Source organism: Chenopodium album, chromosome 1, assembly GCF_948465745.1.
Source record: "Chenopodium album chromosome 1, dcCheAlbu1.1, whole genome shotgun sequence".
NCBI lineage: Eukaryota > Viridiplantae > Streptophyta > Magnoliopsida > Caryophyllales > Amaranthaceae > Chenopodium > Chenopodium album.
Window position 1 is genome coordinate 87718715 of NC_137834.1, and position 72089 is coordinate 87790803.

Genomic DNA, 72089 nt, shown 5'->3' on the forward strand with positions numbered 1-72089 from the left:
CAAAACTTATTCTCATTAAGTGATGAGTCAGGTGACCCATACTTCACTACAAGAAAATAACATTTTCGTTGCGATTATTTTAACCTTTAGTATCGATTGTAATTGCAACAAAAAACTTTCCTAACGAATGAAAAAAACATGTGTATGATCTTTACAAGATTCGAACATGCAACCTTAAACTCTCATATTAAATGTTTCACCAATAAGCTATGACATATTTTATGTATTCTTTGTCAAGCAATATTTATATATCTAGTGTTGAAAAGGCTTTTCGTATCGATTTTTAGAATTTAGTGGCGATTGTAAATGATAGGATTTCTCAAAATTATATAAATATGTAAAAATAGTGTGGTTATGTATTATTATGTTTTCCGTATTGATTTTATATGGGGAAAACATGGCAATTATGGCGATTGTAAAAACGATACGACTTCCTTAATTATTTCACAAACATACTTGCATATTGTAGCGAATGTACAATCACTACGAAAAGACATTTTTCTTGTAGTGCTTATTTAACCGTTTATGAAACTTAAATGGTATTAAGCACAAATTGGTTGTTATTAAAACTAATGTTTGATAACTTTTTAACAACTCACATGTGAGAATCAATGTTAAGATCAAATGCCCAATTTATCGGCAATAAAACTAATTAATGCTCCATACAAGTAAAGACCAAATTGAAATAGTTTGTTCAACACAACAAACTTAAATTTAAATTAAAGTACCTAAAAAACAAGTTGAATTTCTTTGAAAAAAAAAAATTAAAGTGAATGCAAAAATAGTTAAATGTACTATGATATGATGTAAATAAGCATAAAATCCACACGATTGGGAAACTATTGTATTCAAAGACAAAAGTAAGTTAAAACAAAATTAAGAGTAAATTTAGAAGGTAAAAGTAGTAAAAATTTAAGCAAAGATAGCAAAGCAAGAGAGTAAGTAGTAAAGGTAGTAAGGAGATGATGTAAGAAGAAATTGTCTTCAAGTGTTTGGGAGGGAGTGAAGCTGCCCTTTGCCCTTCAGCAATGTGGACCCCACTTACCCCACATACGACACTCTTTGCTGCGTGAACACGGAGAGCATCCAACACCCCTCCTCACATTTCCCATCTTTATTATTTCTCTCTTATTATTTGTTTATTTAATTAATTAATGTAACTCATCAATTAATTACTTGTCTCTTATTTTAGGAAATATATCTCATTTCATTAATGCATAGTAATATTGTAGATATTGTATACAAACAATCTCATTTGTATTTTGAATTGAATTGAATTGTGTGTAAAAAGGAATTAACTTAATTGAATGGATCAAATTAAAAATTAAGTAAATTAAGGGTATGTTCACATTTACTTAATTTCAGTTCAGTTCAGTTCAGCTCCAATCAGTTCAGTTCAGCTCTTAATTTTCCTCTCTCATAAAATATTTATTTCAGCTCAATTCAATTCAGTTCAGCTCAGTTCAGCTCTAATCAGTTCAGTTCAATTCAGCTCATTTCAGTAAATGTGAACAGGCCCTAAATTCAAATAAATAAGTTGTAAATTGGTTTTGTGTATATATGAGCTTTTAAGTAGTTATTTTTTTCTAATTTTGTGGATGTTGCAAACTTGCAATATTTGTGATTGATGTTTCCTTATACGAAAAAATGTTGTAAAATATATAGAACGGCAGAACTGTGAGAGTAAAATTTTAGTTATGTGATTTACTAAGTTATTTATATTTATTTGGATTATGCCAAAGGTATGGTATATAGAGGGTGGTTGATATAAGGGTGCTTAACTTTTAATTTCTTAATTAATTAAGGGTAATAAAAACGTTTAGTGACACATGTTTTAAACCTATCATAACTGATTCGTTGACCCTCTTACAGAATCACCTCAAATTTTGACACCTCTAAACAATTGTTAGCAAAACGGTTCACACAGACGACCTTGAAAAATAATAATATATGTAATGTGTTAGTAGGAATAGCCACAATAGTTGTATTATTGGAACATGTAAGAACTGTTAATGTGTGTTATTATTTCATATAATTGCGCTGACCATCATATATGTTACTAAAGTTGATATCAATGTCAATATCTTCTTTTTTGATTTGTATCATTACTTACCATCTTATATTAGATGATCAATCGACCCAATTATAATACATAATAATTTGTGCATAATTTAACTTACTATATATATTAATATGATTTTGTACTCTCAATTTCACAAGAAAAAAGTCCACATAATTAAAATTATGAAACTAGCTCACAAAACTTTCAATTCATATTTTACAAATTATCAATTATTTGTACTTATACCACTAACAGTGACATCTTTTTTTCTTTTTAAATCTCCAATCCAAAAATCAAAATCTCGACCAATATTATCATGGAAAGGAAATTTCCAGCAATTTAAATGCAAGTGGAATGGTTAGCTAGCTAAAAAAAAAAAAAAACAACTAATCAATCAAATATAAGATAAAAAAACCTTCTTTTTTTTTTTCAATAAGTTATTATTATTTTTTTTTAAAAAAAAAAAAAAAAAAAAAAAAAAAACTATTCCATTTCATGGGTTGATTCTATCTCTTTCTCTATGCATCTTATTGTATCTCCCTTAATTTTCATAAAATTTCAAATTCTCTTCTCCTTTTTCTCTCTCCTATCTCTTTCTCTCTCTTTGTCACTCAAAAATAAAAATCTCTATCCATTTCCCTCTCATCTACTCTCTCATACACAAAACTCACAAACCCCATTTCTCTTTTTAGGGTTCCTCATTAATTAACCTCTACTAATTTTAAAATCGCGTATTTTGGGGATTATTTTGATATCAGTTATAATTCTCAAAATTAAAATTGTAAAATTTGCATGTGGGGTGGATAGGATTTAATTCATCCTCCCCTTTCTTTCTTCTCTCTCTCAAATAGATTATATATTGGATTCTCTCTCTTCAACAAGTTCATACAAACACTAGATACATAGCTACTCCATCCAAAAACCATAACCAAAACCACTATTATTAAAAATAAAAATTAATTAAAAAAAATAATAATCTTAACAAATGGCGGCATCTTCATCCTCTTCGGCCTTCTTCGGAAGTAGAGAGGCCGATGCGATGAAGCTCGCGCATCATCAGCATCAGCCCTCGCAACCACCACCTCCACCACCAACCCAAGTTTTGCAAAATCAACATTCGTCCGCGGCCGTGCCGCCTCCACCTTCGTCATCAGGAGCACCACCCGCTAATCCTCAACAAAAGAAGAAGAGAAGTCTTCCTGGAACACCAAGCAAGTGTTAGCTCCTAAAACCCCCAAATATAATTTTATGAATTATTATTTGCTCACTATTTTTTTTTCCTCTCTATTTTTAGTTATATATGTCTTCAAGTGGTTTTTGTCTATTCCTTTCTTTTTTTTTAATTGATTTTTTTAAGGAAAGAATTTTTTCGAAAAGAAAACCCTAATTTGTGGAAGCTTCATGACAAAGAAGATGTGAGAAAAAAAAAAAATTGAACATGGATTTTTCTTCTCTCTTTTGTTCATTTCTGAATAGACTTTATCTGCTACTAAACACGAACTTATATATATACATACATATACACATATATATACAACATTTATATATCTTGTTGTACTTATTGTATGTTAGTTTGTGTTGACAATAAAAATAATAAATCTCAATGAATTAAATTTTGTGTTTTTATTATTTTGGATCGTTTCCATCTTTTTTATAGATGAGTTACTACACACACAAAAAAAATAATTACGGGTAAGAAATAATTTTATGAATTATTGTATTCCCGTCGTCTCTAAAACTGAATTCATTTATTGTAAAGTTTTGAGCGATTAATTGATAAAAGCTTTGAGGATTATTGATTACGATAATAATAAATAATAATTGTGATGATCAGATCCGGATGCGGAGGTGATAGCGTTGTCGCCGAAGACGTTGATGGCAACAAATCGTTTCATTTGCGAGGTATGCAACAAAGGATTTCAAAGAGAGCAAAATCTACAACTTCATAGGAGAGGGCACAATTTACCGTGGAAGCTTAGACAAAAGACTAACAAAGATCAAGTGAGGAAGAAAGTGTACTTGTGCCCTGAACCCACTTGTGTGCACCATGACCCGGCTCGTGCCCTCGGCGACCTCACCGGGATTAAGAAGCATTACTCGCGCAAGCACGGCGAGAAGAAGTTCAAGTGTGAGAAATGTAGCAAGCGTTATGCTGTTCAGTCTGATTGGAAGGCTCACTCTAAAACTTGTGGTACTCGTGAGTATCGTTGTGATTGTGGCACTCTATTCTCTCGGTACGATTTTTTTTACCATCCTTCTTTTTTCCGTGTTTTTAAATAACAGGTCACATTTTTTTTACTATGACCATTTTAAAAAAATAAAAACAATTAATGCTTAAGGTTGACTAATTTTGACTTGGAGTCATGAAATGTGACTTAATTCGTACAATTCTATTTAATTTTATTTAGGCTATAGTATGGTTTATAAATGTGATTGAATGTTGTTGTTTTGGTATTATTTGAGTGCGTGTTGTTGAGAGTATATACGAGTTATGAAATTCAGTGCATTAGCATATTGTTTTTGTTGGTGTGTGTTTTTGTTTTTGGGTTAAAATTAGAAAAATACTATGGATTAAGTGAAAAAAGCAAAGAAAATGCAGGTACTTATTTGACAACATATGAGTTTGTTGTAGTTTTCTTGAGAAAATAAAAATGGCTGCTGATGATGTGCTGTTGTTATTCTTGTTAGTTTTTTTTTTTTTCTTTTTTTTCTCTCTCTTCTTTATTTTTCACTGAAATTCTGGGTCAAGCTGTTTTAAAGTAAATATTAGCATACAAGTACTAACAGAAAAGGAAGATGAAAGAAAAAATAAGAAGAAGAAAACGCCACCACGTGAATCCATACACGAGTCGTTTTTCTGAAACCACTATGCCATGTAATAGCTACTAGTCATGGCTAGCTTTTTGTTTTTCTTTTTTCCTTGTTTTATTATCGGAACAATTGAGTTTTTACGGAAGATTAAAAAAAAGGGTATAATCGTGTGAGGTCTTGTTAAAATTAGTGTTACGTGTATTTTTAAAAATCAAATTCTTGTTTTTTTATTTTTAATATATATGTAATTGAAGGTATTAATTTAACGGTTTATTATGTGTTTTGAGATGCATAAAACTTTAATTGTTACAATAATAAAATAACGGAAAAAGTATTAAGTAATTAAGTATTAACCAATGATGTAAATTAAAGAAAAATATATATGAATCTCATTGCATTATTGGACCGTCACAACAAATTTCTGTTACAAAATTATTTACGATACATTTAATGAAATTACATGAGTAATCACACTATTACAAACGATTAAACATGTGAGAATATCCAAACGGATGCTACTTTTATTTCATTGGGTGTATCTGAACGGATGCTACTTTTATTTCTTGGGTGTATCCGAACGGATGCTACTTTTATTTCTTTGGGTGTATCAGAAAGGATTCAGCTTTTATTTCTTTTGATTATTCTCTCAAACCGTACATTATTAGTTTTATTTATTTATTTATTTATTTATTTTAACAATCATTTAAGATGCTCTAATTTTGATTTGAAATATTGCAAAAATAAAAGAACATAAGAAATGTTACATTATGTATTAATTAAAAAAAATGTAGATTAAAAGAAATTTAAAAATGAACCACATTGGGGTGTGACAGAAAATAAACATCTGTTACAAAATCATTTACTATACATTTAATGAAATCACAAGAGTAATCACTCGTTATTACAAAAGATTAAACATGTGAGTGTATCCGAATGGACTCTGTTTTTATTTCTTTGGGTCGTGTATCCGAACTGATTCTGCTTTTATTTCTTTAATTTTATCCGAACAGATTCTAATTTAATCCTTCATTTATTTCCTTAGACTTGGTCCTTATGTTTCACTCCCTACGATCCTTTTCTTAATTATTTTTTAGTCTAATTAAAAATAAGTGTCATTTTTACAACATAAATCAATAAACTTTTATGCTAACTACATGCTCAAATACTCCAATATATTTCAACTTTATAAAGGTCGAACATGTTAAAATGTGTGCAAAAGGTTAAAACCAAACTTATTTAAAAAGTTGTAAAGCTAGGTAAGAGTATATAACTTTATAATAATAATAATAATAATAATAATAATAATTCGTATAATTATACTGACGCCGCCTCGAAAAGTACGCCACTGCCCTAATAGTAGTCGTCGTTTGATCCCTATTCACGTGTTACAAAGAGAGAGAAAGAAGGGGTTAGTTGGTTACTAAGTTTGTTGCGTTATGGGTTGGCTAGATGTGATCACTTCACCCCTGCAGGTACCCCCTTTTCATGATAACGTTACCATCTTCAATTCCTTTTTTTTTCTCTCTCCTCCAAATATAATTCTACTAGATTTATAGATAGAATGACGCTTATTGTAGTAAAATAGACACTTCACGAGTTTCACGTATGATTTTAATTCCCAACACGTACATATACACAATCTCGCTTAGCTAGATGAATAGATAGGTACCACTGACATTTTTAGAAGGTAACGTAGCTTGTTTTTGTTATTTTGATATCGACACTCTAACTACATTAACTTGTATTATTACTTGTGATTATATCGTGTTTGAACGTATGTGTAATTGAGAGGTCGTCACTTGATGATCGTCAGTCTTACTAGCTATGGTAGTAACGTAGTTGTATAGGGAGGTTGGACTGATGAAAACTATACTGAAATACATTTATTATTATTCATGGTCGTCTTAGGATGGAGGGACTACATACGTTCTCCTCTTTGATTGATTTTCTTTCACTATAATGAAAATATTCTCTACTTGCATTTATTGGAGGGTCAGTCCATAATTTGGTAATCTTTTGTTGATTGATTATAAACTCTGTTGCTATTTCATCTTACTTGAATTTATTGCACTGATTTTCCCTCTCTTTCAAGTACTCTGAGCAAAACTGTGTTGTTAGGTCATTTTATGTCCTCCATTTTGTACTTTATGTTTTTTTTTTTTAATTTTTTTAATATACTTGTATAAAAAAAATTATGTTTTCTACAGTATAATTTTTCAATATATGTCGGTATTTTTTGGCTATAAACAGTACAAAATTTATTTCCTTTTATGGTTATAAGTAAATAAAAATTAATTCGTAGTTTGTGTATTTTCATGTGAACATCTTAATCAGCTGTGATTATATAAATGTGTCCATTATTAATTACTTAAGTGTCCAATTTTGCTTCCTGTTTTGAAATTTCATGAAACTATTGAGTGCCTATTGTACTTTGGTTAAAAAAAAAGGTACTTAGAAAATCCATATTTTTGGTAATAAAGTATGCTAGAAAATCTCAAGGTATTAAACCCTTTCACACTATAATTTAGTCATTTTGCTAAAAATGTGGTTTTTCACGTTAGAACACATTTATTGTTGAACATTTTTTGTAACAACATTAAATTGAAATTATTGAGAAACACTTGTAATTTAATTTGAATTAAGATTAAGAAAATGTATGAGAACACATTTTAAAGACTATATCAAATTTCAAAATTAACATAAAATGATACATAGAGTAATTGGTGAAGTGCTAAGATAAATTAGCACTAGTAATTTTTATTTGGCAATTAACAATCAATACCATATGATTTATAAACAACATCATTAATGCATAAACTCACTTATTGACTAGCAACATGAATTCTTTTAATTAATACAAGAATGAAATTTTACAGCTCAAATTATTGGACAATTTATTAGAAATTACCCCTCCTTAATTGTATCTTAAGGTTAAATCTTTAGAAAATGTTAACAAATGCATTGAAGACTATGTAGCTCACATGTAGTATTAACTTAAAACAATACATGAAAATAAGCTCATTAAGTGATTAGAATTGTATGTTTAAGTCAAGGCTAATTGCATACCATAATATAAATTTAATTACATTATCAATTAATGCTAAATATTTGTTCTAAATTATTTGCAACAATTTGACATAAAATACGAGTAGAAATATCCAAGTATAGTAAATAATTTGAAACGAAATTAGTAACTCACATTACATTACGAAGTGAGTACTGGAGTATATGTTGAAATAATTTTGGTGACACAATTTGACTAGCCATCAAATTCTGTTACACTGGACTCTCCACCTAAAACTCTAAAAGCTAAGATTTGGAATCTGAAAACAAGCTAGCGGTCACAAAATAAGTCAATCTAAAGGGGAACCTAGGTACTCTCATTCGATGACACCATTCATGACAAACATGTACTATATATGGTCACATGTTATGATATGTCATACTTAGCTATAGTACTATTATACTACTACTACTCCTACTATTATGCTACTTGTACAACTATATTTGATGCTTTCACTTGGATTAAAGCTGCGATACTTGTGTAGTTGTGTATAGGACTAAAATAATTTACCCCTTTTATCGCCAATTATTGCTATTGTGGGGATTCTGTTAATCGGACATATAATGTAATGTAAATGGATTTTAGGTATTCTAATATGTGTCATTATATTATAAAATGTGATTATGTTGTGTTTAATGTTCATGATTAAATTTTGTCATTACAGACGGGACAGCTTCATAACTCATAGGGCGTTTTGTGATGCACTAGCTCAAGAGAGTGCAAGACATCCAAGTAGCCTATCCACCCTAGGAAGCCACTTATTTGGACCTACTTCTGCGGTTGGTGGTGGTAATGCTGGTAACAACAACATGGGATTAGGAGTTGGACTTTCTCATCAAGTGGGCAACCATCTTCCGGTGTCGCTTTCCGATCAAATGACCTCTGACATCCTCCGCCTTGGCGGTGGGACCCGAGGTGTTGGGACCGGGCAGTTTGACCACCTCCTCGGGCCGGGTTCTTTCCGGCCACAAATGCAGCAATCTCATCAGGGCAACTTTTACTTGTCTGATCAAACTGGTGGGCCCAACCATTATGCTAATAATAACAACAATGATCAAGAAAATCAGTCTCAAAATGCTGGTGGTGGAATCTTCTCCAACAAGCTATTCACCGGGCAGCTGCCCGTGCCCGACTTAGGGTTTTTCTCAAACAATAACAACAATGAGAACACCAACACCATCAACACCAATAGCACCACTGGTAGTGGGGACCACAATGGGATGTTCTCTTCTTCGGGTGGCGGTACCCTCTTCGGCGGGCCCTCTTCTGGCGGCCTCTCTTCCCTGTACACCACAGGACCCGGCCTCCAAGGCGGTAGCCCCCACATGTCCGCTACCGCCCTCCTCCAAAAGGCTGCCCAAATGGGGTCCACAACCTCCACCAGCAATGCTAGTGCAACTGCCCTACTAAAGGGACTGGAAGCGAAACCAACACCGCAACAATCCGCACCACCGCCACCCCCAACAAGCGCCGGGGGTGGCGGGTTTGGAGGATTATTTGGAGAAAATGACCAAAATAACCTCCATGACCTACTCATGAGGGATAACCTAATGAACAACCCCTTCTTTGGAGGTGATCACCAAACTGGAGCAGCTAGTGATCACAATGGTAACTACGGGTTCAACCCGAATAAAACCGGGCTCGGTGTCGGATCATCAGACAGGCTTACAAGGGATTTTCTTGGTGTAGGAGAGATAGTGAGAAGCATGAGTGGTAATGGAGGAGGATTTCCTACAAATTCACAAGGCATGGCATCCTTAGAAAACGTTACAACTTCTGATCATCAAAGAAATAATAACAATAACAATAATTCTGCAGCACCAAATAATAATAGTAATGTCAATAATACTGCTCCTTCCAGTAGCCAAGCTTTTGGTGGTGGTGGTGGTGGAAATAATTTCTAGTCAATTTGGCAAATCAAAGAAAAAAAAAAAGTTTTTTTTTACATCAGAAGTCAAGTACAGGTACGTAAATTCGTTACATTTTTATTACTCCGTAATATGTAGTATAATTCTTATGGTAATTTGTTACATAATTACATTATTAACGTGATGATTTATTTTTACTGAAATAGAGTCGGTAGATATAATTTTTAAATTTTGTTTGGGGGCGTGAAAAATTATAGAAAGTGTAATTTAACGATGAATAATAATTATGTGATGATGACGGTCCAAAGGGGGTGGTCACTGCTTTTTTTTGGGGAGGAGGAGGAGGAAGAAGTGTGGGCTATAGATTTGTTTGTTTTTTCTCTTGTGTTTTTGTCCCTTGGTTTTGTTGGTTTGTTTGAGTTCCTTTATTTTTATTCTCTTTGTTTTTTATTTTTAAAATTTTCTGGTGTGAATTTTTGGGTTGAGTCACGGGTCACGGAATATTATTTGATCATATAACAAGATTTTTGTGTTACTCAAAAATTAAATTTTAAATTTTTTAAAATTCTTTGTGGGTGCCACGCATGTGAATGTATTTTGCTCCATTAATTGAATTATTTGCCCAATTGCCCCTGTTTTCTTTTGAATAATATCTATGATTATCAATATTCAAATTTGTGAGAAATTAAAATTTATTAATAATATACTTTTTGAACACTAAGCATGTATATTAACCGACTTAAGATGAACATTTACATGTTAATTTAAGCTACATTTAACTAAGCAATTAAATTAAAACACCACAATATTTTTCATAATCTATATCTTTATTATGATCATAAAATTGATAAATTTATTTACTTATGATTAAAATAGTAAAGATTGTAGTAATTATATATCGTAAAAATTAATAAAAACAATGCTTAATCAATGTTTAATGGTCAGTGAAAAAAGTCAAAATTCAACTTACTACATGGTAAATTTTATGACTTAATCCATCACATTCGGTCGATTTAAAATAGATTAACATTCTAATAATGTGGCCTATTATATAGATCGCACGTTCCTGATACAGCTTTATAAAACTCAACTTTACATACAAACCCAATGAGAGTGTACATGTGTATGTTATGTAGTAGTATACATAAGAGATCAATAAATACCTACTACATGTTTTAACAAAGAGAATGAATGTTGTGCTTTATTTGGTTAATCCAATTGCAATGTTGGTGAAAGGTTAACAGGAATCAACCTTAGAATAAAGTATAAATTACACGAATGAGTAAAAAGATGCTCTTTTTAATATTTTTTTCAAGGGAACATGTAACATCTAATATGGACCCGCTGAATAGGATTTGAACATCCACTTTTCCTTCCATAATTCATTGAGATTGATGGCATGATTTATCGATATTGTTGTCTATTACTCGTAGATCTATTTTTGTCCTCTTAGATATTATTATCAGACCAATTATGAGCTCACAGTTTTACTGTTTTAAATACAATAATTTAAAATAATGAGTAACTATTTTTCTCATTTTTTACTGTTTAACTCGACATTAGTCATACTCATACATTACATTTTTTGTAAATTTTTTTTGAAGCTTGTCAATTTGTCATATATTACCTATGGGGGAAAGACTCCAAATAAACATTATTGTCTTATTAATATTTTTCCTACACTACAAACAAACATTATGATGATATATAGTGATTATTTATGAATTAATCTTGGGGGTTATTGCTAATTTGTGTGCGGAGTACGTTTATAATGAATTATTATATTTCTTATATTTGGAATGTCGTAATGCTAATAAAATTAAAACAAGTAATTTTTCAATTACTTGACTTGTTTGCTTTTCATTGTCTAAAATAAAAAGGGTTAAAAATTTATGGTTTTGGCTCTTAAGATTATCTTTGTTGTTTGTGTATTGTGTACATACTCCATTATATTTAGTAAGCTTAATTATACAAGGGAGAAAGGAGGGTAAGACATGTTTTAACTTTATTGCAATTGTTTTAAAAAGGGGGGAAGGGATGTTTGTGAGATTAATTTAATTTGTCTTGATCATAAATTTTTATCTTTATGTCATTTATTAAATTGATCTTTAATTTATATTTGATATGCTAATTGAACATAAACATGTTATATACTATTTGTATTGTATGAATATACGGAGTATTAACTAACTAAATACTACGGGCGGAGTATTAATTATATTAACACTAATTTTATATGGGATATTTTATAAGAATTTTTGTGACAAACTACTTCATACTAAGTATATTTTAGATTTTATATGGTACCTTAAAGATAGTCTATCCTTACAAAATATCTGCTCTTTTATTTTTGTACTGCAGGAATTAGGTTTTGTTTAAAAAAAGACAACTTTGCCTCCCATCTAAAAGAACTCAAAGTTCATATGAAGCTTTGTTAAAGCAATGCAAGTTAATTAAGATCGTCATTGGTTTTGCTAGCTGACTACCAAAATTCCATCAATAGATAGGCGACTGAAGTTGATGCTGAGGCTGTATGATGATGCGCATAAGAGAGGTGGATCGAGGATCAATCGATTTTTCGAATCGTTTTAGTTTATAGACTTAGTTTTGATAAATTTTATAGACTTTTTTATATGTTAATTACCTGACTCATGTTTATGGTAAATGTGAATGAAAAATCTCAAATGTTTAGTAACATAAAGTAGAAGAGTACAATAACTTTGATCTTCATTCCAGTTGAGAGAATTTTTGTTCTGAAATCGAGTATCTTGAATATAGTTTTCAATTCTTGACATGTTTGGCATAAAATTTAATGGTTTCAGGTATTAGTAAAGATATTAGATGTTTTGTTAGTTAAGATATTAAATTAGTGATTTTATAATAAAATGAAATTAGAAAATTATAGAGGTGGAACTGAGGATTGAAATTAAAGGGGTATTGTAGGGGACTAGGGGGCTACTTTAATTTTGGTTATGTACTTAGTATTATATCACTAATTAAAATATGTATGTCAAGGATTGTCAACTACTAAACTTACTTGGTTTTAAATCTTATGGTTTAATGTTTATATTCGGCTAATTGCCATCTTTCTGTACTAGAACATTTGAACTTTTTTATTATACACCACATTTGGTAAATTGGCCCAATAATTAATCACATGCAATTAGACTTATTAAACTTATCAAGTAGGTCAGTTTCAAGTCAAGTGTTTCAAAATCAAGTCAAACATATATTAAAATTTCAGGATTGTAGGGGATTCATCACAGGTGACCATATAATGTTATTTGAAATCACATACGGCCATTAATCGGTTACATAAAGCCATAAAGGCATGTTCATGAAGCTTTGAGTCAATAAAAAAGAGTGCACACGTATACATATACGGTTGAATATACAATTTAAAGGGAAATTAGATGGTTCCAACCATGCATCCAAACAAGCTCTCGAGGTGTCATGGGGTCAATAGAAAGTGCCCTGACTTGTTTTCTTATTGGGTCCAGAAAAGTTAGAAATTTGTGCGAAACTTAAGGTTATATTCTACACTTTTGGACCAATTTTGAAAGTTCGGGGATCCGTTGTAGAAAGCTCTTAAGATAGTAAGGGATGCAACATGGGGTCATATAATATTATTTGGAATCATACACGACAACTAATCGGCCACATACAGGGCTCGTTGCGACCTTGACTTAATGGAGGGAGCTAAGACATAGGCTGTAAATGACTAAATTGATAGTTTAAAGGCAAAGTGGTTGACTCTAACTATCCAAATGGCCTCCTAGGGTTCATGGAAAGCACTTTGAATTTTTTTTTTCAGGATTTGAAAAGGTAAAAGACTTGTAAAAAATGAAAGTTATATACAAAAATGGGACCAATTTTAATTTAGAGATTTTGGGATTCGGTGTCTAAAACTCACGAAATTGTAAGGGATGTATTCTAGGGTTATATAATAATATTGGAACCATGTTATACCATTAGTCAGAAATATACAGTCTCGTGGTGGCCTCGATTTTATTAGAGAGATGTTAGCCATAAAACGGATTGTTGCAACCGCCTAAATGGACTCTCAAGGTGTTTTGAAATTTGTGGGAAGCACCCCAACCTATATCCTTTTTCATTCCAAAATAGTAAAAATTTATTCGAAATTGAATGCTATAATACACAGTTACGAGCAGGGTTTTTTTTTTCAAAATTAAAGTAAATATGCAGGGTGTTTTCTTGGGTCAGATCAGAGTAAACACAATGGTTGCCCATAACCATTATGGTTATCACTTATTTAATTAATTTCTCTATCTTCCACCTCATTATAACTCTTATACCCACTTAATAACCAATGTAGCCCAATGGTTGATCATGGTTACACATCTTATCTCTCTTACTTTTACCCAACCCCACCACACAATCTTCCTCTTTCACTCAATGACCAAGCAAATTGGCCATACTATTTCACTCAATAACCAAGCTTTATAACCTGGTTATTTCCACAACCAGGTTATTGCCTTTTATTCCCAAAAATCTCTCTCTTCATTTTTTAATTATTTTTCCACATTCTCTCTCCCAATAACCATCCTAAATGGTTAACGGTTGGCTATGCTCTCATACAAGTTGGTTTGGAGCCATAATATGCTTTTCAATTGGTGTATAAAGTCTAGAGAACGAGTTTGGTTTGGATCGAAGTGATTAATCACAGCTTAACAGGTTGGCTACAGTTATCGATCCCTAGCAGTAGTAGGCTGTTGAGTTAGTGTTATATCATGTTTAAAATCGATGATGAAACAAGACTAAAAGTTAATGAGTTAATAATTTGATCATGATGACTAGTCATGAAATTCATTCAGATGGACTAGTCATGACTGGATCATAAGTACTAGCTAGTAGCTACTGCTATGAATCTATTATTATTGATTATGATGCTATACATCTACATGGGACCGATTATGTTTTGTGACACATAACATAACATAACATAACATATCAGGCCAATCAGTTTTGAGTTGTTTGTACAACTTTTTACCAACAGCCCAATTAGATTCCCTTCCAAAAGATTTACTCACACTAAAAGTGGAATTGCTTGATGACTTAATCATCAAACTCATGTTTTCTTACAAACCATAAAGTCGTTGGAGCTTCTAAAGTTATGATTCTTTCTTCTTTCCAACTTTTCTTAACTAAAAGCTTTATGTGACATAACATACTTTGGAATTTGATATATTTGACCAAGTTAAGGGCTGTACAATAAATAATTCTAATGTATTACTCCGTATTTTTAGGATTGTTAGTTAGGGTGGAGATATATATTGGGTGCCGTCTTAGCTAGAATTGGTAAAGAATTTTCGGGTCTACATTTGGAATCGATATTGTTTGGATCTATTTTTTATTCAAGATTTTAGATCCATTTATCTAAGTTTTAGCTCTGATTCCTGATTTTCTGAACCCTTTATCCACCACGTATTCAACAGGATTAGTTTTTAAATTAGATACTTATTTGTTGTGTACTTCATAAAAAATAGTTTGAGTAGGTCTTACTATTGAAACTTAAAACTTCTCATTTCTTGTTTCAATATTTTTGATTTTGTTCCATAAATTATCACCAATACTTGATAAACCTCGTCCTTAGTTGATACTTGCTCTACTTCGATTATTCGTATTATTTGACTATTTGCACTGTTCACAATTTTAGATACCTCACTTCACCAAGTTTTTAAGGACAATATGCATGGTACTACTCCATGATTTGGTACCAAGAGGGGGGAAATGAGCAGGCCCAGACATCAGATACGTGAAGGCAGTACTTGGTAGACTTGTCCTATAGCCCACACCTTATGGGCCTATTGGGTCTTATAATTAAGTAAAACAAATTATAACATGAAAACTATTGTAAAACCATCTAAAAGCCTATTGAGCCTTGTAAATGAAGAATTCGTCAAACCGTTTAGGTGTTAACTATGTGTATTTTTTTTTAGGTGCACTACTATGTAGAGCTGTCAATTCGGGTAAACGGGTCAGGTTTTGGTCGGGGAAGAGTGGGTCGGGTCAATTTGGATTAATTCCATAACCTAAGTGGGTCGGGTTTGGGTTGGCTCATGCTTGAGTCGGGTCATACTTCTTATCGGGTTTGGGTCGGGTTTAGGTCGGGTTAATAACAGGTCAGGTTACATTCGGGTCGGGTTAAAAATAGGTCGGGTTAAATTCGGGTTTTCACAGGTTAAAACGGGTTAGGGTAATTCTCGGGTTTGAGTCGAGTTTGGTTCAAGTTAATAATTTGCAAGTTAGAATCAGGCCGGGTCATTCTCGGCTTTGAGTCAGGTTTGGTTCAAGTCAATAATTTGCGGGTTATAATCATGTCGGGTCATTTTCAAGTTGGGTCAATCTCGGGTTCAAGTCGGGTCCGGATCAAGTTAATAATTTGCGGGTTATAATTAGGTTGGGTCATTTCCAAGTCGGATCATATTCGGGTTCAACTAACTATAAATAGATAATTATCATTTTTATCAAGCTAATTATTTCCTTTGACTATAATATACATGGTAATATACTAGGGAACTATAGTCTATAATTTAGGAAGATAATTATCTCCTTTGACCATACAAAAAATATATACTATATTTAACTCTTAAATTTGAGGATGATGCTCCTTTCTTTTGCTGGCCTGGACCGACTTGGTCTCCCTAGACAAAATTTTTTGATCAACAATAATAAGGTGGTCTAAATTGCATTTAAGGTGATTTGAAATCGGGTCAAGAATAATTTGGGTTGAATTCAAGTCGGGTTAATAACAAGTCGTGTTAATTTCGAGTCGAGTTAGTAACAGATCGGGTTGAATTTTTGGGTCGGGTAAGCAATAGGTCTGGTAAAATTTGGGTCGGGTCAATAACAAGTCGGGTTTAATTTGGGTCAGGTTAATAACAAGTCGGGTTGATTTCGAGTCAGGTTTGTAATAGGTTTGGTTAAATTCGAGTCGGGTTAGGAACGGGTCGGGTTGAATTCATGTCACGTTAGTAACAAGTCGGGTTAAATTCAGGTTTTGACGGGTTGAAACGTGTATGGGTCAATATAGGTTCAAGTCGGGTTCGGTGCAAGTTAATTAAATTGGTCGTTATAAACCAGTAAATCGGTGCAAATTGTAATCCAGCAAAGTGGTCGTTTAAAGGCAAATTGGATGGTTCCACCCACCCAATTGGACTCCCGGAGGGTATTAGGGATCATGATAAACATTTCGGTAATTTTTATTCTGGGCGGAAAAAAAAGTCAAAATTTTCCAAAATTAAAGAATGTCCAAGCTTTTTGAGAAATTTTGGAGGTTTCAGGGCCCGGAGTCGCAAAGTCGTCTTAAGATTTTAGGGAATATACATTTGGGGGTCATAAAATGTCGTTTGAACCATATATGATAATTATATATTGTCATAGATGTTTGTGTTAGGCTTGAGTTAATGAAATTGGTGCAAGTTGTAAACCGGTAAATTGGTCGTTTAAGGCAAATTGGATGGTTCCACCCACCCAATTTTACCCCCGAAGGGTATTGGGAACCATGGTATATATTTCGGCAATTTTTTTCTTCCAAACGAAAAAAAGTCAAAAAAATCCAAATTTGAATTCTAATAGCCACGCTTTTTGAGAAATTTTATAGGTTTCAAGGACCGATGTCGAAAAGACTTGAGATTTTAGGGGATACATCTCGGGGTTATATAATTCCATTGGAACCATATATGATCATTATATGTTGTCATAAATGTTCGTGGTAGGCTTGATTTAATGAAATCGGTGCAAGTAATTAATAACCGGTATATTGGCCGTTTAAAAACAAATTGGATGGTTACACCCACCTAATTGGACTCCCGGAGTGAATTAGGGACCATGGTAAACATTTCAGTAATTTTTATTTCCGCGCGAAAAAAGTCAAAAAATTTCAAAATTTAATGCTAAGATCCACGCTTTTTCAGAAATCTTGGAGGTTTCAAGGCCTGGTGTCGAAAAACCTTGAAATTTTAGGGGATACATCTCGATGTCATATAATGTCGTTTGGAACCATATATGATCATTATATGTTGTCATAAATGTTCATGTTAGGTTTGATTTAATGAAATCGGTGCAAATTGTAAACCGGTAAATTGGCCATTTAATGGCTAATTGGATGGTTACACCCACCAAATTGGACTCCCGGAGAGTATAGGGACCATAGTAAAGATTTAGGCAATTTTTATTTCTGGGCGAAAAAAGTCAAAAAATTCCAAAATTAAAGGATAATATACACGCTTTTTGAGAAATTTTGGAGATTTCAGGGCCCGGTGTCAAAAAGCCATGAAATTTTAGGAGATACATCTCGGGGTCATATAATGTCGTTTAGAACCATTTATGATCATTATGTTTTCATAAATGTTCGTGGTAGGCTTGAATTAATGATATCGATATGCAAGTTGTAAACCGGTAAATTGGCCGTTTAAAGGCAAATTGGATGGTTCCACCCAGCCAATTGAACTCTCGGAGGGTTTTAGGGACCATGGTAAACCTTTCCGAAATTTTTATTTACGGGCGAAAAAAGTCAAAAATTCAAAAATTGAAGGCTAATATCCACGCTTTTTGTGAACTTTTGGAGGTTTCGAGGCCCGTTGTCGAAAAGGATTGAGATATTAGGGGATAAATCTTAGGGTCATATAATGCCGTTTGGAACCATATATGATCATTATATGTTGTCATAAATGTTCGTGGTAAGCTTGAGTTAATGCAATCGGTGCAAGATGTAAACCGGTAAATTGGTCGTTTAAAAACAAATTGGATGATTCCACCCTCCCAATTGGACTCCCGGAGGGTATTAGGGACCATGGTAAACATTTTGGCAATTTTTATTTACGGGCAAAAAAAAGTCGAAAAATTCCAAAATTGAAGGCTAATATCCACGTTTTTTGAGAAATTTTAGAGGTTTCGGGGCCTGGTTTCGAAAAGCCTTGATATTTTTGGGGATACTTTTCGGAGTCATATAATGCCGTTTGGAACCATATATAATCATTATATAATTTCATAAATGTTTGTAGTAGGCTTGAGTTAATTAAATCGGTGCAAGTTGTAAATCAGTAAATTGGTCGTTTAAAGGCAAGTTGGATGATTCCACTCACCCAGTTAGAATCCCGAAGTGTATTAGGGACCATGGTAAACATTTCAGAAAATTTTATTTTCGTGTGAAAAAAAGAGAATAAAAAAAAAAAGTCCAAAATTTAAGACTAATCCACGCATTTTGCGAAATTTTAAAGGTTTCGGGGCTCGATGTCGAAAAGTCTTGAAATTCTAAACAATAAATCTCAGAGTCATATAATGCCGTTTGGAAACATATATGATTATTATATGTTGTAATAAACTTTCGTGGTAGGCTTAAGTTTATTAAATCGGTTTAAGTTGTAAACCAGTAAATTGCCGTTTAAAAGCAAATTGGATGGTTCCAACCATCCAATTGGACTCCCGGAGGATAAAAGGGACCAAGGTTAACATTTCGACAATTTTTATTTCCGGACTAAAAATGTCAAAAAATTCCAAATTTGAAGGCTAATATCCACGCTTTTTGAAAAATTTTGGTAGTTTCAGGGCCTAGTGTCGAAAAGTCTTGAGATTTTACGGAATATATCTCGGGGTCATATAATGCCGTTTGGAACCAGATATGATCATTATATGGTTTTAAAAATGTTCGTGGTAGGCTTGACTTAATGAAATCGAAGAAGTTGTAAACTGGTAAATTGGTCGTTTAAATGCAAATTGGATAGTTCCTACCACCCAAATTGAGTTTTGGAGGGTATTAGGGACCATGGTAAAAATTTTGGCAATTTTTATTTGCGAGCGAAAAAAGTCACAAAATTCCAAAACTGAAGACTAATATCCACGCATTTTGCGAAATTTTAAAGGTTTCAGGGCTCGGTGTCTAAAAGTCTTGAAAATCTAGGGAATTTATCTCGGGGTCATATAATGCGGTTCGAAACCATTTATAATCTTTATATGTTGTCATAAATGTTCGTGGTAGGCTTTAGTTAATGAAATCGAAGAAGTTGTAAACCGGTAATTGGTCAATTAAATGCAAATTGGATGGTTCCTCTCACCCAATTGGAATTTTCGAGAGTATTAGGGACCATGGTAAACATATTGGCAATTTTTATTTCCGAGTGAAAAAAGTCACAAAATTCCAAAACTGAAGACTAATATCAACGCATTTTGTGAAATTTTGAGGGTTTCTGGGCTCGGTGTCGAAAATTCTTTAAAATCTAGGGAATATATCTCGGGGTCATATAATGCGGTTTGGAACCATATATGATCATTATATGTTGTCATAAATGTTCGTGGTAGGCTTGAGTAAATGAAATCAGAGAAGTTGTAAACCGGTAAATTGGTCGTTTAAATACAAATTGGATGGTTCCTCCCACCCAATTGGAATTTTTGAGGGCATTAGGGACCATTATGGTAAACATTTTGGCAATTTTTATTTCCTATCGAAAAAAGTCATAAAATTCCAAAATTGAAGATTAATATCCACGCATTTTGTGAAATTTTGGAGGTTTCGGGGCTCAGTGTCGAAAAGTCTGGAAAATCTAGGGAATTTATCTCGAGGTCATATTATGCTTTTTGGAACCATATATGATCATTTTATGTTGTCATATATGTTCGTGGTAGGCTTGAATTATTGAAATCGGTGCAAGTTATAAATCGGTAAATTTGCCGTTTAAAGGCTAATTTGATGGTTCCACCCACCCAATGGGACTCCCTCAGGGTATTAGGGACCATGGTAAACATTTCGGCAATTTTCAATTTCGGGCGAAAAAAAGTCAAGAAATTCCAAATTTGAAGGCTAATATCCACGCTTTTTGAGAAATTTTGGAGGTTTTGGGGCCCAGTGTCGAAAAGTCTTTAGATTTTACGGGATACATCTCGGGGTCATATAATGATGTTTGGAACCATATATGATCATTATATGTTGTAAAAAATGTTCGTGGTTGGCTTGAGTTAATTAAATCGGTGCAAGTTGTAAATCGGTAAATTGACCGTTTAAACGCAAATAAGATGGTTCTTCCCACCCAATTGGAGTTTTGGAGGGTATTAGGGACCATGGTAAACATTTTGGCAATTTTTATTTTTGAGGGAAATAAGTCACAAAATTCCAAAATAGAAGACTAATATCCACGCATTTTGCGAAATTTTGAAGGTTTCGGGGCTCGGTGTCGAAAAGTCTTGAAAATCTAGGGAATACATCTTGGGGTCATATAATGCCTTTTGGAACCATATATGATCATTATATGTTGTCATAAATGTTCGTGGTAGGATGAGTTAATGAAATCGAAAAAGTTGTAAACTCATAAATTGGTCGTTTAAATGCAAATTGGATAGTTCCTACCACCCAAATTGAGTTGTGGAGGGTATTAGGGACCATATTAAACATTTTGGCAATTATTTATTTCCGAGCGAAAAAAGTCACAAAATTTCAAAATTGAAGACTAATTATCCACGTATTTTGTGAAAATTTTGAAAGTTTCGGGGCTCGGTGTCGAAAAGTCTTGAAAATCTAGGGAATATATCTCGGAGTCATATAATGCAGTTTGGAACCATATAAGATCATTATATGTCGTCATAAATGTTCGTGGTAGGATTGAGTTAATGAAATCGAAGAAGTTGTAAACTAATAAATTGGTCGTTTAAATGCAAATTCAATGGTACCTCCCACCCAATTGGACTTTTGGGGGCTATTAGGGAACATGGTAAACATTTTGGCAATTTTTATTTCTGAGCGAAAAAAGTCACAAAATTCCAAAATTGAAGACTAATATCCATGCATTTTGTGAAATTTTGAAGTTTTCGGGGCTCGGTGTCGAAAAGTCTTGAAAATTTAGGGAATACATCTTGGGGTCATATAATGCCGTTTGGAACCATATATGACCATTATATGTTGTCATAAATGTTCGTAGTAGGATGAGTTAATGAAATCGAAGAAATCTTAAACTAATAAATTGGTCGTTTAAATGCAAATTGGATGGTTCCTATTACCCAAATTGAATTTTTGAGGGTATTAGTGACCATGGTAAACATTTTGGCAATTTTTATTTCCGAGCGAACTAAGTGATAAAATACCAAAATTAAAGACTAATATCCACGCATTTTGTGAAATTTTGGAGGTTTCGGGGCTCGGTGTTGAAAAGTCTTGAAAGTCTAGGGGATATATCTCGGGGTCATATTATGCCGTTTGGAACCATATATGTTCATTATATATTGTCATAAATGTTCGTGGTAGGCTTGAATTAATGAAATCGGTGCAAGTTGTAAATCGGTAAATTTACCGTTTAAAGGCAAATTGGATGGTTCTACCCACCCAATGGGACTCCCGGAGGGTATTTGGGACCACAGTAAACATTTCGGCAATTTTTATTTTCAGGCGAAAAAAAGTCAAAAAATTCCAAAATTGAAGGCTAATATCCACGCATTTTGAGGTTTTGGGGCCCGTTGTCGAAAACCCTTGATATTTTAGGGGATACATCTCAGGGTCATATAATGCCGTTTGGAACCATATATAATCAATATATGTTGTCATAAATGTTCATGGTAGGCTTGAATTAATGAAATCCATGATAGTGGTAAATCGGTAAATTGGCCGTTTAAAGGCAAATTGGATGGTTCCACCTACCCAATTGGACTCCCGTAGGTTATTGGGGATCATGGTAAAAATTTCGGCAACTTTTATTTGCAGGCAAAAAAAAGTCAAAAAATTCCAAATTTGAAGGCTAATATCCACGCTTTTTGAGAAATTTTGGAGGTTTCGGGGCCCAGTGTCGAAATGTCTTAAGATTTTACGGAATACATCTCGGGGTCATATAATGCCGTTTGGAACCATATATGATCATTATATGTTGTCATAAATGTTCGTGTTAGGCTTGAGTTAATTAAATCGGTGCAAATTGAAAATCGGTAAATTTACCGTTTAAAGGCAAATAAGATGGTTTCATCCACCCAATTGGAATTTTGAAGGGTATTAGGGACCATGGTAAACATTTTGTGATTTTTTATTTTAAAGCGAAAAAAGTCAACAAATTCCAAAATTGAAGACTAATATCCACGCATTTTGCTAATTTTGAAGGTTTCGGGGCTCGCTGTCGAAAAGTCTAGGGGAGTACATCTTGGGGTCATATAATGCCATTTGGAACAAAATATGATCATTATATGTTGGCATAAATGTTTGTGCTAGGCTTGAGTTAATGAAATCGAAGAAGTTGTAAATTGGTAAATTGGTCGTTTAAATGCAAATTGGATGGTTCCTACCACCTAAATTGACTTTTGGAGGGTATTAGGGACCATGGTAAACATTTTGGCAATTTTTATTTCCGAGCGACAAAAGTCACAAAATTCCAAAATTGAAGACTAATATCCACGCATTTTGTGAAAATTTGAAGGTTTTAGAGCTCGGTGTCGAAAAGTCTTGAAAATCTAGGGAATATATCTCGGGGTCATATAATGCTGTTTGGAACCATATATGATCGTTATATGTTGTCATAAATGTTCGTGGTAGGCTTGAGTTAATGAAATCGAAGAAGTTGTAAACTGATAAATTGGTCGTTTAAATGCAAATTAGATGGTTCCTCCCACCCAATTGGACTTTTGGAGGGTATTAGTGTCCATGATAAACATTTTGCAATTTTTATTATTTTCGAGCGAAAAAGTAACAAAATTACAAAGCCACGCATTTTGTGAAATTTTGAAGGTTTCGGGGCTCGGTGTCGAAAAATCTTGAAAATATAGGGAATATATCTCGGGGTCATATAATGCGGTATGGAACCATGTATGATCATTATATGTTGTCATATATGTTCGTGGTAGGCTTGAATTAATGAAATCGGTGCAAGTTGTGTAAATTTGTAAATTTATCGTTTAAAGAAAATTTAATGGTTCCACCCACACAATGGGACTCACCGCAGGGTATTAGGGATTATGGTAAAAATTTCGGCAATTTTTATTTCTGGGCGAAAAAAGTCAAAAAATTCCGAAATTGAAGGCTAAAATACACGCCTTTTATGTTTGGAACCATATATGATCATTATATGTTGTTATAAATGTTCGTGGTAAGCTTGGGTTAATTGAAATCGAAGAAGTTGTAAATCGGTAAATTGGTCATTTAAATGCAAATTGGATGGTTCCTCCTACCCAATTGGACTATTGGAGGGTATTAGGGGCCATGGTAAACATTTTGGGAATTTTTGTTTATGAGCAAAAAAAGTCACAAAATTCTAAAATTGAAGACTAATATCCACGCATTTTCCGAAATTTGTCATTTAAATGCAAATTGGATGTTTCCTACCACCCAAATTGACTTTTGGAGGGTATTAGGGACCATGGTAAACATTTTGGAAATTTTTATTTTCGAGCGAAAAAAGTCACAAAATTCCAAAATTGAAAATTAATATCGATCCACCCATTTTGTGAAATTTTGAAGGTTTCGGGGCTCGGTGTCGAAAAGTCTAGAAAATCTAGGGAATATATCTCGGGGGTCATATTATGCCGTTTGGAACCATATATATATGATCATTAGATGTTGTCATAAATGTTCATGGTAGGCTCGAGTTAATTGACAGGGTAAAGTCGTATCCCCTAATCAAAAGTAAATACCTAAGTCCTCTAACTAAAGTAGATAGGGAAGTAGGGTCGATCTCCACAGGGAAACAAGTCTTTTTACTCCTAATTAATTATTATAATCTAAATTATCTAAGTAACCAATATTTATATTTGAGTATGAAACTAAACTACAAAGAATAGGAGTAGGGAGAAAACAATATATAAAAGGATCTAGGGCATAGGTTCACCAATAAATAATACTCCAGGGTAAAACATAGTAATCAATCATTGACATTGCATAAATAACACGATCAACAGGCTCTCGCAATTTATTAATCAACATAGATCTAACAGGCTCTCGCAATTTACTAGATCTACGTTCTTATTGAAAATAGCCTTTAATATCAAATTAACATCTGCTCGATTCATCAATTTAATATTGCTATACTTTTACAAGCCGCAATTGTAAAACATTAAAACAATCCAATAAGAAATTATCATGCAATACCAACAATCAATAATAGTCAATCATCAATGCATCAATAAACCATATTGTAAAGGGCTCTCGCTACTTATTACAATCACACAATTAGTTTATCGGTATTAAATCTCATCTCTCGAATCTTGACTTAACCATTTATAAATTAACTTGCCTATTGAAACTAGACCTAAACATTAATTCTCATCTCTCGATTCTTGAATCGATATTGTCAAACTCATGCATAAAAGATAGGCCTAATCTAGTCATAGAGCATTAAATCAATCAATAGGAAATTAATCTAGCATTGATAATCAACAACAATAATTTACCCCTTCATATTATTTATTAGATTCCCATAAACCCTAGAAATTAAACTACTCACACATATTAAAAATTAAACTAATCAAAGTAATAAAATAAATCATGATGAACGGAATAAAATAAATAACTAAGATTAAGGGAAGAGAAATCGTTACCAAAATAAATCTGGAATTAATGAAAGAATTAAGAACAAAGGTTTTGAGAGAGATTAAGAGAGAGAAAACTAAGTAGAGAGAGAAAATCTAAGAGAGAAGGATCAGTCCAATCAATCGACCTCAAAAACGTACTTAAAACCTAACTAAAACAACTCCTAATTAGAAACTAATTGCTCGTCAAAAGAGCCTTTCCAGAAACACGCGCCCGATCGGGCGCGCCTTTTTTCTCGCACAAGTCTTCTCACAGCACTGCCCGATCGTGCTAAGCCTCGCACGATCGGGCGCGCCTTGGGCCACACATCCTTGGCTTGCTGCGCATCTTGCCCGATTGAGCTCTAGTGGCTCCTCGAGGCTTTGGACTTCCGATTGGGCTCGACTCCTCGGCCCAATCCGGATCTCCTCTTCGGGTCTTGAATACTCGGTCCAAACCTCGGTATTCCAAATACCGAGCCCTTAATCACCGGCTCGATGGCTCTAGCCGGCCTTGGGCTTCAACGACGGTAGTGCTCCTCCAATGCTCGTAGTTGCTTCATAAAAATCCCGGGAAAATGCTCCAAAGGTGCAATTCCCTGCAAAACTCAACCAAAACTACAAAAACACTAGAAAACACATATTAGTAATAAAAGTGGCTCTAAAGAGCCAAAAACGCTACTAATTATGACCAAGGGACGGGGGTAAAATACTATATAAAATGGACACATCATTATGAAATCGGTGCAAGTTGTAAATTGGTAAATTTGCCATTTAAAGGCAAATTGGATGGTTCCACCCACTCAATGGGACTCACGGAGGGTATTAGGGACCATGATAAACATTTCGGCAATTTTTATTTTCGGGCGAAAAAAAGTCAAAAAATTCCAAAATTGAAGGCTAATATCCACGCTTTTTACGAAATTTTTGAGGTTTGGGGCCCATTGTCGAAAATCCTTGAGATTTTAGGGGATACATCTTAGGGTCATATAATACCGTTTGGAACCATATATAATCATTATATGTTGTCATAAATGTATGTTGTAGGCTTGAATTAATGAAATCGGTGAGAGTTGTAAATCGGTAAATTGGACGTTTAAAGGCAAATTGGATGGTTTCACCTACCCAATTGGACTCCCGAAGGGTATTAATTATGGTAAATATTTCGGCAATTTTTATTTGCAAGCGTAAAAAGTCAAAAAAATTTAAAATTGAAGGGTAATATCCACGCTTTTTGGGAAATTTCGATTGTTTCGGGGCCCGATGTTGATAAGCATTGAGATTTTAGGGGATACATCTCGGGGTCATATAATGCCGTTTGCCCATTTGGAACCATATATGATCATTATATGTTGTTAAAAATATTCGTGGTAAGCTTGAGTTAATTGAAATCGAAGAAGCTGTAAATCGATAAATTGGTCATTTAAATGCAAATTGGATGGTTCCTCCCACCCAATTGAACTATTGGAGGGAATTAGGGACCATGGTAAACATTTTGGGAATTTTTATTTATGAGCAAAAAAAGTCACAAAAATCTAAAATTGAAGACTAATATCCACACATTTTCCGAAATTTTGAAGGTTTCGGGGCTCGATGTCGAAAAGACTTGAAAGTCTAGGGAATACATTTTGGGGTCATATAATGTCGTTTGGAACCATATATATATGATCATTATATGTTGTCATAAATGTTCATGGTAGGTTTGAGTTAATGAAATCAAAGAAGTAGTAGACTGGTAAATTAGTCGTTAAAAGCAAATTGGATGTTTGAGGGTATTAGGGACCTTGGTAAACATTTTGGAAATTTTTATTTCGAGCGAAAAAAGTCACAAAATTCCAAAATTGAAGACTAATATCCACGCATTTTGTGAAATTTTGAAAGTTTCAGGACTCGGTGCCGAAAAGTCTTGAAAATCTAGGGAATATATCTCGGGGTCATATTATGCCGTTTGGAACCATATATGATCATTAGATTTTGTCAAAAATGTTCGTGGTAAGCTTGAGTTAATGAAATCGGTGCAAGTTGTAAATCGGTAAATTTGCCATTTAAAGGTAAATTGGATGGTTCCACCCACCCAATGGGACTTACGGATGGTATTAGGGACCATGATAAACATTTCGGCAATTTTTATTTCCGGTAGAAAAAAAGTCAAAAATTCCAAAATTGAAGGCTAATATCCATGCTTTTTGAGAAATTTTTGAGGTTTGGGGCCCGTTGTCGAAAAACCTTGAGATTTTAGGGGATACATCTCAGGGTCATATAATGCCGTTTGAAACTATATATAGTCATTATATGTTGTCATAAATGTATGTTGTAGGCTTGAATTAATGAAATCAGTGACAGTTGTAAATCGTTAAATTGGCCGTTTAAAGACAATTTGGATGGTTTCACCTACCCAATTGGACTCCCGTAGGGTATTAGGGATCATGGTAACCATTTCGGCAATTTTTATTTGCAAGCGAAAAAAAGTCAAAAAAGTCCAAAATTAAAGGCTAATATCCACGTTTTTTGAGAAATTTTGGAGTTTTCGGGTAGAGCTATCAATTTGTGTAAACAGTTCAGTTCATAAACTGTTCGGGTAGAGCTCAGTTCAGTTCAGTTCAGCTCAGTTTAGTTAAATTACAAAAATGAACACAAATGTTGTCGTCAAACTAAATACAGTTAAAAAATTAATCAAACCATTACAACCTGATCAACCATCATTAACACACATTTTCTCTCTCCTCTTTCTTCATTCCAACAATGAACATCACTCACTCTCTCTTCACTGATGTCACTCTTTCTCTCTCCTCCCAAACACTCCGACCTTCTTCCATCAACTTTCCGGCGCCGGCGATTCTATCTCTCCTACTCCGGCGAGATGCTGCGCTCTCTCTTTCCTTCCGCCGGTAACGCCTTCTCCGATTTCGCCTCCGCCGCCGCCGATATGCCGTCAGAAAAAACTTTGTTTCTCCGGCGATCTGTCGCCGCTTTTTGCTTCTTCGCTGCTATTTTGTTCGTTTACAATTCCGTTCGTTTCTTTGCCGACACTTCCGTTACTAATCACGTCGGATTTTTTCCTGTTCCTGACGGTTTATCTTCTCAGGTTATTGATTGATTTTCTGTTGTTGATGATTTCTAGTTTTTTCTTTGAAGTTGAAATTTATTTCTTAATTTGGATGATTTTTTTTGGTTGATTTACCTGAATTTTAGTGTAAATTGATCTGGATTTGTAATTTTTTTTTATTGAAGCTGTTGTTGATTTAAATAATTTCAATTATCTTCGTTTTAGATTTATTAATTATCAGGGTAAGTTGAATTTGAGTGGAAATTGAACTGAACTGGCTTCTGGTAGTAATTAAGCTGTTTGGTTTGAATGCAGTGAACGAGTTATTGGATATTGTAATTTAAGTATGATCTAGATTCAAGATTTGCTTTAATTATTGCAATTGAGGTGAAATTGGAATGCGTTTTAGTATGGAATTTCTTAAATTAGTAAGTTTTGGTCATTTTATTGTTTGTAAGCTTGATGTCAAGTGAAATTCGAACTAATGATGCGTTTTTTCTGCTCTTATTAGATTACTGTTTAACGTGAATTTGATAGTATGAATTGCTGGATTGAGAACACTCGATTGAATTCATTTATTTGTCGCGCAAAGTTTATATTTTGTTTGATGATTGATTGATTGTGGTGTGCAACATATAATGTGTTTTATACGAAAATTATAGGTTAGTGAGGAGTCCAGGCTTGAAAAAGTCCTGAATGATGCTGCTACCGAAGATAAAACTATTATTATAACTACACTGAATGATGCCTGGGCAACGCCTAATTCCATCTTCGATCTTTTCCTAGAAAGCTTTAGGATTGGACTTCATACCCGGAGACTTTTGGACCATCTAGTAGTTGTGGCATTGGATGACAAAGCATATAGACGGTGCTTAAGTTTACATCTCCATTGCTATGCTCTTTTGACTGAAGGAATTGATTTTTCTAAAGAGGCGTACTTTATGACGCCTGATTACCTGAAAATGATGTGGAGAAGGATCGATTTCCTGCGAAGTGTACTTGAAATGGGATACAATTTTGTATTCACTGTAAGCTTTTCCTCTCTACTTTACTTGTCTAAATATCTGTGTATTCTGTTATCACTTGATTTACCTTTGCAGTCATGAGTTTTTGTAGATGCATGAAGAGATTTCCTATTTCATTTCCTCTTTTGCGTCTGCCTTAGTCATAACAAATTATCAAGTTGCTATATAATTTAAGACTGGCTTGCTAAGACTTACATTTTGCTTGTATCATCTCTTTTATAGCTTGTTGAGCCACACCTTTTTAAAAATAAAATAAAATCGTTACTAAGAATGAGCAATTGATTTTACTTTTGATGTTGCCCAACTTGCCTGTTTAGGATGCTTGATGCTGCAACAATTTCTAAAAAGATAATGTCTTTTGTATGTTACTACTTACTACAGAATTATATCAATGCTGAAAAACCATTTTTTTTTTTCAAAAGATTGAACCTCAAAAACTATTTTAGAACTGCAATTTCACCCATTGAAGTCAAGGTACCTCAAAGAAATTAAGATTTACAAATCCGCAAGGCAACAAGCCTGCTAATGGATTCCTGTTCTCTCACGGTGCTCACCCTAAATGATGAGCTCCTTATGATTATCCAACCTCAATTTCGACCTTGTTTTGAAGGTTGCCTACTTCGGTTCATTCTGGAATGTCTTATAATAATTCTTGTCATCTTAATGACGTTATATTGTATGAATGCACTATGCACCTTCATGATTTCAACAGCCTTTTTTTACTCCATCGACAATTTTCCGCTACCTGTTATTACTCTGTTTATGCACCTGTCAAAGATGGCATCAGAAGTTTTTGTTGTCCATGCATCTGTACACTTCTGGAATTTTCCCTTTTCTCCAGAAATTATCTCTATCAATGGTTTAACACCACCTTTTGTGGTTAAGACCTTCAGCTTTGCGAGTTCATCTCATTCTGTGCTTTGACCACTTAAGATAAGAGCAAGATCTCAAAAATGCACCCGCAAGGAGATATGATTATTAACTCCAAACTATCAGGGGTGCAACAAACTGCCCACTAATTTTGCTAGGTCAGAAGTACTTGTGTTCATCTTCACCTGCAGCAAACTCCCCACTAATTTTGATAGAGATACGAGGTCAGAAGATTTAAGAGCCTTTTTGCTCATGTCACTTACTGTCTGGATAATGCCTCTTCTTTTCTGCTCTAGTTGCTTGTGTGTGCACTTTTACTGGTAGTCACTATTTTAGGAAGTTTTTGGGCTTTATCTTTCTTGACTTCCTATTTATACTCATACTTGTAATTTTAAAAGCGCAATAAGTTATTCTAACTTATTCTTTAGGATGCTGATGTCATGTGGTTCAGAGATCCATTTCCACGATTCTTTCCTGAAGCTGATTTTCAAATAGCATGTGACCATTTCTCGGGCAATTCATCTACCATGCATAATAGGCCTAATGGTGGTTTCAATTACGTTAAGTCAAACAACCGGTCCATTGAGTTTTACAAGTTTTGGTACGCATCACAAGAAAACTATCCTGGCTACCATGATCAGGATGTACTAAATTTTATCAAACATGATCCATACATCTCAGAAATGGGGCTGACGGTGAGATTCTTAGATACTGCTTACTTTGGTGGACTGTGTGAACCTAGCAAAGATTTGAATGAAGTATGTACGATGCATGCCAATTGTTGTTATGGTATCAATAGCAAGCTACATGATCTTAAGATTATGCTTCAAGACTGGAAACTATTTATGTCCTTGCCCCTGAGTTTGAAGCGTTCGCAAGCATATACCTGGAGGGTCCCAATGAACTGCAGGTATAACATACCTTATGCTTGTTTTACAACATTATAATACTCCTCATTTTGGCTGATTGTGCTATGATCTTTTAGGCCCTAATCATTACTTTGCAATACTCCTTTTGCAGCCTAAGTGCATTCCACCCTGCTAAGATTCCGGCGGAGAGTGATGAAGAAGAAAATGAAAATTGATTTGTATATCACATTCCAATTTTACTCGAGATTAATTATTTATGATTGGCAAATTTAGTTCTGCCCTACTTTCCAAACCTGGAGTGGCTAGAGGGGTGGATCGAGGGCACCACGAGGTCCCAAAAGAGGTTCCTTGTCTCTAGGCTCTGAGGTATTTCGAGTCATTAATCATGCCTAGTTTTGTTGAATTATATTTTGAACTAGGTTGGTAGATGATATTAGCTAGGAGGAACCAAGCTTTAGTATACAAAAAATTGTACAGTGAAGTAATTGCGGTGTAGAAATGTAAGGGTTTATTTTGTAAGATGCAGGATTGAGTTATCAAATTACTTGTTCATTAACCTTGACTTTACAACAAAGTCAATGATCCACGAAATATCACTACACAGATTGCTTTAACTTGGGCAAATTTTCTCGGTGCTTATGTAGTGTAATTTCAGGTGCGTCTCAGTTTAAATTCTTGTGATTTATTTGCCAAATAATGTAGTTTAATTTTCGCAATAATTCTGGTACAATATCTCCTACAAGATGGATGGGAGGTCTTATTTGACCCTGCTTTGGAAAATTGAATGTGTTCAACACACCATACAACAGAACAAATCAAATTGCTACGCTATATACTTCGTACTCCCTCCGTCCCTTAATACAATGCCTCTTTTGAGCATTTATTCCTCACATAATAAAGAGAAAGAGGCATTGTATTAAGGGACGGAGGGAGTACTTTGTAGTTTGTACTACGGTATATTAAATCATAAAACAGTGAAAGGGTTAAAGTATGCTGCATCACCTCATTGGCATAAGCAAGTGTACAAGAACGGAAAGATTGAAGTATATAATTATATACAAAGAGTAACTAGTACAGAGTATATTTTACACGAGATTAAGATACTACATATTACACAGGTAAAGAAATCATATTGATCTTCACGCTCCTTGTGAATGATAGTCATAGATCACAGCCCAAGCTTGTAAATTCAGTATTTCACTTAAGTTGATATACCCAACTGAATTCATTACCTTGGACAGAACACATCCAAATATCCAATAGGTCACTTTGCGACTTGTATCACTTTTTAGAAAAAATGTTGTAAACTATCGTATTTCCAAATACTTCACATTTGTTATTATCAGCTCTTACTGGAATTCAGTGGATTTTGCTTGCACCTAAAACCTCGTATATTTATTCTGGTGTTCTTGGCCTCAAAATGTGGTTTTGGACCCCGAAAATTCACCAGATTTCAGTAAGATATGACAATTACAAATGTGAAGTGCCTGAAAAATTCATAATTACATTTTTTTTAAAAAGGCTGCAAGTCACAAAGTGGTTCCTTAAATGGACATTTTTTTTATATAAGATTACAGTCTTATACCTTTACAAAAATGCAAACACAAATGGGCGAGAGAGAAGAGACAACTGAGAAGCATGATTAAAACTTCACTTCTACCTTCACAAAAATCTATGTATCCAACTCCTCAGAGCTCAAAAGAATGCCATCATCCCAAATTTCAACAAACCTGAAAGTACGTCACCTTGAGTTAAAGCATCAGATCATCAAGAATGCATTGTAAAGCTTACATGCTAATGAAGTCAAATGCGCACATACAACGTTCTAAAATCCAATGTTAACGAACTGTTATGTGCGCATACAGTGTTCTAAAATCCAATGCTAGTGAAGTGAAATGTGCGCATACAATGTTCTGAAATCCAAAATATGGAAACTTTATCAATGATACTCGATGCTCATCTTAATTAGCTCAGAAAGACAGGTTGGCAGGAGTCACAGGGCCACCCTATATTTTCTTTTCAAGCTAAGTCAGAAATTATTGTACAAAATCAACTGTTTCACATACATCTAGAAGCAGATATACACAGAAGAAAACACGACAGTAATGGCCTAACTGTCTATAGACTCGATAGAACAGACAGCTATATCAAAGATTCAAAAACTAAGACAGTATGCATAGTAAAATAATTGACAGAAATTCAGCATTCATGTCAAACTTCATGTAGCACAAATGGATTCACAGCACATAACTAGGTTATACTAGTTGACAGAGTGATAAGGATTTGGAAACAATAAGCTCAGAGTTTTCTGCAATTCATTACACCCATAAAAAAAATTACACTAGGAAAAAAATCTCATGATTTATGATGGTGTGCAGCAACGATTTGAGGTGTGAGTGTGAGCTGTGCAATAAACTCACAAAGCCTATATTGGTCAGATGCTCGCAGCATCTCCATCCATCTGATGACTACCAAATATCTTTTGAGCAAATTTACTATGAAAATCACATTGTTTACAATTATTCTGCAACATATTTCCCCCATTCTATTTTCATTGACACATTTCTTTTATCACATTTGCCAATGCACAAGTTCAACAACTTATCTCTATTTTCCAATAAGTAAAAATTACAGAAGTTGATATATTGTTAAAATATACATTGATACAATTCTGACAAAATCCCAGTCATCCCACATGACTATGTTTAATTATAATTATAAATCACAAAAGCTAATCGAAGTAAAGTGTGTAGAAAGTGTCATAAGTCAAAACATGTCAACGAATAAAGACAGAGAATGTATAACATAGAAAATTAACAACACAAACCTTGTGCCATCGACTTTGACACAGAGAAATTGACCATGTCGCCAACCATCTTGGAAATTGCCAAAGAAGACCTCTCCAGACTTAGAATAGAATCTGCCTTCACCATTGGCTCTCCCCTTCCAAAAATTAGCAAACCATCGTTCTCCGATATGGAAGTAAAGCCATCCCTATATCAAACAAAATCCTAGTCATATGTCGGGGAAATCACAATTTTAAGACGATAGAAGATGTATGATGTCCCGATATTATGTCGGAGCTGGTTTTGTGTGCAACAATGAAAATAAGCATTCTCTTTAATTATGGTTAAAAGGACAAAACTACACTGGGATATAAATATAAACAAAGTATGAATTTCCTAGAAACCCTTAAAGGGAGGGGGGGGGGGGGGGGGAGGAGAATCAATAGCCTATAAGAAAACTTGTAAGCAAAGCATGACTGCCTACAAAGCTGCCAAAACAACACTGGGATATAAATATAAACAAAGTATGAATTTCCTAGAAACCCTTAAAGGGAGGGGGGGGGGGGGGAATCAATAGCCTATAAGAAAACTTGTAAGCAAAGCATGACTGCCTACAAAGCTGCCAACAGTCAGCAACTAGCAACTCACGACATAGTAGCATACTCAATAGAATCAAATATCTTATTTGAGGCAAGGAAAATAAAACTGCTAAATAGAAATAAACCTTGCCATGCATAAGATCGTCCCTCCATGATCCATGGAACACATCTCCATTACTGAAGAACAAGCTGCCCATTCCTGACCTTTTCCCATATCGCCATATTCCATCATAGACAGTACCATCCAGAAATGTAAGACGACCCTGCAGGACACAATTTTTTCAGTTTAATCACACTAATGATTATCTGCACAGAAAGTTATGACTGGGAGTCTGGACTGGAGTTCAGTCATCAATTAAGTACCCTGCCTTCAGGAAGACCACCTTGGCAACGACCCTTGTAGATTCCTCCTCTATACCGGATCTCCATCACTGGACACCATTTCGTATTAGTATCCCGTTCTGATTCCTGTTGCACTACACACAAGTTAAGAGCAAGACCATTCATGGAGTATAAGTCAGCAAGGTTACTATATGTTTGAACATTTTGTATCATATCATTTCAAGAACTAAGCTCTTAAGTCATTCAAAAGATGTCTATGGAGCATATAAACATACGCATGCACATACACATGATGAGTTCAAAAGGTTCTCCATTGTTCTCTAAATGCCACACTAGGAGCATAGTATCTGGAATTCATTTTAGAAAAAACTAGTTAAACTACTATGCTAATCACATGCACAAATGCGTATATAACAGTGGAAAGTAGCCGGAAAACACAGTATAAGAGAAAGGAGGCAGAAACTGTGCATGGATACATAAGGCATGTGTATCTGTATAGACTAGACAAACTAATAAAAACCACATGAACAGGAGAGCACGGAGCAGAAACCAGAGAATGAAGTCAGATTACCAGCATTGATGCAGCACGAGCAGAAAGAACTCCTTGCTTTTTAGAAGCAATAGGCTGTTTTCTTTTCAACAGAACTGATGCACTATTCCAAAAGCCAGTTACTGCATCAAAACTCGTATCTGTAATACCATTCCGAGGCGGAACACTTGAAACAGAGGATGCTTGCATTTGAACTTCTTCATTATTTTTTTCTGCTGACAGGCTTAAATTTGAATCATCGTAAACGTCTTGTAAGTCGGTAGAAAGTCTCACACCAACAGGAAGTTGAAAAATTCTTGGATTATCAGCCAGAGGATCAGCTCCAGATACATTTAACTCTTCCTCGTGCCACTCATGAGATATTCTATGACCTGGCCTAAGGCTCCGATTGATAAAAAGCTGCCTTTCAAAAGTTTGAGCTGTTAAAGAAAGGTTTTACATAGGTAAATATCATGGTTTTTGTTTAGTATATACAGTGGGCAGCACCCAATTTTTTCTAAAATATACACTCACCTTGATCAATTTGCTCTATATTTTTGAATGTATTGCCATCAGAATCTAGATACTGAACCTTGTCTGATTCACCATCTTCAAAATTCCTAAAGTTGCAATGACAGTGAGTGGCATAAATTGATAAATTTAAACGAAGATTTTTCACACAACTGAGCGAATCCAAGGCAATATAGGGCATACCTTTCACCATAATCTTCATCCAGAAGCATCTCATTCATGACGTTTGTCATCGTGGGAGGAAACATATTTTCTCTAAGGTCGTTTTTCTCAAAAGTTCCTGACTGCATTTCCTGCCTCCTCAAAAGATTGAAAACAAAGGGGATGCTATCTGCCAGTCGAGAAAGAATGTTGCTATTCTGGAGAGACTTTCTTTCAGAACCACTGGCAATGCATCAAGAAACACTGAATTTATATAAAAAGAACTCTTTGATTTGGTTATGGCAGCATCATTCAAAATACAGTAACTGAAAACTGGCATAGAAAAATTTCAAGTGATTCACACACACACACACTTAGTGCAGATATATTTATTGACAATTTGTAATAAACGGATAATGGTATATCTGCTGTAAGGCAATGCGTCCAAGAACATGACTGATGTTCAAGCTGAAATACTTGTATAATATTACCACTTTTGCTAAAAGTAGCCCTATTAGAGCTAGCTGAACAATGGCTTTTGTGCAACGTCAAAAGGGTCCTAATGTAGTGAGATTGTTAGGGTTGTCACAAGTCTTACAACCACTAGCAGATTATATAACAAGCACTACTTCAACATACAAAAAGAGAAGGAAAATGTGGGTCCACTTCCATTGCTCAGAAAAGTGCAAACACTTGATGTCATGCTAATCCCAAATAGTATCATTCCAAATGAACAAAGCAAGCCAGTAATGTATCATGCCACTTTAATATAAAAGTAATTACCTTGACAACAGGGATTATTTGATAAAAAATAAAAGGAAAAATGGAAACTAAAAATCCAACCTTTGCACGGTCTGACAATAAAAATCCAACATTTCATTAATCTCAAAAAAATCCAACCTTTGCACCCCACCTTCTCCAACAGATCCATTTGACCTTTAACATATTAAACAAGTTAAAAAGTTTTTTTTTTTTAATTCTCTTAATTTCCCTTCTCACTCCTCCTCTTTCTCTCTCCTCTCTCCAACAACCCACCAATCCACCAATTCCGCCACCACAACAACCCACCAAAAACCCGACCACCCCAGCCAACCTAAAACCCGACCACCCTAAAACCCCGACCACCCCAGCCAACCCCGGCTCACAATACCCCGGCCCTAACACCAACAAACCTAAAACCCCAACCACCCCAGCCAACCTAAAACCCGACCCTCACCCCTTGCTGCCACCCTCCTGTCCCCCCTAAAACCTCTAACACCCCCTGCTGAAACCCCCAGCCCATTCCATAGCAGCACCCTTCGCCACCAAGAAACCCCAGCTCACCTTCCTATTGCTTCTCCCTTGCAACCAGCAGTGCCACATCTCCCTCGCAGCCAAGAACACCGCATCTCCCTCACTCAACCCCTGCTGCCTCGCATCTCCCTCACTCAACCCCTGCTACCTCGCATTTCCCTTGCACTCCCTTACTCAACCCCAACCCAGACAACCGCACCATCTCCCTCACTCAACCCCGACAACCACACCATCTCCCTCACTCAACCCCAACAACCGCACCATCTCCCTCACCAAAGCAGAGCAGCCAGCAAAAAGCTCCTCCAATTCAGCCAATTTCAAATTAATCGGGGGGACTGTAGGGGGTTTGAGTGGTTGTTAGGGCTTCGGGGTCTGGTTGGGTTGCCGGGGAAGGAGAGGTAGGGAGGGGAAGGGAAAGGGGGTGGGTTGTTCCGATCGGGACAGCGGCGTAGGGGTGTTCATTTGGCTGTAACAGGGGGGCTGGGGGCTTTGATTTTTTTTTAATTATTTTTTAATTAATTAAAAAATAGTAGACCTATAAAAAGCTGACACGTGGCATATAACTTATAAAAACCGGTCACCAACAGGTGATGGATTTTTAGATGAAGCTGGGGTATAAAGGTTGGATTTTTGTGGAATAAACTTAAGGTTGGATTTTTATTGTCAGACCGCGCAAAGGTTGGATTTTTAGTTTCCATTTTTCCAAAATAAAAATCATAAAATAAAATAAAAAATGATAGAAGATTGTAGTTTGATGCAATTAAATCATCAAATAATCCCGGACACTCCCAAACTACAAGCTCAAACAAATCGGGATAAAATTATCATCTCGATGAATATTTCTCTCCCTGATATCTTATAGATATCATCATTCCTTTCTCTACTCTAACTACTCAACATATTCCCCAAGACAACTAATTTATAGTGACAACCCTCCCTCTATGCCAATCTATTACAAAATGTCAAGCACAGAGACAACAAATTCTCCTACATGAAACTCTATAATCATGCTCCTCTCACATTAATTGAGAAACTGACAAGGAAAATAAAAGGTTACAGGAATCAACTCTAAGAGAGAAGACAGTCAAAATGAAATTTACAATATGAAGCAAGCACGTCAACTTACCACACTGTGATAACTGTTGTTTCTATAGAGTTAGGCTCCATATCAGGATTTTTAATTGTGGAAAGTATGACTTCTTTGGTGCACTTTGTTGCTTCACGAAAAGTACGCAAAAGAGTACCGACATCATGATCTGCAATGGCTGAGGAACTTGAAAGAATACATATTACAATTCCATCAAGGTCCTGCATTCATGGATAAAGAGGGAAACATGACAACAGCATGGAAAAGATGAATCAGCATAAGACAATATCGTACTCTCATTTACAGGACATACAAGCCAAACTTAATTTAGATTATAGGGTATTGTTCATTTTCAAAAGGGTGAAAAATTTATTATTTTTTTGATTTTGGGATTTTAATGCACTTTTAGAAATTTGCTTATCTAAGATCTAACTGCCTGTGCACGTTATACATAGCAATGTTGAAGACGATCATTGTGCAATGAGAAAAGAAACTGCATTTGTTATTTCATGGGAAAGGCTGCGTACATCTGACCAATCCCCCTATGCCGCAAAAAATGGGATTGGAGAGATTGGATGATGTAAAACCATAATCATAATTCAAAATAAAACCAGAGTGTGCATCCAAGAAACAAGTTGCAGTTAAAGACTGATGCACTCCCACAAAGACAGATAAATTTATATACTCCTTAGGTTAAGGAAAATTTGTGGTCTTACCTTAAGTCCAACTGAGAGGAAAGGGCAATCATAAACAGCTTGTACAATTGAAGCCTTGACATTATGGCCAACACCATAACCAATTCTTCCTTCCTTATAGTTCTCCAAGACCTACGGTTGTGTTATTAGCTTCATGGAGAAAAATCACTACGAGTTCGGTTGATAGTATTGGGGGAGTGGGAGAAGAGAGACAGAGAGTCTTTCAAACACTTTCTTCTAGAAGAAGTATTATGAGAACAAGAAAGAATGCAAATGTGGATGTAACATTTTAACTAATCAAACCATGCAAATATGTCATACTCAAGTTATTCAGGCACACACTGCCAAGCAGAACTCACTTTTATAACTTCACGAATGGTAATTTGAGTCATGCTATCATGCAGAGAGTGAATGTGCATTTTGCATGTGTCCTGCAAATATTAGTTAACATCAGACTGTCATCAAGACCAACAAAAAACTTGAACTAAATTGCGAGATCAAGAAGCTACTTACAGATACAATAATGGAAACAGCACTTATGGCTGACAAAACAGCTTGATAGGCAGTCTTCAGAGCCTCATCTAGAGTAACCAGATCCAGCTTCAGCAGGGTGTCAATGTCAATATCTGTGTGAAAACACAACAAAAAGATATCCTAAGTGAAAATTTTCATTTACCTATTTTTATAGTAAAAAAACATGACTTGTGTCAAAAGAGAGGAATTATTCTAAACCAGCAAAACATTACATTTTCATCAATATTGGGAGATACAAGATTACAAGCACATAAAATTTCACTGTAGTCGGTACAGGATGGAAAAAGTAGGCCTAACTTATATACTATATCTACAAGACTACTCACACATGCCATTGTTAATAGAAAAATTAGAAAAAGGCCAAAATTAATAGAAAGCAGTAAAGGTGCAAGGCTTACTTAATAAAGCAGGGACAATAGAGTGCAGCAAAAACCACAGAATAGCTTAAATGAGTTGTTTAATTGAAAAAAAATTATAAGAGAGGAAGTCAATATGACTCATCGATCTAAGATAGTAAGATAATCAGGTGCCTCCGCCAAATAGTTACACATGCTATCTTGGAAGGTCAGGAAAAAGTTATTGTGTTATCAAAAATTGTAATTGATCATGATTGGATTTCCCAAATAACTCCTATCTGGAACTCTTAGATATAGAGAGTGGGATGGTGGGGTGTACACAGATATTATAGGTCAACGCAATCATGAGAAGTTTTAAACAATGTGATCAATGTTTATGGACAGAGGAAGAAGTTGACAAGGCATACATTGAACTACAACTAGTGACTTTTCTGGCACCAAAGTCCAGGCTGAACCTTTCTTTGATAAAATCCATAACCACATTGTTTTGATTGCAGATACAAAGAATGTAAAACTCAGTCACAGCACCTTATGACAAAGGAGTTACGGCATGAAATGCAATATGAAGTTTTAGTCAATTAATGTTTTAAGGACATAATATAATTTCCTGACAATAGCCCAAAAAAGTAGGAAAAGTGACCAAGACAATGATGTTCAATAAAAATATGATTAAATAAACTCCAGCATAAGTTGTGATAATGTGATGTAGAGCAAGACCTCTGGCATCAATTTACTTGACCTCTGTCAACCCATAAAGCCATAATGCCCATAAGTTAAGCAAATGTCAGTTGGAAGTTTGTTAGTTCAACCCCTTGTGTACGTTGAGTGTCATGGGTCAAATCCTCCAACACTACGACACGACACCCAGATATTAAGTGGCCTTATATGAAATTTTACAAAATCTAGAGTGTCGAAGGATCCAACACCACGTCGGACATGCACCCAAATACAAGTCTGGGCAACATAGGCTGGAAGACTAGCAAGGTACACAGTGTTTTATATATAATTTATAAACACTCTAAAGATAAACAGATACACAAGTTACCTGAAATAGGTTTTTTTTTTTTTTTTCCCTGAAAGAAAGTTGCTAGAAATAGTTCAGACCATTAGAAATCTTGATTTGAAAGAAAATTGAACAATTAAGTAAAGACCAAAAGTAACTCAACAGATCTCACCAGTTTCAATGATAGGCTAACACCAACAGAGAAAGAATGGATACGAGAAAGAAATAAACCAAAAAAATCAATAAGCATACCACTCACCAACACAGAAGTTCACACAATCCCGAAGTTTGTCTACCAAAATCTTGACCTGTGATTCCCACAAAAATGCAGATTTAGTTTCACACACACATGATATTTTCTCACTGGGGAGTTAAAAGAAATGCCATTAAATTGAGAGAGCGCACTATAAAATTATTTATCATGGAAAAGGGTTGTTTCAAAGAGCCAGTATTAAATAAATAAAGACTGAGCAAACTAAGAAGAAGAATGTCTTGTGAGTCTTCCAGAATCTTATGCTCAGAATGTCCAAGGTGAGGACACACACACACAACAAAAAAAAAAACAAAGAGTTTTAATAAAAATCACACACACACAAGATCACATGAAGTACCATAAACATAAAAATACAACACATATAGTGGGATGGTTTCCCAAAATCCCAATATAATTAAACTCTTAGAAGATGAATATATTTCTGCTAATTCAATAAAAAGCTTAAGCTTACATCTACATGTTAAGGATAACAAGATTTTCCTTGTTGAAATATAATTTGTTAGTGGGGTTTGTGAGAAAGTGAGCGAGTGAGAAAGTGGAACAAGAGTAAAAAAAAAAGTATGTGAAAAGTGTCGTAAGTGAGGACTATGTAAGAAAAAGAAAGAAAACGTTGTACCCCATGTAGGTGGGGTTTGTGAGAGAAATTTTTTGAAAAAAATAGGAAAATAGCAAAAGTGTAATCGACAAAAAGGAATGGATGAAAGTAGTGAGTGTAACCTAACAAAAAGGAACAGAGGTAGTATAAATATAAACATTAATTTCTTTTTCAATAGTTAAGTGTTACATGTCATTTAGTTTTTCAGCAACATTTGTAGGTAAAGATCTTGTCATTAAGGAATTCAAGAATAGCAAAGATTACTTATAGTTTAAGACAGAAGGGTATCAAACCAAGAAAATTCAGAATAAGGTCTAATTTCTATAGATGGCAGGAATTGATAGAAACTTACACATCGAGGAAAGGGCAATAACCTACCTCATCTTGGCGTCTCTGGCCTTCAAAACTAAAAGGCTTCACTATAACAGCAATAACTAACCCACCACTGGATCTAATCGCCCGAAGGGTATCAATTGCCGTGACATGATCATCACCGTAGCCTGCACTTGCCACCTATACAAGATAAAGAATAAGATTTAATATAATCAGAATCCTCAACATCATCTTGTGAAGGGAGTAAGACTATGAGCAGAAACATTTCTTCTCTTAATTCTTTAATGTACAAGAGAAGAACATTGTAATTAGAATATACAAGTCTAGACTTCTCTTTTCAGTAAGAGACATATTCTTCAGTGAAAGCAGCTCTTATGGGATTCCCTCTTTTTTAATTACTCAGTGAGCTTTATAGTTGAAAAATATTTAGGTAATAGAGGGGTATCATATTCCTCTCAGATTTGTTGTGGTTGAACATATTAATAACCTTATATACCATACAGGCTATCTTTACACAAGGGCAGACCTTTGTTATGGCGGGTCGGGACCCGGCCCCCCAAAATTTTTCTAAGTTGTTGGTTGTAACTTGTAAGTAACATAATACAATTAAAATGTTGTCACATAGTGGTCAAGTATTGTCATTTTTGAGCAAAAGGTTGGTGGATCAAACCTTGGCTCCCCAAACTTTTTGGCCCAAGATCTGCCACTGTCTTTACATGGCCTAATTTTTCTGTCATTACTAATTATCACTCGTATGGTGCCAAGGCATGTCTTAAAACCTTACACTGTATTGAATCTCTCATCAAACGAGTATGAGGGAATTTAGACTAGAGGATTCTAATATCTACACAAAAATGTCCGCATTAAATTGCATTTGATTTGGAAGTGAAAATGTGAACACTAAGTAAAAATACCCAAATCTCAAGAAACCTCAGCTAAAAAAAATGTCTCAGTATTTCCGCTGTCACATATATCAGAAGAACTGAATGAAGACACAAGAAAGGGGCAAGAATGTACAAACAAGAACAACAGCCTTCGAATGTAATTGTTGGTTTAGCGGTGCCTCTGCAGTGTTTGGATAGTCATCTGCAAAAAAAGAAAGGAGATAATTTGATCAGAAATGAAGTCAAGTAATTACACATAGTTACAGAGAGGAGTCAGAGGACACACTAATACACTATCCTCCTAAAGAAACCAATACAGAAGTGGCACATGAGCACATCATCATCAAGTGCAAAACCCAAATAACGACACCAAAGTAAAGCAAGATAAACCACTTTATCCCATACAAACTCATGCCCTGTAAATTTAAATGTTTAATGAGGACAACCAAACAATAGCTAGACCAGCCAATCTATAAAAGGAACATTCTTCCTTTATTTCTCCCATACACAAAGTAAATGGTGAAATAACCCACAGAACCCGTGATATAAATTTTTTATCAGACAAATAGACAGCTCCAGCTGACAGGTCACCTCACAATGTAGGAAGAGATAGTTTCTCAGCTTTGCCTGAAAATATTGAGATGTTAGAAGGACTGAAGTACATTTATATGAGACCAATAGAACATATCACCAGTGACCTTGAAAAAAAAAAATTGAAATTTTACTTTAATCCTATCCTAAGCAGCACATCTTTTTTCCAGTTCTCTTCACCTGATTTTCACTTAACTTAAATTATTTTTGTTGGATTAAACTATTTGTACTGTACAGAACTTAGATTATTTGTACTCTACTTCTTAATAATGACAGCACTTTTCTTTATATCCGTTTTCATAAGAATTGAAACATTTCCTTATTTGAAAAAGATCCACTATTATTTTATTATATTTCCTCCACTAACCCCGCTTCCACATACAAAGTATAATTTATTATTTCTCTCTCCTACCAAACCCACCTACACTACTTTTTTTTTTTTTCTCTCTCATATTAACCATACTTTATATGGAGTATTACAAAAAAAAAATCCTCTTTTTCTCCTCACCCTATGATTTTCCTAAAACTTTGTGCGTACCCTAGTGTTGCTAGTATTACGAAATGGAGGAAGTATTAATTAAAACCTATTTTACTAATTCACTGTACTGATAAACTTAATATTTTTTGTTGAATTTAAATTACTTTTACTAAAATTGTATTAAGGTGAAGAAAATAGGGCCTAACTATCATTCACTACTAGGCAGTACTCATCCTATTGAATTAGAGCACTTAGTTCACCATTTGGCTCTCAATCACTAAAAGTTCACATAACTTACAACCAGACTTCTTGAAATTTGAAATGTGACAATCATTCTGGACATAATATATCATCCAAAAAAAAAACACCACTAGACATTCAGACATTTTCCTAGGTAACCTCTCTTAGACAAACCGGAAGTCTCTTTCAAATAATCTAAGTGTGACGGCAGATGGTTATCCCTAGAAATGTAACAAATATGAAAGTTTTTTTTCAATACAACAAAAATTAGCAAAGAGTGAGAGCACAAAATATCACATAGCTCTTACAGACATTCGAGCATAACAAATAGCTAAGTACAACGAACTTACAAAGTATGTATTACCTCCGTTACAGGTTATGTGCAACGATTTGACATAAAGTAGAGAGGGAAAATGTCTGATCGTTGCACATAACCTGTAACGGAGGTAGTATATAGCAATGCGTCAATTTCACCACAATAGCAAAATCAGCAGCTACACAATAGATACATATCACTACATTATATGGTGTAGGTTTACAGCAAGATGAAAGTTCAGCAAGCAGTGACAGCAGAAAAATCTTAGATACTATGACATGGACCATATCCAATCAACTCTTCAACACTATCGCAAATAAGTAATTGATACAAAAATAAAAAATAACAGTTCACACTGAATGACCCTTAATAACAAACACGTAGCAATAGATAAGAAGTTATCGACAATAACTAAACCTTTTCCAAGAACCCTTTGACGTAATTGTCCTGTCGACGAATCTCTTCTGATAACATTCCTGTAAAGACATTCAACAATACTTTGAACTCTCAGCAAAACATAATCAAACAGATAAGTGAATATGATGTATTACAACAACACAAACACGCTCCCGCGTACACACAGAAATTACGAGAATTGTCCTTTCCCGCCATTCCTTCTAATATTGTCATGTATTCTTTCCCAAAATCACATTATACAGTAGTAGCAACAAATGTGAACATTATAAAAGACCAATAAATTCAACACACTACTACGGAGTAAAATTAAACAATAATTAGGTAATACTAATAATTAATAATTCCATTTCCATATAACAGCAAAAAATTAGTAAATTATTGCAATATACGAAGTACATTACACACCCAAAAAAAAAAAAGGAAGTACCAAAATCTCAAAGGATGTGAAGTCGAAGAGGAGCTGATGCAAAAATCAAGAACAGAATCAACTCTATTGCCAATACCAATAACTTCAACAAATTGAGAATCGGCCCAAACGTCGGTAATGCCGTCATTAAAATTAGCGTCGGAATTTCTGCAATTATCCTTCAATGATGATGATGATGAAATGGAACAGCTGATTTTGAAGGATTTTCTTTTGAATTTTGTTGATGATTTCGAAAACCTAATGTGATGATGAATTGAGTAGAAGGAGCAATTGAAAGGGTAATTTGAAGGTTTTAGGGGACGTGGAGAAGCTCCTTTGAAGGTTGGGGGAGAGAGAATCGAGAAATTCGCCATTTCCATGGTGGAATTGAGGAATTTGGGTGGAAAATTAGGGTTTATGGAAGTGTTTGAGGAATTGTGGTTGTGAAGTTTGCAGAAATGAGGAAAGGAAACATGGCGAAATAAAAAATAAAGAATAAAGTAATATAAAATGTCTAGTAAAATTTTTCAATTGCAGCAATTTAAGAAGAACAATTGGTATTGTATGGACCCGATCTACAATAAATTATTGTAGACCCAAAATTTGGATAATAAAATTTTAAAATCATCTTTTGAATGATGTAATTTACTATTTGATACTTTTTATAATGATAAATTCACTTTTTGAGTGATACATTTACATAATAGTTTCAAGATGATATAATCACTTTTGTAATAATTATAATCACATTTCGTATGATATAATCACATTCGTATGGTATGGTTGGGTCTACAATAAGTTATTGTAGACCGGGTCTATTCTAGTCTTAATATAAAACGAAATACAAATTATAGCTCAAAAGTTCTTATAAATTGTAAATTACAGCCTGATTCAACCTTTTTTTATCAATTTACGTACTTAAAAATATTCAGTTAAGATTTTATGGGTCATTTTAGCTCTTAAGGGTACAAATTGAGCTCAGAATTAACAAAAAAATAAAATAACGTATATGTCCCGTTTTGCGTTACAAAAATGTATTGATTTGTTGACATCTATTCCACTTACATTATTTTTGTGCTAATTCCGGGCTCAATTCGGTTCTTTAAGAGCTAAAATGACCCTAAAACCTTAATTGAATATTTTTCGACACGTAAACCGATGAAAAAATAGAATCGGGCTGCAATTAACAATTTCTACGAACTTTGCAATTTTTTTTAAATAGCTGCAATTGCAAATTACTAAATTTTAAATGAATGCAATTTGCAAATTTTCCTAAATATAAAAGATCAAATTACATCAAGCTCCATTAAGAATATGATTTCATAAACAAGGATATACGGAGTAACATTTTCCGTTTTCTCAAAAGAAAATGATGTAAATTAGATTAAATCTGCAAATGATTAAACTTAAGTTGCACAATTACAGAAATATTCAAGTTTATCTCTAAGATAAACGTAACTTACGCTTGACGGACACTTTCCTACCTCCGTTACATCGTCAAATTGTTGCAAATAATAAGTAATGGAGTAAACTTCATAAACACAGCGCTTTGCCGCTTTGTCCAAAACAAAATAGAGACGACGTCAGAATCATGGCGGAAGTCGAAGACTCAAAGCAAGCAGTAGGGCAAGAAGAGCAGCAGCAGCAGCAGATGAAGCAGCAGGAAGTAAAAGAAGCACATGAAAATGGAGAAATTAAAGAGGAAATGAAGCCATGGGAGCAACACTCTGCTGTCATATGTATTCCTCGCTTTGATTACAACGCTCCTTCTTCTCTCCTCCTAAATTCTCATTCTGGGTTTCTCATTACTTGCCCTATTAGTAAGTTATAATTCACCCTTTTCTATCTCCTTCTTCCCACTTTAATGGGTTGTTCAATTATATGCTATATTTTGTTTCTTGGTCAATTGGGGTCTTGGGTTTTTGTTTAATTTGATTTTTATTGATTAGTTACAGCTTTCTTTATCTAATTTTAAATTGTGATGGGTGAAATTAGGATAAAATTATGATTCAACAAGTTAAAATTGGTTGCTAGGGTTTAATATATTGTTGGGTTATGATCGATTGTTCAATGTTGAAATTACAATGATGGAAAGTTTGTTTCTTTCCTGTATGAGTTTTTGGATTATTTATGTAGCTTAGGTTAATGTTGATGCCAGTAAATTGTTATTGAGATATTTATGTATAAAAAGCTCAACTCTTTTTAATGAAGGAGCTTTATTGACTGCAAAAATGTATGATTCTATGGATAGGAAAGCAATTCATGAAATATCGGACCCTATCTTGTGGTTTTGTATCCCTAGACCTTAATTTTGTTGAGGGTGTCAGCTCTTTGAGAGACAATGTGAGGATAGTGGTTTGGTTTTGGCCTAAGCATCCAATATGATAATAGGAATACCTAGTTATATTTGTTCTATGAGAAGAGAAACATAATTGTTGGCTGGGAAATTTCGTTGATAGTTTAAGGATGAACTGTGCGCCTGTTTATGTGTAACTGTCTTAAAAATCGGTTCATTAGAAAAGATGTTATTTGGGTGAATCATGCAGTGTTTAAGCTCCACAAGACAGCATTGGCTTTATACTAATCTATTGGCTGAACAAACTTTTATTCAAAATGCCAGTCACGGATTATATTGTGAAATAATTTTTCCCCTGTATTTGAGATGAACTTGGCTCTTAAAAAACTTCTTGCTTTACAGAGAGGGAGAAGAGTGCAACAAAAGAAGCTATATCTATTCTTGGAAAGGTATTTTCTTGAAAATCTTCACATAGTTAACGTCCGTTCTTTGTTTATTTGATTTCACTTAGTTGTACATGCTGCAAAAAAAAATTTTCTCACTAAATTCTGTATGAAGCTGCCTATCAAATCAAGGATGTATGGCAAAATACCTTGTTAAGTTGTTAGTCTTTGATGATGTTGGGCTTAGATTAAAAAAGCCTCATTGCGATTGCAGCAATTGTATCATAAGTTGGTGCTCATGTGACTACTCAATTTTGTCTTAGGTGAGAATGCTGAGAACTTGGTTTAACCTTTTTAGAGTATTCATATTATGTATCATGTTAGAGAAGCTCAAAGACATTGGAATGCCATTAATGTGACAAACTTTAGTCTGTTGTTCTTTTAGTAATCTAATCCCCAAGTACTTCGTAATATTTGCTTACTTACAGTAAATTAATATTAGCATGTAGATTGAGTCAAATTGGTAAGGCGGTAAAGTTATCGGTGAAAATTCAAAGTTATGTACTTGTGTGTGTTTTCGAGATTACAGTATGTCTTGTATCCCAAAAAAGACAAGAAAATTGCCCAATTTGCTATTAGTAATACATTTTTACTTAAGCTTAGTGGTCCAAATTCAACCCCATCATGTAGTGAGACTACAATCTACGATATTTTTAGTCTGAGATTCTATCATTCTCCTGTAGTTTGAAACTTACAGGAGGCACTTCGACAGCCTAGAAACATTATCTGAAATGTTATGGAAATTAAAGGAATTAGAGGGTCTAGATTTCTTGAAATTCTTGGAAAGCACTACCTAAAAGTATTCACTATATAAAAGCTGCAAATTTATTGTCATATCTACTTCAAAGACAAATAACAGCTCCGTTGTAATTTGCTACAGGTTAATTTAGGTGTGTATATTTTCAAAGCCCTTTCCTGGGGTATTAAGAAAACAAGTGAGTTGGATCATGAGTGGCCTAGAAGGGTGATAATGGTTGTTTGCTATTATTAATGGCATGATGCAGATGAAAAATTATTTAATTGGTTGTATCAACAAAGATCATCTTCTTTTTCCTTATGTCCAATCTATTTCCTAGTGACTGTCAATGCTGTTGGAATACTCACGGTTGAAGGTCAATGGGATGGTTTTGCAGTATATTGAATACAGTGGTAGTGACTGCTCTAGAGAGTCTGATTCCAGTGAAGATGTTAAAAGAAGGAAAGTTGACGAGGTGGAGGGAGGCTCTGCTGTAGCTATCACTAGTAAGATACTAAAATTTGGTTTCTCAATCCTCAGGATCAATTACAAAACTGAGTTTAGCATTGGTTTAACTATTTGTAATTTCTATATATCTGTATAGGTGAATTGTCAAAAGATGATTCTCAATCTTTTAGAGTGACGAATGATTCTGCAAAACAAACTCCTAGTCTTATGCTCGTAAAGGTGACAAGAAGTGGCTTGGTTCTTTTTACATTCCCCAAAGGCAGTTCTTTTGATCCGGTCAGCATAGTCACCCAATTAAATCAATCCTTAGAATCAGGAGAGTTAAAACGACCACTGTAAGTACTTGCTATTTTTGGCGTTATATTACGCAATAGTTTTCCAATGGGTAACTTATCCAATTTATTTTGTTGCTTTGTTTAGCGCCAATTACCCGTTTATATATTTAATCATTTCAGTATTTGCTCCAAACGGTCAATAATGAAGTTTTTAGGCCTGGGTATGTCATATTCTTGTGCATTTTGTCTCTATCCAAGAAAGATTATGGCCAACAAGAATAATGTAGAAAATCAGATGGGTTCGGTGGGAAAATGTTTGAAAATCTCGAGATACAAGAATTGGGGTTAGACCACATCAGAAGTTATCTGTCTGAGGCAAAGGCTATAAGTCAAACTTAAAAGTTGCCCTCTAGATGCCGTTGGAAGTAGTTGACATAATATTGGAGGGAAGAACCCTGATCAGAAGCATCTTCCAGGGATGTACAAGGTGTATATTGGCCATGTTAAGGTTAACAATAACTTGGGAAAGCCTCAGGGTCTCAGGGATTGTCTTAGACTCTAAGAACCAGCTTTCTATTTGTTACCGCACCCAAGATTGACCACCTAGGCAAATGTAGCAAGTGTTAGTTAAGTTTGAGGAGGAGTCTCTTAGGGGTCTACGCATCTTATAGGATCACCAGAGTCCATAATGGCTGTTTTGATCATAGATGACTGCAGATCCACAATTATCTCATAAAACCCCAATGGCTTATGGTTGTTTGAGCTTTTTTTGAAGTTTGGTAGAAACCGCTGATTAATATATTTCAGGGGAAGTGTTATTGATTACCCTAAGTCCCTAACATCTAAGGATTTGTGTATGAGGAAACCTAATGTTGGGATTATATGTGCATATATGATGTCAATTGTGTAGAATTAGTTTTCAGCTCTCCAATTGCATTACTTAAACTACTCTTTTCACTCTGCACTCTACTGTTGGCTTCATTTTAAACCAGTGTCAAATACTATGCACAGTTATATATTTCCCTAATAATCATCTATTAAGCAAGTGTAGTGACTGTAGTCCCTCTCTGCAGCTGGTGCCATCGAATTTTCCCTATTCAAGCTACTTGTATGTTGAATGAAAAGGAAGTCAGTACTACCGTGTCAAATCTCGTTCTAAAGTACGTCAATGACAAAAGTTATAGATCTTCAACACCCCTAAAGGTGAGCATACTTAAATTTTAGCTTTGCGGTCGAGTATTGCAGTGAATTCTATCCAAAGGAGACTTTCCTTTACATGCCAATCTTTGGTATCTGACCAAAAAAAATTCTCTGTTTTCTTTTCTGTATGGAGGCCAAGGCACCACTTGTATCTTGCAAATTGGCTTCCTAACTATGTTAGCTGTTACATTGTCTCTTTTGGTCTTCTTCCTCCTACCCCATATATGTAAAAAATACAATATGCAGTCATAGAATGATTTCTGTTTGATCTTGATGCACCACCTTTACTTTGTTATCTTTAGTTTGCAGTTAGCTATAGTAGAAGAGGAATTGAGGAGACAGAGATGAAAACTGCAAATGATAAAGTTAGCGAGCCTAATCTTTGTGTATTGCTTGATCGAAATAAGTGCTTCTCCATTGTAGCGAGTGCTGTAAAAGGGGTTGTATCAGATTCAACCGTGGACCTTAAATCCCCAGAGGTTGTTAGCTCTCAATTCAATTTATGAACCGTTGTCAACTTGTCATGCCATAAAAAGTATATGTTTTGACGTTTAATTTGTGTTTATGTTTTGCAGCTTTGTATTTTCATTGAGCTTCTTCCATTGTCTGGGGTGCCAAATGGCTCACTGATTGTTGCCGTTTCAGTCCTTTCTGGAGACCTTGTCAGCACCAAACCACGGCTTTGTGTTAAATCCTTGGTCCTTGATCCTAAAGCTAAAACAAAAGCGTCTTAAACTAGGCTTGAACATCCAAGTCTTCAGAGAAGGGTTTGTCACAGAAATTTTGCAAGTAAAATTGGCTGCCAACCAAAGTGTGATCAGAGTATGAGTTTAAAGTTAAGTTTTTTCGTTGTCTTTCTTTTGATATTTTTGCTCCTTGATAGAAAATTTTTTAGTAGTCCAAGTTTACAGAATTACAGTAGAGAATCTGAGGGTGAGAGCCTATACTGTACCTCCCATAAGGGCCATAACGTCATGCTTTGGCTGGCATAACGGTATTATATTTGCCTAGCCCAATTATATTATCTAGCTGTTAGGTAGGTTGATTTATCTGATGAAGTTGATTAATGAAACTTCTTGTATGTTCATAGTATGAAGCTTTTACCTAATCTTCTTGTCTTTTGGATACATATAAAGTTAATGTAGATTTTTCTTGTGTGAAATTACAATGTTGAAAAGACACTTATTTCTTCTTTTTTGGTGTTAGGGATTGGGGTGACGCATGTCACAAATTCCCAACTTAATGTCGAATTCTTATATGAAGGTTGGGACAATATGAAAACAAATGTTGATTTCCGAATAAAGTACTAACAAGGAAGAAAGCAACATACTAATGAACTAACCATACTAATCATTTATAATATCTTATTTTAAAAGATTAATGGCTAATATATAAGTTTACGTGGCTAATCTACAACCAGCTCAAATAATTTGACTTCACTACAATCTACAATAGTGTTAACATTGATTGTATCAATACCAAAGCAGTGGTTACAGTTGTAAATCATTAAAAATTTAAAGGTGAAGTTTAATTGTTGTGTTGTATTATTGTTGAAATAGTTTTACAATGTTTGATAAGCTGGTCCAAGGTACAAAAAAATGTTCTATTTTGAATTCACTACCTACTACTGTATTTATGTGTGAATGTGTCTAATTTGTCATTGTCTTTGTCTAATTGTCTATGCTATCTACTTATCTAGCAAAGGTACTTTGGAATTGGAAGATATTCTTTCCTATAATGAACTTTTTTATACACTTTTTATAATTTGGAATATCTCTACAAAAATCAATATATTAGTCATGTATAATGTGTATGCACGCTACAATTATTTAAATTTATTTTGTTGTTACCCTTGGAACTTGTACGCATGTTTGAACTTGTTTTGTTTTAAGAAAGTTGAGAACACACCTTATTTTAAAGGGGATTTCATTCTATAAACAATTTGGTAATTGAAGTAATTAACCGATTCTTCAAACTTATACGTAGTAAGTTATAAAGTGGTTCATCATTCAATCCTCCCCTTGTTCAACACTTCAACATGGGATAACAGTGCTCTTGTAAAAAAAACATGGGATAAGTGGATAACAGTTTCTTTCGTATGTTTGTTAATGGGTTTTCAACAAACGTAGTATAAGGCTTAGTTGGAGGCCATTACAATTTGGAACCCTACAAACTCTATTGTGCGACCTTATTTCTTCTAAAGGTATTTTGTAAATCTTCCTTTTTTTAGGTAAGAAGAATATTAGGTTGAGTATAAAGGTGTCAAAAATTAGCTCGATCCGAAAAATAAAAAAAATAAAAAAAAAAAATTCAGATTTCGAATTATATGGATATAAATGTATAACCATTTAACATGACTCAAATTTAAAAGATCTCATCCAACCCTTTACCGAACTTGACCTGCATTACCAAATTGACACCTCTAAATCCGCCCAATGATGGTGGAGAATGTTGTTTAATTGCCTTTTTGGAATATTGTAATATTGTACAACGTGATAGTTTGTGGACTGTTTTTAGGATCCAACAATCCTAATTAGTGATTACCATACTCTAATCATGCAGTACGTGATTTATAGAAGGTACTCCTTACGAATAATTAAATTTGGTTTACTTTAATATCAATTAATAGATATAATAAGACCAGTACTCCAACTAGTTTATGACTTGATTTAATCAACTAAAATTTCATTAATTTTTTTACAAATGCATAATACTATGATAGTATTAAAGAACCTGATTGCCTGCCTAAAATAAAAGGAATTAACTAATCTAATTAGCTACCACAAAGTGAGATAGATAAATCAAGATTAAGAGACTGTTGGTGATTATCCCAAGCAATAGAAGAAGAAGAGTATGAACTAATTGCCTGATCACTAATTTCACTAACATTAGTCGACGAAACGTTGCTGCTCCGTTGGATTAACAATGGCGGCGAGGCCACCCTTTGTAAGGAGAGAGACAAGGATATTCCATGCTCGTTGTCTCTTTTTTCGATTGCTAGCTCTTCATCATCGTCGTTTTCTTTGTATTCATCTTTGGTTTGTTTCATAGTAGAGAAGAATGCATCTGAGTTGTGAAAGTAATGAGCTTGATTTTGGTCTGATACTTGTTCATATGCCATTGCTTCCTGTAATAATTTAAACGTGAGACGATTAAACAATTCTACACACAAAATATATTATGCATTAAAGGATCAATGACATAACGACAGGAGAGTGAGGGAGGGGAGCTTTAACCACTTAAGCTATCTCTATGTTTATATCGACTTGAGATTTTAAATAGGTGTATAAGTTCCGCTAAATTTTTTAAATCCGAAAGAACATTAATCAGTTGTATAAATATTGAACATATAGCTTAATAATTACCAAGCATTAAACTAGCTAGCTAACTACCATTATCAGAAAATTATTGTCCTTTACTCTATACAGTCTATAGTCTAAAACAAGTTAATAATGCACAATGACTTTCAAACTCATTTAAAGAGTGACTGCCAATTTCAGCATAGTATATAAATATAATGGACCACTATGAAAATAATGGAAATTATTCTGCCTCAGAATATCTGTACCAAAAAACTAGAATATGTTGATTTTCTTTTTTAAAAAATAATGGCTAAAATATCTGTCACCAATAAATGTTTTCTTCTTCCAAATTCGTCACTTATTTTGGTCATTTTTCAGTACCAACAATTCCTCCAATTTAGACACAAGAATAGTAATCATGTTCCATTTTCTATATACATGCATTACAATACAACATATAAACATGTGAATTATCACTTATTTATGCTATTACTAGTACTATTATTTGATAAGGTACATAATAATTAATTAAACTGTTGTTATTATCTATATATCCATTTATCCACAATTTTTAGTCCTTCACACATTATAAATTTGACCACAATGTAGTCTTCTTGTTGAATATTTGACCACATATATATGACTAATCATTGCATATAACCAACAAATAATTACTAACAAGCTCATTTACATGGTGCTAATATCTTGAAGCTAAGGGTCTATTTGTACAGCTTATATTATCTTATCAAATAGGTTCATACGAGTACCGGTCAAAATAAGATATGACAACATACATTCTAACACTCTCATGTATAATTTCTAAAAAGTTCTAATTAGTTCGGATAAGTTAATTTCAAACAGTTAGCATATCTTATAGTTATAACAATAAATATTGTCTCCGTTTCACATGACTTGAATATAATATCGACGTGACAACTAATTCTGAACAGATAATGAAGATGAGAAGTATACCTGCAGCTTTAAGAAGTGGGATTGATCAGGTTGGACTGCAAGAAGATGATGAAAATTGAAAACATGATCCTGAGGAGGCAGAGGCAGTGTAGACAGCAAAGAGGAGAAACCAGGGTGTTGGGTCTGATGCTGCTGCCATCTGATAATATTCAGACTACTCTCTTCCAATAATCCACCACTTTCTAATTCTTCTTCTTCCTCATTATTATTATTTTTATTTTTATTTTTACTGTCATCTTTTAGCATAATTCCTCTTCTTTTTGTCTCACCCTTTGAATTATTATAAATTGACTCCAGCTGACTTTTGTAATCATCAACCAAGCAGTACATTTTTGGATCTTTTCTCACTCCCTCTCTTTGGCTGCTTTCCATTTTCTCTCTCTTCATCATCATACTACTTGTACAACTTTCTTCCATCCTTGCCCTTTTCAAATTTCAATTTTTTTCATCACCCATAAAAACAAATGAAACAAAACAACAATCAATTTATGAAAAAAAAGGGGAAAAAAAAAACTACATATTGGTTCATTATTGTGCAAGCTTAAGTTTAAAACGAGTAATACTACTAACTTCGTCTCTAAAAGTTCTTTCTTTATAAACGGTAATTGTTTGACAAAAAAAAAGTCAAAACAAGAAGAATTGATTTTAGGACTTTTAATATTTAAATTCATCCACACTCCCCTAAGAGTAAAACAATCATCGAAAACACGCAGATTTTTAAAATTATAGGAGTGTTAAAATCAATTTTGGCGCGTATAATTTAAAGATGGTCTATATATATGTAATCTACAATGGGAGTAAAGAAAATGGTTGTTGATTGCTAGTACCTTTTAGAAGGGGGAAAAGCAGCAGAAATTGTAGATTGAAGATCTTGAATAACATTATGATTATTAGTAATATTTGGAGAAGATAAATGTAACCCCACATCATCTTTTTCATCCTTCAAAACATAATTAGTAGTACTTGCAATGTTATTATGATGATTCTCAAAAGCTTGTTTCCTTTGCTGTGTGAAGCTCTTGTCTGCTAAAAGCAAATTATACACCAAAAAGATGTTACACAAAAATATTAAAAATTTAATTTATAGAATAAAAAAATATAACTACTCCCTCCGTCCCTAAATTATATTCCTCTTTCTCTATATTATGTGAGTAATAAATACCTAATACTTAAAAGAGGAATGTAATTTAGGGACGGAGGGAGTACTACACAACATAAGAACAAAAAGTTACTGGGTAAATATGGTAATTATAATTTTCAAAATTTTGTTCTTTATTGTATTTCCAATGTTATTTTTCTGATTCAGAAAGCATTATAATTGTTTGTACAGTAGTACAACAATAAAGTTTAATTGGGAAATTTATTTATGTACTTTATTTTCCCATTAAAATGTTAAAATCAGAAGATTTGGGAATTAATGTGAATATTTTCTGTTTTAGTCAATTTAAACAATAAATGAAGTGAGACATCAAAAATCACTAAAAATGATATGATATGGTAACCCATAATCTTTGATTTTCAGCTGAGTGAAACACCCCATTTGGGGAACCAACCTAGAATTTTAAAGCTAGCTATAATATTTTGCTTTTATTACTTTCACAAGATTTTTAATACAAGACCTATTAATATATATGACAAATTGACAACTCCATCAATTTAAAGATTTCTGTGTTTTTCTATTACATGTTTAATTACTCACCTATCCGAGTTGAGTTCGAATCGTGTCGTCATATTAATTAACAGTTTTATTATAGTAGCTAACAACTATTAATTTCGGACAGACGGAGTAAAGTTTGGAAGTAATAATTAGAATAATAGCAGATTCATCAATATTCATGGTAGTTGAACAAAAATTTTAAATAAAGATTAATACTGTACATAATTACATACCTTGTCTTGTGTGATCAATCTTCATGCTTCTATACATCTGTTGACATTTAAAGAAAAAAAGATTTAACCAACAATTAGTGCATATTATAAATAAATTAGTCTTAACAATGAGTGTGAAACCTTAGACCACAAGTCACCAATTTTTTTAAAAAAGAACCTAGATTATGATTATTTTTTTAAAAAAGGAACGAGGATTATTATGATTAAAATAATTGATAATAAAAAATTAAAAAAAAAAAAAAAAAAAAAAAGGTAAGTATTCTAGAAGAAAGAAAATGGAGGTAGAGAAAAACAAACCTGGAGATGACTTTTCACATGAGAAATAGTAAGCCCTCTTACATCCATTAACTGAAGAACAAGCTTTGGTGTTGCCTCTGAAATTTCAAAAACCCAAAACAATTATACTAATATTAGTAGTAATAATATCAGCTCGCTCGGATAACCATAATATCCGAGTAAGAGGTTCAGATATACGCAACCTTATCTCATCATCGAAACAACAAGAAAGGAAAAAAATAAAAAACTTACTGTCTTGACCACCAAGGCGTTCGATAGCATGAACAAAGCAGCGGTGTAGCTCAGGAGTCCAGCGTAAGCGAGGAACTTTGGATCTAACATATTGTCTAACTCCATTATTGCTAGAATTACTATTACTATTTTTAATACAAACTTCCATAATATAAATACTCTAATAATATAATTTGAGTTTATTGTAATTCATTTGAGGGGATGAAAGAAGGGTTGACTAGAAGAATGTTTAAATATAGGAGGATTGGAGGTGAAAGGAAGAAGAAGATCACGAGAAAATAAGGAAGAGAGAGAAAGAAGAAATTCCTTTGGTTGGGCTGAAGTGGCGCTGTTAGAAAACCTGCAAACATGGAAAATTCTCATCACGAGCTTCTGATCCTCTTTAAATCATTACTCTACTTACATTCTCTCTCTCAACCTCCCTTTTTTACTTTTTTTTTTTTTATTTTTTATTTTAGTATATTATTAATAATATGGGTTAGAATATTGTTTATTAAAGGATTATTAATTATTAAGATTGACTTGGTCATTTAATTTTGTTACAAAGTTTATTATGCTCAATCCGTATTTGGGTATTTGATTCCCTTGTACTTTTAAAAGGTATTCCGTATTAAGAAAAATGTCATTGTTAGAAATATGGAATTTTCAATAGTGACGTTTTTAATGTGCATTTTATGCATCACATTTTGATTTTTTTATACTTGTATAATTTTTCTTCCTAATTAACTTAATCTTATGTAGTCTAATTAACTCCCACCGTTTTTAAATACTTGCTCTATTCTTCTATACGCGGAATTAAAGAAATTTTTTTTGAGAAAATAATAAAATATGGATGGAGGTAATAGGGTAATAAAAATTGTAAAAAGCAAAATTAATTGAGAGAATTAGAGGAGAGGGGAAATGAAATTAATAAGATATGATTTATGATGGATCCACTAGTTGAGAGAAATAAAGTAAATATTATAGAGACGGAATAAGCAAATTTTTTTAGGGTAGGAATTTATTACTCTTACGTACTCGTATCAGCAAAGTGCGTCTTACCGTTAACTTTCTTAGGACCTGATCTGGTTTTCTAAATTGAACTAAATATTTTATCAGATAAGGAAATTAGGAACTGAACTGATTGGATTTGAACTGAACTGTAAATAAACTAAAGAGAACAAGCCATTACTTCAAACTCTAAAGATTTAGGGTTAAAGGTTCCCTTACCCTCCCCTTTACTCCCGAGTGTCTGACATATAGATACCAAGTTAATTAAAAACCGCAATAAAGTAGATTTGGTCATGATTTACCTAAAAAAACAAAAACTTTCTCATACTGGCATACTCTATCCGTTTTTAAATACTTTCTCCTCTTTTTTTTTAGCCGTTTTTAAATAATTGTCGCATTTCCTTATTTAAAAAGTTTTTATAATATTTAATTAATTTCTCTCACCAAGTGAACCCAACAATATTAATTCCATATTTTCTCTATCAATTCTCTCCTCTACTTTTAGTTTTTTATTATTCTTCCACCAACCCCACTATCTTCATATTTTATTATTTTCTCCAGTTTCTCCTAAAACTCCACCCATAGAGAAATAGAATAAGTTTTTAAAAATGAAGGGAGTAAGTATTTAAAAACGAAGGGAGTAATACTGTAATAGCGCTACTCCGTAATAAATACAGTACAAGAATTTACCCTCTAAAAAAATTTATTCCTGTATAAAAAAATAGGCTATAGAATAATGATAGCTATAGGGCTACAGCATAGCGTAAGACCCCTATAAGTTTGACCTCAATAAAAATTGTTGTTCAATTTTTGTAATTTTCTCTCTCCTCTTTGTCTGTCATACATTCTGACCGCGTTCGAGTGTTAGTATTAACAATACGCCAACGTCGTCATGATCACAAAACCACACCTTCCAATTTAATTATCTTCATTATTATTCTCTTTTTTAATTTCTACTCCCTAAATCATTTTTTTCTTACACTATATTTTATTTTTTGGTTTTATATGCATATAAAATTAAAATATTATTGTCCAAATGCATTTATATCTCGAGAGAATAAATTAGATAGGGGGGCAAAATATGGCATAATATATTGAGGGAGTGTTGTGCAGTAAAAGAAGTTGGGTACCTATTTGGCTTGATCTGTCTTTTCCAGATTTTCTATTATGTACACCTGCTTATTTTACTTGTTTTTTGCTCGTTTTTAGTTGTGTTCTACTGTTTATCTTTTTCCTAATTTTGTTTTGGACATACATAAGGTTATTAATTGGCATGGTACCATGTAATTTATTAAGAAACGGATAAGTATGTGAATGTATGTATTAGGCCCCCGTTCACTTCACCTTATTTTTGCTGAACTGAAATTATTTTTATTGAATTCAAATTAATTTTAGTGAACTGAAATATAATTGGCTTCAATGTCGTGCTATATAATTGACTTCTATATGTCAATAAATAATCCATAAAAGTAATTTTATTGAATTCAAATTAATTTTAGTGAACTGAAATATAATTGGCTTCAATGTCGTGCTATATAATTGACTTCTATATGTCAATAAATAATCCATAAAAGTAATCCGACTCATTAATCAAATTGAAAATAACGCACTTGTGCATTGTTCCTTGACCTTCAATAAGATTTACATCTAGCTAGCTAACACCATAAATGTTGCTTGAGACTTCAATTCACACACAATCACACATATATCCACACTCTAATGGTTAATGTCCCCTAAATTGCAATCCAGAGAGATGCATGTAGCTAGCTTATAGGTTCATTTATAAACAATCAGCATAGAAGATTGAGCTGATATTACATGTTAAGTAAATTTATTGTTTGAAATTAAAGTTAGCAATATTTTGGGTTTTACTGTACAATTCACCCTTCTGAGTATACATGCTAATGGCAGAATAAACAGATGGTCTACTCCCATCAACATGAAGGTAGCTGAGTAACGTTAGATTTTTACTACTCGTAGCTGCCTATTTGCATGAAAATACCTCTACTTTAATTAACTGCTACTGCATGCATTGCTTGCTTTCTCTTTTTCTATTTTGTCCATCACTTAAATTAAAGTGAAAGAATGAAATTGAATTTTTTTTTTTTTTTTTTTTCCCCTTATACTAGCATGTTGAAAATTTGAAATAATTTTATTAGGTTTGGATGGTGAGATCATTAAACAATGTGGATTAATTACTTCTTTGGTCTCTTTTTACTTGCAACTCAATATAAGGTTACTCTTATTTGAAAGACATATTACATAGGCCAAAATGGATAAATTATAAGAAAGGGTCGTGTACTAGGTAATAACGAATTCAAATAGTTTAATTATTTTTTTTATTATTAATTCTGACTAATTTCTTCATAGGGCCTGTTCTCTTCAGCTTATTTTCAGTTCAGTTCAACTCTAATAAGTTCAGTTCTTAATTTATTTCTCTCATAAAATATTCAGTTCAGTTCAGCTCAACTCCAATAAATTCAGTTCAGTTAATTAGAACAAGCCCTTAGAAGTTGCTTGTAAAAAATGGAGGTGGTTAAATTTTAGCCTAAAAATTTCCTCTAAAAAAATTAGATGGAAAGTGTAATTAAGGGCCTATTCACTTCACCTTAATTTCAGTTAAGTTAAGTTCAGTTCAGTTTTTAATTTTCTTCTCTCACTAAATATTTATTTCAACTTCAATTAGTTCAGTTCAGCAATAGCTGGTTCCTACAGGCGCCTGTACGGTGCAACGTACAGTCGTTTTGTAGGAAAGAACATGATATATAAAAATAATAAACATAAAGTTATAGTGAAAAGAACATACTATTAAAATGTAATGAACATATACCTAAAGTAAAAATAACATACTATCAAAATGTAATGAACATATACCTGGAGTAAAAAGAACATATTTGCACCAAAAAATAAATAAAAAGAACATATGTTTATGTTCATTGATCAATCAGTGTAATGTACTTTATTTGCAACATAATAATGTGAAAAGTTTATTAAATTTTGTCTTCAAATTAGGGTGGTTATATATAGATAAAGTTTATTACATAATATTATCATGTTCTTTATTAATATCACAGATGTTCTTTAGATATGAAAAAAATATATAAAATTGGATGTTCGTTACAAAACAACTATATGTTCTTCACAAAATAATTGTATGCTCTTTCAAAATAGTTACATGTTCTTTTTACATTTTTTGGCTGTACCAAGCAAGGTACAGCCGCCTGCACCTTAAAATTTTCACAGTTCAGTTCAGTAAAAATAAACAGACCCTAAAATCGGAGTAATTGGTATAGCTAGGTTAAGTGGTGTAGGAGCAATAGGAGGGCGGTGGGGAGGTGGCGCCTAAAAATAGGTGAGCAAAGTAAATGGATGTAATGGTATTTGGGAGGCTAACCATTTATTGACATTCTCATGGCTTGTCCATCATAAATCATTTCACGCTACGTAATTCTTAACTGATCCTGCGCCCATTCTTCAAACATTTTTATTTTTTTATTTTACTGTATGGTTCATGGTTCTTCCATGTATATACAAAGTACGGAACAACGGACTGTATTAATTATACGAAATATATGAGCTTGATTTAGTGGTGAAGTTTGTATCTCGCAATCAAGAGGTTGTGAGATCAAATCCTATTAGAGGCACTTTGGGATGGAAATTTCCTTACTTAACCCCACCATTTTTAAAACACCTAACCCGCTAGCCCGGGTCAAGAAGATTTGTGAGAAGTTCTGACCCGATTGAGCCCTTCTCCTTGTTCCAATAATTAGTAGGTCTAAGTCTAATGGTGAAAATTGCATTCAGTTTTAAAATGTTTGTATTGATTTTTACTCATGTTCTATGCCCAAGTTTGATGGTTACAAAAATGTTACTGACAAATGAATAATCATCTTTAATTTAATTACAAAAATGCTAATCATCTTTAATTTAAAATTAGGAAATTTTTTAAATTACCACCTAATTATGTATCCATTTTTAAAATAACCACCTGTTTAATTTTTTTATTTTATTTTACCACCTCTTAAATTAAAAAACTACTCAGATTACCACCCATTGCAAAATTCAGGTGGATTTATGGCATGTGGACCTACCCAATGGCTAGTAACGGCTATGTCTAAGCATTACAATCAACCATGTCTTCACTCCACCTCCCCTTTAAACCAGTTATTAAGTACAAGACAACCTAAAACCAAAAGAAAACAAGTAAAAAAACCAAGAGCTTGTTATCTGAATTGCCACTACTACTGATCATGTTCTTCCTGTTACCACTAAGAGTTGTTAGGTGGGGCCCAAATAAAAGAAATCCACCGGAATTTTAAAATGGGTGGTAATTTGAGTAGTTTTTGAATTTAAGGGGTGGTAAAATAAAAATAAAAATTTAACGAATGGTTATTTTGAAAATGGATACATTTTTGGGTGGTAATTTAAAAATTAACCTTAAAATTATTAATTAGTAAAATTTAATAGGTGCCTAGGCTTTGTCTTCTATCACATTGTCAAACCAAACTCTTGAATTGAAAAAATGTATATATGCTTAATTTAATTCATACTTGTATGTAGTTACTCCGTATTAAATTATTGTCCATCACTATAAATCATAATTATTTAGTCCAAAAGAAGCAGTTGTAATCCATACATATAAATTTTCTTTATATAATTATTTAATTAGCTAATTTTATTAAAATCAGCTGAAATAAAAGACGATTGTAGAGTACATATTACGGAGTACTCTGTACTATACAGTGTAGATGTTTAGATTGCAAATTTGCACTAATAATAGTAGCAATACTAGATTAGATTTTTTTTTTTGAGACAATACTAGATTAGATTAGACTAGCTAGTATTCCGTAATAATTTGAGTTGTCGAGTGATTTGATTGAGTTTATTGCGTTGACCGACAAATTAGATTGATGTGGTTGTAAAATATTGTACCAGTATTAGTTTTAGGATCCAACGTTTATCAATTGCAACAATGAAAATATGGAAATCACATGTGAACTAATTTACATTGTCACTTAAAAAAATAAATAAATAAATAAATAAATACATAGTCACTTCTAAAATTATTCCATATCTTGTGTTTAAATAATTACTTGTAATCAATCACTAGTTGACTACCATAGTGATAGTACTATGCCTCTCAAATTTTTACTACCCCGTATTTTTTTAATCCCTAAAAAATTGATCTGGCCGGACCTTTTCTTATTTATTGAAATAAGCTGAATTGAACTGAACTGAACGAAATATTTATGAGAGAAGGAAATTATGAGTTGAACTGAACTGAATTTATTAGAACTGAACTGAAATAAACTGAAAATAATCTGATGAGAACAGGACCCTAGTTTTATTCTAGATACCAGTTTTCATGATATTTTTTTTCAACTTTACTTAACACCTCATATACTTGTACTAAAAAATAAATACACTTAGGGTCTGTTCTCATTGACTTAACTGAACTGAACTGAATTGAACTGAACTGAACTAAACTGAACTGATCAAAACTGAGCTGAACTGAACTGAACCGAACTGAAATGAATATTTTATAAGAGAAGGATATTAGGAGCTGAGCTGAACTGAACTGAACTGAGCTAAACTGAACTGAATTGAACTGAACTGAACTGAACTGAACTTCAACGTAAGAAAACAGACCCTAAGCATATACTCCTTAGTAGTAATACAATACACCTATCAATATCAATATATATATATTAAAACTCAAAGGCAAGCATTGTAACCTTGCCACGTGTTGTCAATCTCGCCACGTGTTGCCATGTCACCTCTTATTACCAATCATCAATGTTTCCACACAAAAAATAATAATTTTTATCAATAGTATTTGAACCCATGACCTCATCTTCATTAAAGTTAAGCTTTAACCATCACTCCAATTACAAATCTTATGATGATAATAAAGTTGTATTAAAAAGAGTTATGCATGTTAATATATTCAAAAATTTTAATTGCCAACTTATATGTGTATATTCTGACAACAATATGATTAGAAAATTAATTTCATTTATTTCAATAACTCAACCTTAAGTATATGTTATATACTTATATTTAAGTATTAAAATGTGTAACCCAAATTTAAATCAAGGTTTTTTCTTTTAACCACGAAATTTGTTACTAGAAAGAATTTTAATGATATATAGTTGGAAAAAAAAATCCCTTTAACAAGTAAAACAAATTGATACAATATAACATTTACCTTAACCACGAAATCTGTTACTTGAAGAAACATTTTTTATGACATATAGCTGACAAAAAAATATCCCTTTAACAAGTAAAACAAATTGAAACGATATATCATTTAGGTTACTTCACATTAAATAATGAATTAACAAATGGTCAATTTATAAAACCACTAATGTATTTTACTTTTTTTTTTTTAATATAGTATTTTTATATACAAACGATGACTCGGGGCAGCGCCCGAGCCAAAAAACTAGTTGATAGGTAAAAATGAAAAATAAAGACAAGTGTATGATTGTTTCAAAAAAAAAAATTGCATGATACATAAAGACTATTTGTACGGCTTTTTATTTATTTATTTATTATTTTTAATCACATTATGCCTACTTTCTTTTTAATTCTTCTTCCTTTTAACCATGGCCAATTTGTAGATGTTGACCTTTTATGCCTAATTTGGCTGCGGTGGCCTGCCAATGAGGACCAAATTAAATTGGTGTATAGCACAATAATTTTTTTTATCAAGTGCCAATTTTGGTAGATACAAGAACTCACGCCTTTACGTATTTTCCTTATCCATTTCATAAAGTATTCAAATCCTTAATTAATTTATTTTAAAATATATTTTCTGTAGTCATCTGTGTGCGTCTAGCAAGTTGAAATTAAATTATTCAGCTAGTAAAATTTTTTCATGATCTTCTTTGATATTTACCTGGGCTCTATTTTGATTTACTTAACTAAGCTGAACTGATTTGAACTGAATTGATTGGAGCTGAACTGAACTGAACTGAAAAGAGCTGAAATGAATATTTTGTGAGAGAAGAAAAATTAGGAACTGAACTGAACTGGAATTAAGATGAAGTGAACAAACCCTTGATGCAGGGTTCAAGCTACTAGCCTACTACGTATGTAACTATGTAAGCATGAAGTCTTTTATTGCCGTCTAATGTAACATACAAGATAAAATGATCATTTTATAAGACAAAATCATCAATCGATCACTAAGGGCTTGTTTCGATTTACTGAACTGAACTGACTGGGGCTGAATTGAACTGAATAGGGCTGAAATGAATTGTTTATGAGAGAAGAAAATTAGAAACTGAAGTGAACTTAACTGAATAGAGCTGAAAATTGTTTATGAGAGAAGTGAATCAGGAAGTGAACTGAACTGATTAGAGCTGAATTAAATTGAACTGAACTTAAATTAAGCTGAACAAAACAGGCCCTAAGTCAAATATAGTTACAATTGAATGGACGCTATGATGATTATTACTCAAGTATATAACTGACTCTTCATAAGTTGGACCCTAGGCAAAATGGTTTGTTCCAACTTTCAATTACTTGTATTCGATTACAATTTAATTAATCCATATATATTGATTTTAAGAAATTTGCTAGAGTACTCAACCTTTAATTGTTTGAAAAATCTTCACCACAATAAACCTTAGCATGCATTAAATGGTCTTCAAAATGGGCTAGAAAATTCCAAAAAGCAAAAGCAAAAAAAGGAAAATAGAATTTCCAAAAAGATCAATAAATAGAGATAGTCATAACTAATAATGACCTTATAGCAGGAGCGAAGTATACGTATTTCAGTACGACGCGTGGGGAAATAAGCGTGGCCAAACTGTTTATGCTGATTTGCTGAATACCTTCTGCAAATTTTTAAGCCTTCCAAATGACATTATAATCCCTATCCCCTACTACTACTCTACTATATACTGTAGCACTGTATTAGGGTAATTCTCCTTATAATCGCAATATTTTTAACATTGGTACTTCCTCTGTTTTTTAATACTCGTATTTGCAATACACATTTTTTTTTAAGAAATGTTTATCTCACATGATTTTATGCATTTAACTAAAACGCAAGGTGAGAGATTGTTAGAAATTTGGTGGGCCATGAGCTTTAAATAGGGATAAAATACAACTTTTAATAAAGAAAAAAGTTACCAAATGACTGTAGCTGTAGTGCTGATTGAGACTACACTTAGTAGGGATGACCTGTGTTCGATCCCCCCAACAACAATTGGAAAGGGACTGAAAACATAACCACCCAGAACCGATCCTCGAATCCGGATTAAAACAGAATAATTATATTATAATGAAGATTATACCTAATATACAAGTATAGATTTTTTTTTTGAAAATAATATACAAGTATAGATTTAGAAGGTTTCAAAAAAAAGTATAGATTTAGAAAATAACTTTTCTTTAATTGATGTTTGATAGTAATATTAGTTGCTTATATTCACTAATCTCTTTCTTATACAGACTAATACGTGTGTCATTGTCATGCATTGAACATGTGAATCTTGCCATTATTTCATAATGAAAAAAGATTAATTTTATTAATTATTACTCATAATTATTTTGACTGTATATACAAATTCACAGTTTTGTCATGTTCTACAATTACGTACTAAAAACTCTACCCATTCTGGAGCTACACCTGAAAGCTGCAACTAGGAAGGGGTATGCAGCAAATAAAGAGGGTAAAAACAACAATCCATTTTTTTTTTTGACAAAAAAAAAAGAAAGAAAGAAATTAAGGCCTGCAATAATTATTCCTTATTCTTTTTGTACATTCTTTCTCACTTTTTTCTAGACTATAAAAAATAGTCAAAAATAACCCAAAACCCTAGGTGCTTTTTTTTTTTTTTATTTTATTAAAATAATAAAAATGCTAGAGTATGAGCTAGTATTCCTTTCACGTCATTTCTATCAAAATGGATTTTGTAGATGAACAAAGGTCAACTATATTATGCAGGCAAATTAAAAGAAAAGATATTATTCCAAGAAAAAAAAAAAAAAAAAAAAAAAGGAGAGAATTAAAAGTTAATAAAGCTAAACACGAAAAAGGAGGTTGAAATTGGAAAGTAAGGCTAGCTTTGGTTGTTTTTGTAGCTAGTCCTACCAAATTCCCAAATTTTCCATATTAGCCATATTTTTGAACGTTGGACTAATGAGAGGAATGATTTCGGTATTTGGATATACTTTCTAGATAAAAATATAAAATCATTAAGTTTTATTAACGTACCGTATTATAGAGGTGACTATTTTAACATAATCCTTGGGTTCGAATTTATATTGATTGAGTTGTGTTGGATGTGATAATGAGTATTTAGGTTTAACTTTTTTTTTTTAGTGCGAATAGAATTGATTTAATTATGAGTCATACACTTTCATACCTTGTACAAGTTGTATTTTTATCAAGTTTTGGTGATTGTGTGGTTTTAAACTTTTAAATCGTTTACCCAAACACCATATTCTTTAATGGTTCCAAAAATAAGTATGAAATGTCAAATTCACCTCACCTTGCCAGCTTGCCTCAATCCAACTTGGCCAAGTTTCATACATCTAGGCATATGAGGAGTTGCTCTTAGGACCTATTCTCATACGATGAAATTCACTTCAGTTCAGTTCAGTTCAGCTCCTAATTTCCTCCTCTTATAAAAAATTCATTTCATTTCACTTCAGTTCAGCCAATGAGAACAGATCCTTAGTATTCCGTATGAGGGTGAAAAGAATTGTTCATAAAAAGAAATTGTGTTTATACCTCAAAAATATAAGGTACATTAATCTTAGAAATATTCGGTAGATAAATCAAGGTTAGTGTATTTTTTTCTCTTTAACAAGAGAATAAGTTAGGCCGTGTTCTTTTAAGTTGTTCAGCACATCTGCTTATTCATCCAATTTCAATAAATATTTTAGCTAGCAAAATTACCAAAATAAAATCTTGGGATTATCTTATTGGGGTTCTCTAGTAGGTACTCCCTAGCTAAGCTAGTAAGTTTTTGATTTAACTTTTACCAATGGCTATGATTAATCTTGTTGCTGGAACAGGGTGCAGTTGTATACTTGCATTGGGTAAAAAAAAGGGAAGGAATTTACTTCTGTGTTTCTGCAATCGGAGTCATTATTCATCCAATTCTATCTTGCATTGTGTTTACAAGTGAATACAAATTAATGGATATAAAACTTTTTTTTTTTAATACGAAATATGTATTTTGTATAAAATATAGTAAATCTAATATAGAGTAAATTGTATTTTTTTAAGGTATACACAAATGGTAATAGCCGTGATAATTAAATATATAGTATGTATAGTAAGGTGATGATATACACTTTTTTTTTTTTTTTTCTTCATATACGGCACATCTCAATGTATAATTCTCACCAAATCAAATACTTGTATGTACATAATATACAGTTATACATCTTAATAAATTAATTAAGCCAAAGTTCCAAACATACAATTGTTCGATGCACGTGGCCGGAGACGTACTAAACATTCCAAAAGTAATATTAACTTTACTAATCAATTACTTGTTAAAATTCCTCAAATTTGTCAATCATACTACAATAGAAAAGCACAAAAATGTAAACTTTTATTATTAATTTTTAAAAAAGGAGCAGCCAATTCAATCTGCATGGTCGTCTTAAGCAAAAGCCCTAAAAAATTATGGATAAGTCAAAGATTTCAGCACTAATTAAACTTATAATAATATTAGGCATATAATATATGACAATTATTAAATCCTTATTGGTCACATGACAAAATGATTATTGTGTACATTTCTGTCTTTACAACATTATAGTAGGACTTTAATGATTAATTAATAAAGTAGGAAGGAAGAAAAAGAAACTTGCAAGAAAGGTTCATTTACTATAGAATATATTGACAAATGACAATTACTAATTAATTAAGATGCCGGTCCAAAACTTTGGATTACACCCTAATTTAAATTTCATTGCTTTCTTGTGTAAAAAGGTAGGATACGACAATGATGTAAACTTTTCCAATAATATTCCAGTTTATTGAGGCGATATAGGCCTTATTATAAACTACTTGTATGTTTATGATCGATATGCTTACTTATGGGTTGAAATTGAGTAATCAAAGATTAAAAACATTGAAGATCGATAGAGCATTAATATTCTTTTAAAATGTTGAACTTATTTCAATATGTGTTTATATTTATCTCTAATAAGTTGATTACCTATCGGACATACAATTTTTTTTTTCTTTATGAAATTGTCCCACGTTTAAGTAAGCTAGAAAAGTAATCGACATAATCAACAACCCTATTTATTTTTGTAAGACATTACATCAAACAATAGTAAGTTTAATTATATCTAGGTATGTACACTATGTATATTTGTCGAATAGGTAGTTGATGGACCATTTAATTTCCAGTAGTCTCTGTAATCTTTGTTTGCGGGGTAAACATGTGCAAATGTAGAATAAAATGGGGCGATTATAAAGGAAAGTAGGACCAAAGTTTCTTGACTTTTAACCAAAAAGTAAGAATTTGGTGAAGACAAGGGCAACGTATGTTTGCATGGGTCCTTGGAATTTTGGAATTGTGACAATTACCTTTTGATAGGCCAATTGACCAAATTGTAAATTGGTAAATAAAAAAGACCCCTAGCGACAATTTGGTAAAAAAACTTGATCCGACGACAATTTGGTAAAAAAACCTAACCATATGCGACAATTTGGTAAAAACAATAAACTCCGGCAACATTTAGACCAAAAATCTATTTTTTCTCGACAAACTCTTTAAAAAACATAATTTAATTTGTTTTTGTGATTTTAAATTTATTTTTCCTTTTATAAATTTTGAATACCTATGCCATTTCCTTTTTATTTTGCTAAATCTTGATACCAAATTTATTTCCTACCCCTTTTTAAAAACATTTCTTTAATAGTAGGTATGAAACTTAAGTGAAAATTGATACTAAACATGTAATTTCTTGAAATTGTTATTTCTATAAAAAAAGGATTGATAAATAACCACGAAAAACGAACTAAATTAGGTATTCACGAGTAATTTGTTGGAAATTTTTGTATCTTTTGGGTAAAATGTCGCCTGAGATAATTTTATTTACCACATTGTCGCTTAGGGTTAATTTTTTTACCAAATTGTCGCCGGAATTATTTTTTTTACCAAATTGTCGCTAAGGGTCTTTTTTATTTACCAATTTGGTCAATTGGCCCCTTTTGATATATACGTTCTCATTCATTTAAAATATAATATTGGTCCATTGTCTTAATTATTTATTTATTTATTCTAGGTATAGTAACATGAAGAGACTCGATCCAAAATTTTATATATGTTGCGTTTATGATTTCAATTTGAATTATATATATTCAATAAATTTTCATAAATCACGTCTGAAAATTCTAGTCAAATTAATGGATTTTAACCGGATTCAATTCAAGGTTTTTTTTTTTAATTTTATTATTATTATTTTATTTTTATATTCAAGAAATTTCAAATGAAGAGAATACACCTTAAATAAGTATCCATGATCTATTTAACTAATGTATATAGCTAGCTAGTATATATAGTACTCCATAGCATAGAGAAGCAAGTATATATATACATATACTCATATAGTGATTAAAAAAAATAATTCAAAAGTATGTTTGAAGCCGTTGAAGGTAGTTGAATTTTCTTGAACGATTGATAACTTGTAAGCTTGAGAAATTGATCAATAATAGAGGGCCTTGTATGTTGTTGGTCCCTCCATCAATTAAAATCAAATTTAGGGTTTTGCCCTAAAAGGTGATCAAATTCCTTCCCCACTAAAAGTGTCGTATCTAACTTTTTAATAATGTTTAAAAAGTGTAAAAATGAGTAAGTTTCTACTTAACGATAGTGCGTTATTAGTGGAAATTATTGACTTGTAAAGTTGTAAGTACTAGTCTTTCTTATGTTAGTATATAATCCAACTACTCCCTACATTCATAAAGTTTTTCTCTATTCTATTTTTCAATTTTCGTCTAAGAAATTATAACACTATACTATATTATGTGTATCTTAGAAAAAAGAAAAAAAAAAAAAAAGAAGAAGCAAGAAGTAGCTTTCAATCAATTATTAGTTTTCCTTGATTTACTTATGTACACTTAAAAAAAAAAAAAAAAAAAAAAAAAAAAAAAAAAAAAAAAAACAATATCATTTTGCTAGAAACGTCATCAGTATCTTTAAATCTTATCAACATATCAAATTCCCTCCATTTCAAGGTCGTTAAATTTTATTAACCTTGACCATGAATTCAAATCAATATAATATCATGAGAGGCAATAGTATTAGATTCATCTTTATTTACATATATCACTATAATTTCTTATTGTTTTATACCAATAGATGTAATAATTTTAAATATTAATAATCAGTGTACGTTCTGCCTTACAAAACCAATTATCATTGCATTATTTATTTAAAACACGGAGAAAGTAATTATACCCATACCTAT

At 33.1% G+C, this 72089-nt stretch overlaps 5 protein-coding genes across 9 annotated transcripts; 3 read left to right on the forward strand and 2 right to left on the reverse strand.

Annotated features, from left to right (window-relative positions):
* Positions 1 to 2580: 2580 nt before the first annotated feature.
* On the forward strand, positions 2581 to 12599 carry LOC145561196 (protein indeterminate-domain 4, chloroplastic-like). 2 transcript variants are annotated; one of them, XM_081621836.1, is made up of 4 exons: positions 2581 to 3273; positions 3897 to 4296; positions 8602 to 9901; positions 12167 to 12599. In XM_081621836.1, the coding sequence occupies exons 1-3, from the start codon at positions 3048 to 3050 to the stop codon at positions 9839 to 9841; spliced, it is 1866 nt and encodes a 621-aa protein (XP_081477962.1). In that variant the 5' UTR covers positions 2581 to 3047; the 3' UTR covers positions 9842 to 9901; positions 12167 to 12599. The 2 variants fall into 2 exon arrangements, with proteins under 2 accessions (XP_081477962.1, XP_081477960.1); XM_081621834.1 differs by having other exon boundaries at positions 2582 to 3279.
* Positions 12600 to 27986: 15387 nt separating this feature from the next.
* LOC145625031 (uncharacterized protein At4g15970-like) lies at positions 27987 to 31747 on the forward strand. The gene is made up of 4 exons (XM_081678116.1): positions 27987 to 28379; positions 29003 to 29368; positions 30664 to 31145; positions 31256 to 31747. The coding sequence occupies exons 1-4, from the start codon at positions 28065 to 28067 to the stop codon at positions 31317 to 31319; spliced, it is 1227 nt and encodes a 408-aa protein (XP_081534242.1). The 5' UTR covers positions 27987 to 28064; the 3' UTR covers positions 31320 to 31747.
* Positions 31748 to 32136: 389 nt separating this feature from the next.
* On the reverse strand, positions 32137 to 46028 carry LOC145561222 (protein ACCUMULATION AND REPLICATION OF CHLOROPLASTS 3, chloroplastic-like). Of its 3 annotated transcripts, XM_081621837.1 has the most exons (17): positions 45556 to 46028; positions 45129 to 45187; positions 43224 to 43288; positions 42248 to 42382; positions 41260 to 41308; positions 41043 to 41084; positions 39621 to 39733; positions 39467 to 39538; positions 39129 to 39239; positions 38452 to 38633; positions 36075 to 36275; positions 35895 to 35980; positions 35403 to 35800; positions 34853 to 34957; positions 34615 to 34752; positions 33932 to 34098; positions 32137 to 32834 (listed from the first exon to the last, which is right to left on the reverse strand). In XM_081621837.1, exons 1-17 carry the CDS (start codon positions 45912 to 45914, stop codon positions 32777 to 32779), a joined length of 2340 nt encoding a protein of 779 aa, XP_081477963.1. In that variant the 5' UTR covers positions 45915 to 46028; the 3' UTR covers positions 32137 to 32776. The 3 variants fall into 3 exon arrangements, 2 of the variants coding, with proteins under 2 accessions (XP_081477963.1, XP_081477964.1); XM_081621838.1 differs by lacking the exon at positions 41043 to 41084; XR_014093801.1 differs by lacking the exon at positions 32137 to 32834 and having other exon boundaries at positions 33962 to 34098; positions 34858 to 34957.
* Positions 46029 to 47076: 1048 nt separating this feature from the next.
* LOC145625039 (uncharacterized) lies at positions 47077 to 52060 on the forward strand. The gene is made up of 7 exons (XM_081678124.1): positions 47077 to 47354; positions 48233 to 48279; positions 49407 to 49515; positions 49614 to 49812; positions 50826 to 50955; positions 51255 to 51431; positions 51528 to 52060. Exons 1-7 carry the CDS (start codon positions 47126 to 47128, stop codon positions 51684 to 51686), a joined length of 1050 nt encoding a protein of 349 aa, XP_081534250.1. The 5' UTR covers positions 47077 to 47125; the 3' UTR covers positions 51687 to 52060.
* A 1538-nt stretch (positions 52061 to 53598) lies between these two features.
* LOC145625047 (uncharacterized) lies at positions 53599 to 58097 on the reverse strand. Of its 2 annotated transcripts, none has more exons than XM_081678129.1 (6): positions 57645 to 58097; positions 57414 to 57490; positions 57117 to 57153; positions 56054 to 56252; positions 55227 to 55650; positions 53599 to 54079 (listed from the first exon to the last, which is right to left on the reverse strand). In XM_081678129.1, the coding sequence occupies exons 1-6, from the start codon at positions 57790 to 57792 to the stop codon at positions 53726 to 53728; spliced, it is 1239 nt and encodes a 412-aa protein (XP_081534255.1). In that variant the 5' UTR covers positions 57793 to 58097; the 3' UTR covers positions 53599 to 53725. The 2 variants fall into 2 exon arrangements, with proteins under 2 accessions (XP_081534255.1, XP_081534259.1); XM_081678133.1 differs by having other exon boundaries at positions 53600 to 54079; positions 56054 to 56249.
* Between the last annotated feature and the right edge of the window lie 13992 nt (positions 58098 to 72089).

Excerpts from the sequence above, each read along its gene's own strand:
- LOC145561222 (XM_081621837.1), bottom strand. The coding sequence starts at position 45,914 with ATGGAAATGGCGAATTTCTCGATTCTCTCTCCCCCAACCTTCAAAGGA. Across the intron at positions 36,276-38,451 it reads ACAACAGTTATCACAGTGTG|TGGTTCTGAAAGAAAGTCTC; the intron begins GTAAGTTGACGT and ends ATGCATTGCCAG. Across the intron at positions 34,958-35,402 it reads CTCGTGCTGCATCAATGCTG|GAATCAGAACGGGATACTAA; the intron begins GTAATCTGACTT and ends GTAGTGCAACAG.
- LOC145625031 (XM_081678116.1), top strand. The coding sequence starts at position 28,065 with ATGTCACTCTTTCTCTCTCCTCCCAAACACTCCGACCTTCTTCCATCA. Across the intron at positions 29,369-30,663 it reads GATACAATTTTGTATTCACT|GATGCTGATGTCATGTGGTT; the intron begins GTAAGCTTTTCC and ends CTTATTCTTTAG. Across the intron at positions 31,146-31,255 it reads AGGGTCCCAATGAACTGCAG|CCTAAGTGCATTCCACCCTG; the intron begins GTATAACATACC and ends CTCCTTTTGCAG.
- LOC145625047 (XM_081678129.1), bottom strand. The coding sequence starts at position 57,792 with ATGGAAGTTTGTATTAAAAATAGTAATAGTAATTCTAGCAATAATGGA. Across the intron at positions 57,154-57,413 it reads ATGTGAAAAGTCATCTCCAG|ATGTATAGAAGCATGAAGAT; the intron begins GTTTGTTTTTCT and ends AAATGTCAACAG. Across the intron at positions 55,651-56,053 it reads GCTTTTCCCCCTTCTAAAAG|GGCAAGGATGGAAGAAAGTT; the intron begins GTACTAGCAATC and ends AAATTTGAAAAG.
- LOC145625039 (XM_081678124.1), top strand. The coding sequence starts at position 47,126 with ATGGCGGAAGTCGAAGACTCAAAGCAAGCAGTAGGGCAAGAAGAGCAG. Across the intron at positions 48,280-49,406 it reads CTATATCTATTCTTGGAAAG|TATATTGAATACAGTGGTAG; the intron begins GTATTTTCTTGA and ends ATGGTTTTGCAG. Across the intron at positions 51,432-51,527 it reads TGGACCTTAAATCCCCAGAG|CTTTGTATTTTCATTGAGCT; the intron begins GTTGTTAGCTCT and ends TATGTTTTGCAG.
- LOC145561196 (XM_081621834.1), top strand. The coding sequence starts at position 3,048 with ATGGCGGCATCTTCATCCTCTTCGGCCTTCTTCGGAAGTAGAGAGGCC. Across the intron at positions 3,280-3,896 it reads TCCTGGAACACCAAGCAAGT|ATCCGGATGCGGAGGTGATA; the intron begins GTTAGCTCCTAA and ends TGTGATGATCAG. Across the intron at positions 4,297-8,601 it reads TGTGGCACTCTATTCTCTCG|ACGGGACAGCTTCATAACTC; the intron begins GTACGATTTTTT and ends TTGTCATTACAG.